Here is a 72,089-nt window from a genome sequence, read left to right as displayed (position 1 = left end):
AGCAAGATGGGGGCCGCCATGACAGCGCGCCCTCCACGTACCCCGGAAGTGACCCGCGCGCGTGACGTCACTTCCGGGTCGCACAGCACGCAGGGGAGGAGGAGACGCCGGAGAGCTGCGGGAGGCCTCCGACGGGGATCATTGGCCCGCTTTACTCCCCAAAGGGGAGCGCGGGAGTGCCAGGAAACGGTCCCGAATGCAGGAGCAGACAGGAGCAGAAACGGAGGAGGGAAGGCCGCGCCACCGACCACCACTGCCCGGCTTTTCTGGATCTCCAGGTACGCTGCAGCAGCCGGCCACACAGCATACCAGACCACTCCATGCCCCATGGGGGACAGGAAAGACACTGGTGAGAGGGAGGAGGGAGGGACCTTTTAACCTCTCGTGCTTCCTGTCCCCCATTAGGGCGTGGAGACGACCTCCTCCTATGCTGTCGTGGAAGGTTGCTAGAGAAATAAGGAATTACAAGATCGCTTCTACTAGAAGTAATGCTGAAATCTTTTTGGAAAAAAAAAAAAAAGTTGAAAAAGGTTGAAAGCTACGAGTCGCCAATAACAAGGTCTTATCGTCTGCTGTCCTTACGGCAACACTTCCTCTAGTGTTTGTGTTGTCATAGGGACACAGGGTGTAGAAACAACAGAGGATGACTTGTATACAGGTGGCAGTAACATAAGTCAATTTATGTCTATTATATAATGAAATTTTCTCTGGCAAGTGGATATTAAGTAAAGTTTACCATTTCTCAGAAATCCTCATATTCTTATCTTGAACTTCCCTATAAAAGGACACATTTTTAGGTTTTCAAGTTCAGACATAAGCGAAATGCAACGCATCCTTATTTTACGTAAAACGAGATTTCTGTTCATACTATACACACAGATTCATGGGAAGTTTCAAGAAACAGAAAGAAGAAATTAAGTTTCAGTTCTAAAGTGAAGCAAAAGCCATAAGTGGGCGAAGGATGTGTAACAAGACAAAGCAAAACCGTAACCATAGAGTGCCGGTGAAGTCCCAAGGACGGGCGAAACAGGGATGTATGACCTGTAACACATTGATGCCATGAGGCGAAACTAGGAAGAGACTGTTGAAAGGAACTTTCCCTCTTATGTTTTATCACATCCAGAAGTACAATGGGGAATTGTTATCTGGTTTAGATAAATCCCTTTTTAAGTGCAGTATTATGGCATTCTGATATACTAAGGTCCTCTACTTTTAGACCCTCATCTGCTATCCCGAGAGCAGCTAGAAAAAGCAGCTCCTATTTTTCTGGAACCAGGGTAAATGTAGGATTCTGGACATTATATTTCTTTTCAATAGGCACCGTGTAATGCTTCACTCGTCCTTTGGTGGCGACGCAATGAAACTAAACATTTGTTGCCTGATCGCTGTGATCAATTTATCAGCCAGAGAATAATACGAAATTAAATTAATTTTAGGGGGCCCTCTTAACAGATGACACAATTGACCATAGGCTGTCTAATTAGACCAGCCACTTCTTCACATCCGCAATGCAGTGGATCTTTGCCAAGAATCCTCCTCAAAAGAAATACAGCAAAAACACCCAAAAAAGGTGCAATGTCAAAATGAGATTACTTTATACTAGAGAAGGGTTGTAGGTCCCAGGTTCTGCCAAAGGATCTCAAAGCATGAAGATAAAAACAGTTTAATTCATACTTCATGCAACAAGTTTCCGAGTAGGTTTAATAATGCCTGAAGGAGAAGTTAAGTCTACTCCGAAACAAGGAACGCATTAGGATTGGCATTAGGTTAGGGTCCTGGAAAACGAGAAACGCCTTAACGTGGCTTCCAGGTACACATAAATTGGCCATTTTATGCGCTAAGCTTTCTAAATTATTCATATTTCTAGTGCAGTAATGCAATTCATTTTTTCATTTTTCATATTTCATGTTTGCATGCTATAGCGCTACAGTGTGCTTCCTTTTTTGTTTGAAGGAGAAGTTAAACCTACTCCGAAACGAGGAACGCCTGAAGGAGGACATAAACCTACTCCGAATCGAGGAACGCCAGGAGGAGATAAACCTACTCCGAAATGAGGAACGCCTGAAGAAGGAGATAAATCTACTCCGAAACAAGGAATGCCTGAAGGAGGAGACAAACCTACTCCGAAACAAGGAACGCCAGAAGGAGGAGATAAACCTACTCCGAAACAAGGAACGCCAGAAGGAGGAGATAAACCTACTCCGAAACAAGGAATGCCTGAAGGAGGAGATAAATCTACTCCGAAACAAGGAACGCCAGAAGGAGGAGATAAACCCACTCCGAAACGAGGAATGCCTGAAGGAGGAGATAAATCTACTCCGAAACAAGGAACGCCAGAAGGAGGAGATAAACCCACTCCGAAACGAGGAATGCCTGAAGGAGGAGATAAACCCACTCCGAAACGAGGAATGCCTGAAGGAGGAGATAAACCCACTCCGAAACGAGGAATGCCTGAAGGAGGAGATAAACCTACTCCGAAACAAGGAACGCCTGATGGAGGAGATAAACCTACTTTGAACTGCGTTGCATGAAGCATGAATAAAACTTTTTTATCCTCAAGATTTGTTATTCTTTGGCAGCGACTGGGATATACCGCCCCTTCTTCCTCTGCAAAATGTTCGTCCTGCACCCACTGGGTGTACATCAGCAGCATCCACATTAATTTCCACGCTTAACAGAGTTGTGCCATACACAGGCCCTCCGGTGAGAGACTAATTATCAATCCAGCCTCCTTTCATGCTAGAAACATCACACAACGAGCGCCTTTTTGCTTTCTCCAGAAAAATTGACATTACTGTGCACATGTTGATGTTGTGCCTTATATCTTGTCTTTTAACCAGTGTGAGATATGTAATTACTGATGTGTAGATCAGGATAGCAGACTGTCTCACACTGGTAACTCAACCTTTCATTTACAATAAGCTCTGGAGGCAGATTCTCAGGGAGATCTATGTCCCACCCATAGATCTTAAGAGTTCATTTACATATTAAGAAAAACGTTGATTTTTCTGGAATAAGGCATCGGATCGCTGATATAAAGGGATCACTTTATTTAGCTTTCTATGACCTGCATGCCCAGGCATATGGCATAGGAGGGATGATCCTACTGACAGATGTCCTTTAAATACTGTTCTGTCCTAATATCAGACTTATCAGTAGAATTAATGGTGCTATAAGTGAATAAAATAAATACTTCTGTCTACATGATGTTATTCTAGTGTGATACATAATATTTGTGCATATTTATAAAGACAGACATAGTATATCCATAGTGACACTTTGCATATTTCTCGGTTTTATGACAGCAGTAATTCTCTTTTCTGACCCCGTCACTCCCTGTAATCACTGATAAACCCCGGCTCCAGGAGACTGATAATGTGGGGATGATCAGCGATTGCCTGTACAGTAATTATCCCTTATTTTCAGGACAAGATGCAACAGAATCCCTGAGACTAAAGACTGATGTCCCCAATTGTTAGGGGAGTCGGATTAAGGTCGGTTTGGGTCAAAGGCACTTCCCATTACCATTTCTCATTCCCTAGATGTAATAATAGTGTCTCTGTATTGAAATGCATGGAAAAGGGAGCGAGCAAATTCAAACAAGTCAGCAGCACAGAGTATTTCAGGCAAACATTTAGGAACACTGTCAAATTAATGTTATGGGATGACCTTTTCCGCCTTTGATGAGAACTGATACTCTTCTAAAGTGCATGCTTTATAGTAAAATAGGTCGGCTACATAATGTAAACCTATACAAACGAAAAAGCAAATCGCAAATGTTTTACATCTGGTCCGCAATCATCTTCTGTGCTGTCTACAGTCCTGCTCTACCCATAGATATTACGGTATGTGGGCTGCTGCTGATCCACAGGGAAGCATCAGACAATTTATCTTCTATTTTCCTCCCGATTTTATTATGAGAATGGTTGCTAATACACAATTGCTCATTAAAAAAAAAAAAAAAAAGGTTTGGCAGCACACCGCGAGACAGCTTCCTATATTGGCTGCGCCACTATTTCCGCTACATGTATAGGCAGAGCCTACAGGTTTACATTGGACGTCAATGACGTCGTCACCGCAACATATAAAATCACTGCCCTCAAAAATGGCCTTGCAAAATAAAATCCTGCCATTTCTCCTCTGAGGATTTTTAACCTGTGACTCAGCCTAGGTACACAACATACCTACCGGGCGAATGCCAAGTACAGAAGCAGGAGTGCCAGGCTCCAATAGTTACACGGTGATACATACACTGAATAATGAGCTGCAAGGAGCCCAAAGTAATGTATCAGTGGAAGCCATTCTGGAAATCACGGAGACACACAGAGATATAACATTTTTGGAATGCCAGAATGGGAACGCTCTACTGAAAATGGTTAGTCCGGCACTTGTAAGTTTGTAGATCTGAGATATGGCCAAACTAAGGTTCTAGGATTAATCAAGCGAGTGGCTCACCTGTCTTAAATCCACAGCAAAAAGAATAGTCCAAAACAGGCCGATCCAGCACATCTGAGAAAATGTGAACTTTATTTTGTTCCAATACAAATGTCATGCAAGGATGATGTGAATCCACGAGTACAAAGTCCCATAGGAACACAAACAGGCTGACGAGTTTCAAGGCACAAGACTACGTGCCCAATCAACACTAGAATCATAGACTCTAAATGCGGCTGCGTCCAAAACGCTGCTATTCCTGATCGTGGGCCCGTAGCCTAACACTTCTTATTCCTAACCTTATGAGAAAGGAGCGTTATACTTATAAAAAAAAAAACAAAAAAAAAACCATGCCAACCAGTTTGTTTTTAAGGGACTTTTTACTACCTGATTTTGTTTGACGTGTTTCGAAGCATAGCGCTTCTTGCTCCTAGTCTTACGAGTAAGAAGCATCGTGCACTGAAACGCGTCAGTTTCTTCTTCTAAGCGATGTCTTACGTCTGGATTTTTGATTCATCGTCCTTACATTGCGAGAAAATAAAGTTTATATTTTTTCAGATTTGCCTTTTTTCACACTGTTCTAAAAATGCACTCGCCACATTTTGGTTCTCAGTTTCTAGACCCCCCAACTGATGTCATTGTTTAATAAGTCGCAATACAGAGAAATATCCACAATCCCAATTTTCAAAAGTCAAATTTAATAGACTCAGGGTGGGGTAAATATATATATATATATACACTCACTGGCCACTTTATTAGGTACACCTGTCCAACTGTGTGTTAAGACTTAATTTCTAATCAGCCAATCACATGGCGGCAACTCAGTGCATTTAGGCATGTAGACATGGTCAAGACAATCTCCTGCAGTTCAAACCGAGCATCAGTATGGGGAAGAAAGGTGATTTGAGTGCCTTTGAACGTGGCATGATTGTTGGTGCCAGAAGGGCTGGTCTGAGAATTTCAGAAACTGCTGATCTACTGGGATTTTCACGCACAACCATCTCTAGGGTTTACAGAGAATGGTCCGAAAAAGAAAAAAAATCCAGTGAGCGGCAGTTCTGTGGCCGGAAATGCCTTGTTGATGCCAGAGGTCAGAGGAGAATGGGCAGACTGGTTCGAGCTGATAGAAAGGCAACAGTGACTCAAATTGCCACCCGTTACAACCAAGGTAGGCAGAAGAGCATCTCTGAACGCACAGTGCGTCGAACTTTGAGGCAGATGGGCTACAGCAGCAGAAGACCACACTGGGTACCACTCCTCTCAGCTAAGAACAGGAAACTGAGGCTACAATTTGCACAAGCTCATCGAAATTGGACAGTAGAAGATTGGAAAAACGTTGCCTGGTCTGATGAGTCTCGATTTCTGCTGCGACATTGGGATGGTAGGGTCAGAATTTGGCGTAAACAACATGAAAGCATGGATCCATCCTGCCTTGTATCAACGGTTCAGGCTGGTGGTGGTGGTGTCATGGTGTGGGGAATTTTTTCTTGGCACTCTTTGGGCCCCTTGGTACCAATTGAGCATCGTTGCAACGCCACAGCCTACCTGAGTATTGTTGCTAACCATGTCCATCCCTTTATGACCACAATGTACCCAACATCTGATGGCTACTTTCAGCAGGATAATGCGCCATGTCATAAAGCTCGAATCATCTCAGATTGGTTTCTTGAACATGACAATGAGTTCACTGTACTCAAATGGCCTCCTCAGTCACCAGATCTCAATCCAATAGAGCATCTTTGGGATGTGGTGGAACGGGAGATTCGCATCAGGGATGTGCAGCCGACAAATCTGCGCCAACTGTGTGATGCCATCATGTCAATATGGTCCAAAATCTCTGAGGAATGCTTCCAGCACCTTGTTGAATCTCTGCCACGAAGAATTGAGGCAGTTCTGAAGGCAAAAGGGGGTCCAACCCGTTACTAGCATGGTGTACCTAATAAAGTGGCCAGTGAGTGTATATATATAATATAATTTAAAAAAAAACCTATAGACCACTTTCGGATCAATGTTGCCCCCCCACATTCGGTCCTGCGTACCCCTGCCAGTCATTTGACAAATATCCAGTGGAAAGTGAAAACACACCTGTCTTCCTATTCCCACCGGATGTTTATGCCAGGCAAGGGGACACAGGACGGAGTGCGGAGGAACGGAGGTGGTTAGGAGTCACTTCTCTTTCTGCAGTGTCAGCCATTGATAGGGATGCGTTGCTCCCACCTTACTCTCATAATACAATTATTATTTGTAAGATTTCCCTACATTCCGATGCCGGCATCCGATATAATGACACAGTTGAGGCTAATCGGGGATTTTACTGAGTATATTAGCACCAGACACCAGTGAGGTGTATGAATCTGCCCGGGGCGGTCCTGTGCTTTTATATGCACAAGGTTTTAGTGATTGCTAATAACTTTATCATTTACATGGATAGTGATATAGTTTACAATATGGGAGACATTTATTTATTTTACTCATTTTTATAGCGCCATTAGTTCCACAACGCTTTACACACAACCATCATCGCTGTCCCCCAATCGAAATTCCCTATCAGTATGTCTTTGGAATGTGGGAGGAAACCGGAGAACACGGAGGAAACCCACGCAAACACGGGGAGAACATACAAACTCCTTGCAGATCCCTCATAAATGTTCCCAAGTATAATAAAAAAAAAGCATACGCACACCATCACAGTAAATGTGATTTTGTCTTACCTGAATGCAGGTATTTTGGGCTGAAAATCATTTTTGCAATTATGTTTCATTCCAAATGTTGCATAGTCTATGTTTTTTTCTGTTCTTTTTTGCATATTGCTGGCTGCAGAATGAGATACCTGAGAAACAGTCAGTGAGTTTGTAATTTAGATCTGCCTTTTCCTGAACTCCTTTGTGCTGATTTATGATCATAGACCACACCAAAGTTGAACTGGACTTCGATGTGGTCATAAAATCAGGTAAGAGGAGCTCTGAAAAAAAGCTCCCCGTCAGAGCGAGCTAGCTAGCTCACTGATGGATCCTCAGTTCACTAATACTATCTTTTAGTGTAGTTAAGAATTGGTAAAATCTGAGTGGTAAGAATATTCTAATAAGTCCCTGAATGTAAAAATTTGTAGCCCAAAATATACACATTTACGCTCCGTTCCCACGGTGAGCTTTTTTTTTTTTTTTTTTTTTTAGTTTTTGATGTTGGGAGATATTTTTGCACCCAATAATTAAAATAGGATATTTGTTGTTGTTTACTATGCAGCGTAAAAAAAACTCAAAAGAAATTTAAACAAAAATTACTTAACTTTTATGTTCTTCACTCTAAAATGACCTCATAACTTTATTGTAGTTTGATAATCATCGCGACCAGGGACCCTGGAGAAAGTGGAGTGACAGTGCGTCCTGCACCCGAAATCTACGCGGCACAGCAGCACGAGGTTTACCGCATGTTATGTCCGTTTCGTATCTCCTTCCAGATCTTCCACGCCCCTCACCCCACCTCCTGGACCACCCCATAGACATTGCTGAGCGTGGCGTCCTACCAGTCAGTCCCGGTGCGTCTGATCTGTGCCGCCATCTTTAGTGACGAGGACATCCGTAATATCGCGGGCAGCGGCTCTCACAACAGGGCGAACACACAACAGTCTTCTAGGTAACGGAACCGGTTTTATTGTATAGGGCACCTTCAAGCAATGAAAGAGAAGTCTGGAAGGAGCCTGGCAGCAAGGACAAACCTCGTAACACCAGCTGTCTCCTTACACTCGGTAATGGAATAATTAAAAGCTGCTTGACAGAAGTTCGAGTTGCTGTGTTCGCAGATTGCACCACGCCGGCGAATAAGAGTGTCAGAAATCATTAACGAGCCCTTCCCTATAAATAAAAAAAAATTAAAAAAAAAAAAAAAAAAAACACACTGTAAAGATTTTATTCCATTTCTGGAAACAACCACCAACCCGGCTGCCATACATTTACTAGAAGGTTATGGTCACATCCAGTAGGTTTTTTTCTGCACCAAAAACCAGTGATGGCAGGAAATCATTGGATGTATGTGCGTTTTGTAAGTGCATCCCCCCCACCCCCATCATTCATTAGAACGGGTGAAAAACGCAAAAGAAAAAAAGGCTGAGAGAATGGACATGCTGCAAACATAAAAAAAAAAAAACAACACCTAGCTGATCAAAAAAAAAAAACAAAAAAACAAGTGTGCGCATGAGTTTTTGTGTTTTTTAAAATCTTTCACTTTGCTGGTATTGTAAAAAAAAAAAAATGCTGCAGGATTTGGCGCTCATACATCGTTTGTTTTTTTTTGGTGCATTTTTTTTTTTTTTTACAGTATCAGCAAAGTGAATGAGATTTCAAAAAAATCCCATGTGCGCACTTGTTTCTCCATCGCTTTAGTATAATCTAAGGCCATGTGCGCACGTTGAGTAAATATTTGCTTGCAGAAATTTCTGCATCTCTTGGTAGGAAAGAAAAATCTGCCGCGTTTTTGGTGCATTTTTGCATGTGTTTTTTTTCCCTGTGCATTTAATGGGGCAAAAAACGCACACAAAAAAATTGACAAGCTGCGGATTTAAAACGCACAGCAAATCCTGCAAGGAAAAATACTGATCGTGTGCACAGCACCTAAGGATTCTCATTGACTTTGCTGGCATATGGATTCCATAGCATTTTGGGGCCAATTCTGCATGGGAAAAAAAAAAAACATCAAAAACGCATTGTGTGCACACAGCCTAAGGCCGGGATCACACTACCGTGTGTGATGCGAGAAACTCGCACAAGTCTCTCGCATCAACACCCGGCACTCGGACCGGAGATACAGCTGCATGTATTTCTATGCAACCGCAGCTCTGGTCCAAGTGCCGGCGGTAGTCACTCATACAGCGGTACAGATATTAATTCTGCACCATGTGAAATTATAGAAGATTTTCAAAGCGTGAAATGTGCGGCAGATCTACCGTAAATTTCCACAACGATATCCGCAGCACAACTTTGGCAAACAGGACTGAGCCGCTACTAACAACCCACCGCAGAGAATCTGCAGCAAAATCCACAGTGGCAAAAACTCCACGGTTTTCATTGTGGTAATAATGCTGCATTGGAAAATCTGAAATCTGCAGCATAATTTCTCACGCTGCAGATTTAAAATCTGCACCGTAGGAAGATTTTCTCTATAGTGCATACATGAAAACTAATCATTCAGCCACTTTTCCTGTACTATAAGGCTATGATCACACTAGAAGTTTTTTTGCTGCAGTTTTTTCTGCAGCAAAACCTGCTCTCTTGGCAGGAAAGAAGATGCGTCAACAACGCAGGTTTGTGTACATTTTTCTGACATGTTACATTTGTCTCTTGTGCATGATGATAAAGCTTAAGGCAAAGAAAAAAAAAAATCTGATTCCACTCCATCTGGTTCTGGCACAAAAAAAAAAAAATACAGCAAAACCTGATACCTGTATTTTTTCAGCGTTTTTTCACCACTCATTACTTTCAATGGGTGCAAAAAGCCGAAAAACACTGAAATAAAGGGACATGCTGTATTCTGCAAAAAAAAAACAAGTAAAGGCACAAAAAATACTGGAGGACAAAAAAAAAAAAAAACAAAGCTGTGTGCATGAGATTTCTGAAACCTCATAGACTTTGCTGGTTCTGTAAAATGCACCAGAAAATCTGCATTGAATAAACCGCACCAAAAACGGCCAGTGTGAACAGAGCCTAATAATACATCACAGAATTTCTGCAATGGACAATTTGCTGTGTATCAGTTCAGGCTATCACCCAACTATTCTAGAATTTCAAATAGCAAATACGTTTAGTTATAGGACTTGTTCACAAGGGGTTTTTGATGCTTGTGTTGTATGCAATAAAAAGTGTAACATTTTACAATTAAATTACTTTTACGTGGCGCGCTTTTTTCTCTTGTGTGGCTTTCACCGATGCTGCACTTCTTAAGACACACAAGTCAATTATTTCAGCGTTTTTCCTGCGCTTTTTCTCCATTGAGATTAAAATGGTTTAAGCACATGTAAAAAAAAAAAAAAAAAAAAAAAAGCATAAAAATGCACCAAAAAAATGCCAGCGATTCCCAATGCAGTTTTCTGGAAGAAAAAAAAAATAAAAACGCATCAAAAAAAGCTCCATGCAAGCATGCCTATATACTGATACATCTCCATACTGCTGCGTAACAAGGCAGATCTGTCACTCAGGGGTCCAGGAGAGAGTAGACCCTTTAGTATAATGGCAGTCATATCTGTTTTCCTGCCACCCAGCTTTCCTACAAACCGATACATCTCAGGAATCATACTGTTCCGCATAATACATATTTTCTGTATTTTAAGTGACGTTTCACGGAAGTACGATGGAAGCCGTTTCATATCTGGCGGTAGAAGAAGCTTCAGCATTTCTTCAGGATGACATTTGAAGAGCACTTAAGAGATGCACAAGGACCGAACATATACCGTAATTTTAGACCACAGCTGTCATAGTTCATCTCTCGTGCCCTCGGATGACCCTCTCCACTCAATATAGCCTGCTATCGCCTTAAAATCACGCGTACAGTACACGGTGGTTAGGGAAGTAATTCGGGCTGCTGCGGTTTCCCTGATTTCCTAAAACTGACACCTTGGAATGAATTGTGATTCTGTGAAAGTAAAGATACTGCTGCTGGGGATTCATCAGCCGAGTCCACTACTGCAAGGACTTTGATGATCCTACAGAGCAAGTGCAACTAAAAGGCCATATCCCCGCACTCCTACCTGACCCCACACGTATCCTCCCCAGGCAGGAGAGGACAGCCGCGGCTCCCAGATACCTCCGGCAGAGGCTTATACTCCGTAAGAACAAAGGATCAGGCATACTGAAATCCAATAAGCCTGATCCTTCTTTGCCCTGACATCTGCCATTGGTGGGATGACGGCAATCCAGAAAATATTGGATGGCTGGCCACGGCAGCCAAGTACGGCCGCTTTGGCTCATAGTCACCCAACATGTAAGGGCATCAATGGAACCCAGAAAATAGAGCAGTATCTCTAGGCACTGAAAAAGAAATAGCACTTAAGAGCTATAGGTACATAGTGACATGTCATATTTCATCTCAAGAGCGGAAAGTCATTTTATAGTTATGTAGACACAGATAGTACTGCCTCCCTGTATCACCTTGTGAATGATAATGATATTGATAGCACTGCCTCTCTGTCTTTCTCGGTAAATGATGAAAACACAGATAGTACTGCCTCTCTGTCACTCCCTGTAAGTCATCTACACACAAACAGGACTGCCTCCTGGTCTTTCACAGTAAATGATATAGGCACAGATAGTACTGCCTCCCTGTCTCTTGGAACAATTAATGTAGACATAGGTAATACTGCTGCCCAGTCTCTGAGTAAATAACACATGCATAGATGGTATTGCCTTCCAGTAAATGATGTGGGCACAGATAGTACTGCCTCCCTGTCTCTTCCTGTAAATCATCTAGACACAAGGAGCACTGCCTCCTGGTCTCTCTCTGTAAATTATGGAGACACAGAGAGTACTTTTTCCCTCTCCTTTGGAACAGATAATATAGCCACAGCATAGATGGTACTGCCTTCCAGTAAATTATGTAGGTCTAAGGGGTAACGTTTCTCCTTGTGGAGAGTGACACACCGGCTCTGGCATACCAAGGTAAGGAGGCTTATTTGCCGTGCAATGCTCCTCTGGGAAATCAAACATGCAAACTACCTCTCCAGGGAGGAAGAGGACTCGAACTCTATAGCGCCACCTGTTGGAAGCAGCGATCCTACCAGTCATTATTGACCTTTTAACGAGCCTTGCAATATGACTCAAGATAAATCCAAATCAGAATCTCAGTGTGCAGATGCAGTGTGTTTCAGGGTATCGTCCCTCATCAGTGCAGAGTATGAGTACTGATTTGGCTGGGCGAGAGGCTCTGGTCTGAGGTCTAAGGGGTAACGTTTTTCCTTGTGGAGAGCGACATACTGGCTCTGGCATACCAAGGTAAGGGGGCTTATTCGCCGTGCAATGCTCCTCTGGGAAATCCAACATGCAAATTGCCTCTCCAGAGAGAAAGAGGACTTGAACTCTATAGCACCACCCGTCGTTTCACTCCGTATGGGGCTCACGTTTCTGACATCAGGGCACTTAAGATATATTTTGTCAGAAATCATGTACATTACTTTATACACGCAATTCTTCGTGTCCAGCTCCATTGGAATCAATGATACAACAGCGGAGAAACTTCTCGCAGGCACATGAATGTAAATGCTGGTAGTGAGCTGATTACACAATGAGTCAGCCATGCCTAGTCATGCTTCCTCTAGCACCGGCACATGTTCACGGCGTGCTTGCTGCATGAAAGCAATGTGTCTCTCAGAGAACGGCACTGTTCAGACCTATGGGATGAGATCAGTCTGGTTTACCGTAATGGCCATGAAACTTTCTCGGACCTTGCCTGGGGTTGGGCAGCACAGAGATTCTTGCACGGTGATACCCAAAGGAGACGATGTCGCAACTTCAGTTACATAACTTCTTCTTCACCTTGTTCGTCAATTTTATATGTTGTCTTAGGCAAAAAGGAACTATGGCACTACTGTAAATCAATGGAAATTATTTTGTCAGGTTGTAATATTGTGTCCCATAAAGTGAAAGATATGTGAAATTTAGCCCCCCCCCCCCCCCCGAGACTCTGCAGCCACAACGGGCAGGTGGCAAAAAAAAAAAAAAATCCAACTAGATCAGAGGACTATACAGCAACACAACCAATACTTCTGCATTATGCTGCGCTGCGGCCTGTGTCGCGGTCAAAGTCGCAGTTTGACTCCAACCTCAGGGCTCATTCAGACCTTCTGTGGGCAAGGCAATGAGTTGGTGAACAAAGATAGGACCACACTTGGATAACATCCGAGTGCAGCCTGATTTTTTTTTTTTCACGGACTGTCAGAAAGGAAAAGGTGGAGACGTTTTTTTTTCCTCTTAATTTCTCCATGCATGAGAAATCATGACACTTGGACCACACTGTGATCGGAAGAACTTGACCGTTTTTATCTTATGCGGAAAAATTGGGAGTCTTAACGAGCCCTTAGGCCAAGTTCACACAAGAGTATAAAACATTTTTAAAAAAAATTAAAAAATCATTAAATTTTCATACTGAAAAAAACATTTTCTTCTGTATTGTCATCCGTGCGGCATTTGTTCTTTATACATCAGAGGTGACTAAAATTTACACGACCATGAACAGTTTTCTCTGTCACTATTGCAACGTATCAGCAAAAATCGCACGATGTACGGATGATCCACATGGGATCAGATTATTTTGGAGCACTCTTACACTTGAACGCATGCGTCCTAAATCAAATACAGAAGAGACGGGTCCATGCTGCAATTTTTTCAGGCGGAGATTTGCTCCACGTAAAAAAAAATAATAATAATGAACAGCTCAATTGAGTAACATTGGTGGCAATTTTTCCCCACAAACCATACGGAACATACGGAGCGTTATGGTGTCATCTGCAGCCGTTGACTCTCGGTCATGAAATTCTGCCCCTAATAGCATCCCTATAGCTAGGACCACTGCACTGTGCCACATAGCCCGGGCCGTAGAAGAATGTGACATTTCTAAGGAGCCCCCATTATCTACTGCCGGAAAAAGTCAGGTTCAGTCCCATAGAGAGGGGCGTAACGAGAAGAGGCGCAGGGGCTGCAATCGCACCCGGACCTGGAGTCTAAGGGGCCCGAAAGGTCCATATGAAAAGATCCTTACTATTAAAGACTTACAATAATTGGGGGGCCCATTGGAGCTTTTGCTTTGGGGCCCACAAGCTTCAGGTTACGCCCCAGTCTATAGACGATGAATGGCGCGGAGACGGAGCACGAGCCCCTCCTCTCCATTCATTGCTGGGGGTCTCAGCGTCGGACCCCCGGCAAATCAGTAAGTTATCCCCCATTGTAAGAAATCTTACTATTATATACTTGTATGGGGCAAGGAACCTTTAGGGCCCCTGAGACACCAGGGCCCATTTTCAGCTGACACACATGCGCACCTACAGAGAAGACCCCGAAAGTGAGTGCAGCTGATGGCTGGGGGGCCCCGACTAATGTCCAAGAAGAACAGTTCTGCAGCAATGACATCACAAGCGGAATATTTAGCAATGTTCACGTTGTCGTCTAGCTCTGATAAGAGGTTCTGCAGCAGCCGTGATGTTTCCTGTCAGTCAGCGGTGTCTCCTGAGGGCTACATGTGGATGACAGGATGCAGGGAAAGCCCACACTCACCTCCCGTGTGATGTCAGGCACGGCTCCACAGGCAGCAGTCACCGGGCCCCCGGGGGCAGCGGTCACCAGGGCAGTGGCAGCTCCCCGCTCACAGACCCGCGCTCACCACCCGGTGCGGGAGGCCCAGCAACATCCAAACCCGGAAGTAGCGCGGAGACAGCCACAGGAGCGGCGGGGCAGGCGGCCAATCAGCGGGCAGCGTGCTGCGCCCTCAGCCAATCACAGGCTGAGGATAGTGTTACAGTGTTGCCAAATGTTACAAGACAGGGAGTTCTGAGAAGCTGCGGATGGAGGCGGCCGGTCACAGGGGCTGCGGGCGATCACACGGCAGAGAGAGAGAGAGATCTGATCTAGATTCTGTACATAGATGTATCACTGCCTCCTAGTTTCTGGCAGATAAGATTACAAATATTTTTCTTCAGCTCTTAGTTCATGATACATTAAACAGATAGAAATAAATGATATAGATACTGTACAGAGATGTGTCACTACCACTCAGATCCTGCTGGGAATGTTATAACTTCAAGAGTTCATGATCTGGAGTGAGAGAGATACAAAAGTCTGACACAGATTCTGTACCTAGATGTATCGCTGGCAGATCACCTTAAAGGGAATCTTGTCACCCCTTTTTCAAATATGAGCTGCCGGCACCGCCATCAGGGGCTTATCTACAGCATTCTGTAATGCTGTAGATAAGCCCCCGATGTAACCTGAAAGATAAGAAAAAAGTTAGATTATACTCACCGGGGAGCGGTCCGATGGGTGTCGCGGTGTCGGGTGGCGCCTCCCATCTTCATTCGATGCCGTCCTCTTCTTCCCTTCCTGTCGTGGCTCCGGTGCAGGTGTACTTTATATGCCCTGTTGAGGGCAGAGCAGAGTACTGCAGTGCGCAGGCGCCGAGAAAGGTCAGAGAGGTCCAATGCCTGAGCAGTGCACCTGAATCAGAGCCAGGACAGGAAGAAAAGAAGAGGACGGCATCGTATGAAGACGGGAGGTACCGGACTGGACGGCGACACTCATCGGACCAAAACGGATGCCGGGGTTAGTATAATCTAACTCTTTTTTCTTATCTTTCAGGTTACATTGGGGGCTTATCTACAGCATTACAGAATTATCACAAATATTCCTATAAATGATGGATACACAAAATATACCACCTCTTTTAGGCCGCTTTCACACTTCAGGCTTTCGGTATCCGGCATGGTGTGGCAAAAAACCGGACTACCGGATCCGGCCGCAAACGCAGACACCGGATCCTTCTTTCTGCCAGATATATTTCTGGCAGAGAAGGTTTCCGGGCATGCGCAGTGCGAAAAACCGGTCCGTCGTTGGGAAAAAATGTTGCATGCAACTTTTTTTCCAGACGCTGGACCGGCTATTTTCTCCGGATCTGGAAAAAAACGGACGTGCCGCATTGCCATCCGGCGCAATGCAGCAGCAATGAAACCGCACAGGGAAAAAGCCGGATCTGGTCGTAACAGGCGCCGGTTTTTCGGCGCACCATGCCGGATACCGAAAGCCTGAAGTGTGAAAGTGGCCTAACTCTAGAAACTCTGCAACACACGCATTTTCAAGCTAATTATAGCTGAAAAAAACCGAGTATTTTTAGGAAAATATAAAGAATTTTATTGAAATATATTAAAATTACATTAATAAACAGAGTTTCCCACTAAGCAGGCATGTAACACGGGGTAAACCCAGAAATAAATTATCCAATAGGTGTCACAATTTTATATGGCTGTAAAAAATTACTACCATCTTGCAAGTGTTCCAATAGAATATATCGCATTATAATGCTAACCTATCGATTGCAAATATTTCATTTCATAACTTAGGCTCACTGCAAACCAACGTACTGAGTGCTTGTAGTGCAAAAGTGCTGGATAATAAAAATTAGGCTCATTATTAACTACAAAAATACAACCTGTGTGTCCATATGAGAATCCAGTGCCAGCAATACATGCAATACTACCTGGATACTGTGTATGTAAAAAACACTGCATATAAAGTATTTGTCTTACACTATTTGTGCATGATGAGAACCTAAACTAAATCCTATAAAAGGAACATGGCACCGTACTTACATCTAGCCGTGTACTCAAGGATTCCCCTGGCCTGCCGCCTCAACGCGCGTTTCATCGCTTCTTCCTCAGGAGGCAGAGAGCCTAAGTTATGAAATGAAATATTTGCAATCGATAGGTTAGCATTATAATGCGATATATTCTATTGGAACACTTGCAAGATGGTAGTAATTTTTTACAGCCGTATAAAACTGTGACATCTATTGGATTATTTATTTCTGGGTTTACCCCATGTTACATGCCTGCTTAGTGGGAAACTCTGTTTATTGATGTAGTTTTAATATATTTCAATAAAATTGTTTATATTTTCCTAAAAATACTCAGTGTTTTTTTTTTAGCTATAATTAGCTTGAAAATGAGTGTGTAGCATTACAGAATGCTGTAGATAAGCCCCTGATGTCGGTGCCGGCAGCTGATAGGGCTAAAAGGGGGTGACAGATTCCCTTTAAGAATATGTTTACTTGAGATCCTGGTTCAACTCCCACCAAGGACAACATCTGCAAGGAGTTTGTATGTTCTCCCCGTTTGCGTGGGTTTCCTCCCACACTCCAAAGACCTACTGATAGGGAGTTTAAGTTGTGATCCTCAATGGGGACAGTGGAGAGAATGTGTGTAAAGCGCTGTGGAATTAATGGCACTATATAAATGAATAAAATAAATAAGTAAATGAGCAGATACACCAATAGGTAGATAGATTAGATCTATGGTACATAGATACTTGGCACTTGTATATGAGTCAGAAAGAAATAAAGATATATATATATATATATATATATATATATATAACAGATACACAAATAATAGCTAGATAGATAGATACAAAGATATGATATCAATACTGTACATCGACGTATCACCAACAATAGAAAATCCTTTTAGGAACGTTACAACTTCAATTCATAGTTCATAATCTGGATAGATAGATAATAGATTGATAGATAAAGAAAGAGAAAGAAAGCAGCACCAGCAAGCAGTAAATAGAATGCAGGCGCCAATTCTTGCAGGCAAATACCAAACCTCAATATAGTGAAGACAGCCCTCCTGTTTAGATAATTATAACGTTGATTTAACAGTTCATATTGGCTTACAGAAACGTTTCGGCTCCAAGTGTGAGCCTTTCTCCAGCCTTGATAGATAGATATGAATTCAATGCTTCACTCTACTTGCGGTTTGCTGCACTCTTGACATTACAAATCATATAATTCTTGTAAGTCCATGATCTATGAATCACACGACTTGTTATATTTAAATTGCAGATAAAAAAACAAACTTGCAGATGCTTTAAAAAATAAAAAGGACATCATTAAAAAATGGTAATTAAAAAAAGTTGTAAAAAAATTATGATAATAATCTAAGGGTGTATTTACATGCAGCCTGTTTGCTGTATTTTTTTTTTTCCTGAATGAACAGAAACCTGTCCTTGGTGCGTCTTTAGGCCGGTTTTACACGTCCTGTTATTTCCGGTACCGGAGATATCCGTGTCTGTGTGTCCAAGTGTGTACTACATGTGGCAACCGTGTGCTGCCCGTGTGCCGCATCAGTACCACCCGGACGGCCGCCGGGGAAGTAGCACTACCGTAAGCCGCTGTTCCCCGGCAGCAGGTGCTGAAGTCGGCTGTCATTATTCTCCCCTGCTCTGCCGGCGATCAGCGCAAGCAGAGGAGAATGAATGACAGCAAAACCCGGTTTAGGCAGAGGGGAAAGAGGAGAAATGACGTCTTTTTTTAATCCCTTCCCAAATCCTCTAAAAAGTGATCGCTGTTTCTCTGTACACAGTCAGATTATTATGCAGCAGAGTCTTCAGCTATATTATAGTCTTGCCATTTGGTCGACTGTAGCCTTGTAGGGTGTAACCTGCTGCATTATTCTCTAAAGTTCCCATTGACTTTAACAAAATCCTCTTCAAACATTGGCTCCATATCAAGCTTCTGAAGCCACACATTGCGGCTCATGCCAACAAATCTCATTGTGTCTGTCAACAAGCAAGTTACTGATAATAACCTGATGGAAATGTAATTATCAGTCATATGGGATATATTTTTGCTGTTAATCTCAATTATTAAACGCTGATTATAGGTGACAAAACTTCATAGTAGAGTATCCTGTTATCGTCTATGGTCCTGCTCCAATTCTGGTACTTTTTTGTCTTATAACTGATTTATTAAAGGGGCTCAAGTGTGCAGTCACATAGAGAGAACCCCAAACCTGGAACACCCCTTTAATCAGTATTAGGCTTCATTTAGATAGATGTACTTCATGATCCATAAATGGTCTCGCCGACCCTGAATACCCTCGTGAAAAGTCATTAGCCTTAGACATGCCTACGGGATTGTTGTGTTCGGTTGAGTAAACCCACGGTCATTCCAGGCATTATGGTTCATCATGTACAGGCCATGACATACGACCATCAGAAACTGCTCTTCTACTTAAACTGGACTATTTCACGGAAGCCAATTAAATGGATGGATGACTTGAGTGCACATTTACAGCGGTGGGCCCTGAAATAGGGAACGGGAAAATGGACACCTCTTGCACTCTCCTGAGGCTGTGTCCTGGACTATCCTGACTTTCAAACCATCGCTGAGCAGGATACCTTAGCCCTCACTTGCCTTGCACCTATCCCTCAGTAGGGAATTGGCAAGTGCGGACACTGGTCCCACCGCTGCACTAATACAACACCAGGGCAAGAAATGACAGACGAGGTAAAACAAACAACACTTAGCTTTCTCTGCTGCAATGCACCGCACAGCAGAGTAAGGCACCCGAACACAGCTTCCAGCTGAATCACCACTGCACCAGAAAGCTCCTGTCTTCAGCACGGTTGGTTTCCAGAAGGACCTGTATAACCAACAGTCAGCTGATGCACCAGGTGACCTTTTAAAGTAATGTGGGAGTGGTCACCACCTGCATCAGCAAACTCACCAGCCATGTAGTTACACCTGCAGCCACCGGGGGAAAAACTGATATTAACCCCCGATAGCCTGAAAGAAAAGGATCATGACACTCCTGTTCTTTGTTTTGGAGACACTCCTGGTTTTGGCGTACAAACACTGATGAAATACTGATCAAAAATACTGATGTGTGATTGAGGCCTTATAGTGGGGACTCTAAGTGGATCTAATGTTTGCATATACATCTTATTGAATACACCAGAATAGACATATTTTACCCCAGTTTGTATTCACTGGCCATAGAGCAACCAATCTTAATGACTATGTCTTAATTCACGCATCATTTTTCTTTAATGTTTCTTTGCTTCATAAATAAGAAAATATGTAATTTTGTAATAGTAATAACCATTAGCTGGACCTATGTGCACATTTAGTAGATTACCAAACAGCAGGCAACGGATGGAAGAAAGTATGGCTGTGGGATCAGACTACACAGGCTTTGTTTATTGTCTGTTACTATGGAGATACATTGGTCTGCAGAAGAGTTGTATAAACAAAACAATGGAAACTTTTTCTATATAAGACATATGGCAAAGTTATTTCACTATTTTACATGCATTGGCACAATTAGAAAAAATGGTGGTGAAGATGCACAGAGCGTCAGCTGATTCATGATGTCTGAACCACTGGCAGCACGAGTTAGATGCTGACTGTGTTACTACAGCCGTGAATCTCTTACTCTGAAATGCTGCGGCTTTAAAGGGAATCTGTCACCTATTTTTTCGACTCTCAGTTGCCGCCGGCACCGCCATCAGTGGCTTATCTACAGCATTCTGTAATGCTGTAGATAAGCCCCCGATGTAACCTGAAAGAGAGGAAAAACGAGTTATATTATATTCACCCGGGGCGGTCCGGGTCCGGTTTTGGTCCGTTGGGTGTCGCAGTCCGGTCCGGCGCCTCCCATCTTCTAACGATGACGTCCTCTTCTTTGGTTCCCGTCAAGGCTTCTGGGCAGGCGCACTGCTCTGCCCTGTTGAGGGCAGAGCAGAGTCCTGCAGTGCGCAGGCGCTAGACCTACCTGACCTTTCCCGGCGCCTGCGCACTGCAGTACTCTGCTCTGCCCTCAACAGGGCAGAGCAGTGCGCCTGCGCAGGAGCCGCGAAGGGAAGCAAAGAAGAGGACGTCATCTCTAGAAATAGGAGGCACCGGACCGGACCGCGACACCCAACGGACCAAAACCGGACCCGGACCGCCCCGGGTGAGTATAATATAACTCGTTTTTCCTCTCTTTCAGGTTACATCGGGGGCTTATCTACAGCCTTACAGAATGCTGTAGATAAGCCCCTGATGGGGCTGATAGTTGAAAAAATAGGTGACAGATTCCCTTTAAAAATCTGTTCTACAGAGGTCTCGGGGTATATACCGGTCTCTTCCTATGTGTATATATAGGAATTTTCCTATCAGTCTACGGGAGCGGGGCCGGTAAAAGCCCCCGAGGACCAGCTGTGGACTGTTTATCTGACATAAATAGTCCCTGACCGGCTGTCGAGACAATGTTGCTGTGTATCAGAGTAAAACATATACAGCTTCAATACAGCAGCAAGTTGTTCCAGCAGCATGAACCTAATGACAGGTTCCTTTTAAGATGTGTCAGGTTACCGTATTTTTCAGACCATAAGATGCACTTTATTTCCCTGAAAAAATTTGGGAGGAAAATGGGGGTACGTCTTATAGTCTTATAGCTGTGGGGGGAAGCAGCGGCGGTGGAGCGGGGTCACAGGAGGCAGGAGCAGGAACACCACTGCAGAAGCTAGCGGCGGCAGGTGTGACGTGATGCCTCGGGCCCCTGGGCTGGGAGAAGGGGGTGTCCCAGTGGTGCGATCACAGGGAGGCTGGAATGGAGTCCCCGCTGCGGCATACTATAATGCTAGAGCGAAGGGTACAGGCGGTGCAGACACGTTAGGAGAAGAAAACCTGGGGCTCCCGAATATGCCTTCATCAGGTGACTGGGGTATCCTCCATTAACATAGGCAAATTCCACTGCAGGGCCACACAGGTTGTGCAAAACTGCTGCTGTCCCCACACAAGAGTGTTGCACAACCTGTGGCCCTCCAGCAGCAGATCTCCGCCATAACAGTGATGATTAGAGGAGTTTTGGTACTCAAAGAGAATCTGTCTCCCCTGGACGCTTTCAAGCTATTACTATGGGCATACAGATAATAGAATGGTTAAATCTTTCATGTCTCATAGCTGTGGTCTAGATATTGAGAAATGCACTTTTAATCTTTAATGTTCCAGGCTCCAGGGCACTCGTTGCCTGGAAGAAATCTCTGCCTCCTGTCTTTATTGTCATACCACCCCCCTGCCATGCACGTTACACTACCCTGTAACGTGTAATTGCAGCGCCGTAATCCCGCACCTGCGCCCTGCACGCACGCTGTTCTGGGTACCTTATCCGCCCTACTAATGGCAGTGTCTTCATCCTGCTTCTATGCAGGCGCCGGCGAGTCATTCCCAGTAGCAGAGACTCGCCTGCGCAGAAGCATGGTGAAGACACTGCCATTAGAAAGGCGGATAACGTACCCAGTACAGCGCAAGTGCAGGGTGCAGGCGCGAGATTACACTCCACAGGGGACAATTAAATTGTCAATTACAGAAATGAGCAGCGCATTGACTTATATGCACACAGAGCATTTTTTTTCTTTGCGGTAAAGCTCAATATTCTTAGTAGGCACAGACATGATTGGCAACGTGTCAACATTTATTTCATATTTCATATCCGAGATAGGATGAAACATCCCAACAATGGTTTGTTCTTCATAGTTTCCTCCAATCTACCCATGTGCTAAATTTACTGTTTAATACAATCTCCATGAGTCCGCGCCCTCGTGACCACCAGAGTGGCGGCATCTCTTGCGCCCTGCCGGGAGAAGATATGGATATGAGATAACTTAATAAACACATTACTCCACATGTAGAATACTTTCCCCTAAAGGTTACGTTCCCTGAGAATGCAACGTTTCATTCCCCGGGGTTCCATGATCCAAACTGTGTATCACTTAGAAGTATATCTTATTGGTTTAGGAGAACATTTATAGATTCCCCGAGCTATTGTTTCCTCATAATACAGACAAAAAACACTGTTACGGGATTGATTCATAAGCACAACCTATAATAACTTGCCTTGGGGAGGGTGTCAAAGGCGCAGAGATCAATAAGATATTATCTGGTAGTTTGTATAGAACAAGCAGTCATATGTCTGTTTCATCTACAGATCTGCGCTCGGCACATATCCCCTCAGGCTGACTCCGGTGGTCGCGGAGGCTGAGCGCTCCTACTCCAGTTTTATCTATGCTGTTATTTACTGCTGAGTAAAGCATGGCTCCTGGCCTGGAACGTTGGTTATCGGTGGGACTTTTTGGTTTTGGTCTTATGTTCATTTTCTTGTAATTAAGTACAATGTATCTTTTCAGAATTTTTATTAAAATCTTACAGTATCTATTTAAAATAGCCACAATGCACAAAACACTGTTAGGATTTATGATGCTTACATGCCGTGTTGCTACAAATTTTGCGTGGAGACTTTGAAAGCATAAGGGTTTGACGGGTGTCTGTCAGGCCAAACTGACGGTATAAACTAGGCCCGTCGCCTGATAGTGGATATAGCGTCTATAAATATTGTGCCTTTAGTGATCTAATCCCTTTTTCTGTTCTATAGAAACTGAAACTTAATCAGATATACTAATTAGAATGCTTGGTGCATCTTGGAAACAATATGCAATGACGAAAGATTTTTCTGTCTGAAACGCGTCTGCTCTATCACATATCCCTAGGAGTTGTGACATATATGCTATTATAAGAATTTTATACTTGCCTAATAAAGCTGATATTTTTAAAAGATCTTTGAAGCTGGATTTTTCTGCTATCGATATGGAGACATACCATTATTTTCTGGCAGTACTAATGTCAAGGGCCAATACAAGTCTACGGTCTGTGAAAAACACGTACAGCACAAGGATGGTGTGAGAACTTTGGAGGAACTCCTGGGGTGGACCCGTTGGACCGTGGCAACGAACCTCCCTCGGGCGAGCTGACCTGGTGGACCACCCCCTATACGGGGAGCGTTAGGGGCAGGCCCAAGAGAGACTATCACAACGGCAGCTGGTACCCAGGGGACGGACTCAGGAGTCACAGCAGGAGACCGGAGAGGCTGGCGGAGGACCAACAGGACAGGATCACGGAAGACGGGCAGGACTGGAATGCAGGCAGGCACGGCAGCAACACGGAAAAGACAGCAAGGCAGAGGCACGGGCTGGAAGACATGGCCGAGACACATGAACAGGACGAGACGGAACCACGGGCAGGCAGGCACTAGGAGAGAGGAAAACGGAGAGGGAAGGAGAGATTCAGGAACAGGCAATAGGAACTGCAGGCAGGGACAAGCGCAGAGGGACGTGGGGCCAGGATCACTTGTGAGGCACAAATGACAATAAGACACCGCCAGGAGGAAGAGGCGGCCTGATAAGGAGAGTGTGCAGGGAACTTCCGGGTCAGGGTCCTCCAGGGGCACAGAGCAGAGTGACAGGAGCGGCCGCCTTCAGTGAGAACGGAGTGCGCGTGCGCTGCTAAACACAGCACAGCCGCGCGCCCGTCGGGGAGCAGGAGTAGATGCAGGAGGCTGAGCGGGAGCGCGCAGTGATGCCGAGGACGGGTAAGTGTGCCGGGGGTCGGGAGGTGGCGGCCGCGGCGGTGTGAGGAGCAGCGTCACAGATGGCATCAGTGTTCCATCCGTGTGATGTCTGTTTTAACATTGCAAAGTATAGGAGAAGCTGTGTAACTTCTTTCTTCATCCCTTCTGGAAAAACACGGATGACAAACTGATGGTAAAACTAATAACGGACACACTGATGGAAAAACTGATAGAAAACACTGATGGAAACCACTGATGGAAACACTGATGGAAAACACGGATGGGAAACACTGATGGAAAAACTGTTGGAAAAACTGATGGAAACCACTGATGGAAAACACTGATGGAAAAACTGACGGAAACACTGATGGAAACCACTGATGGAAAACACTGATGGAAAACACTGATGGAAAAACTGACGGAAACCACTGATGGAAAACACGGATGGGAAACACTGATGGAAACACTGATGGAAACCACTGATGGAAACCACTGATGGAAACACTGATGGAAACCACTGATGGAAAGCACTGATGGAAAACACGGATGGGAAACACTGATGGAAACACTGATGGAAACCACTGATAGAAAACACTGATGGAAACCACTGATGGAAACACTGATGGAAACCACTGATGGAAAACACTGATGGAAAACACTGATGGAAAAACTGACGGAAACCACTGATGGAAAACACTGATGGAAAACACGGATGGGAAACACTGATGGAAAAACTGTTGGAAAAACTGACGGAAAACACTGATGGGAAACACTGATGGAAAAACTGACGGAAACCACTGACGGAAACCACTGATGGAAACCACTGATGGAAAACACTGATGGGAAACACTGATGGAAAACACTGATGGAAAACACTGATGGAAACCACTGATGGAAACCACTGATGGGAAACACTGATGGAAAAACTGACGGAAAACACTGATGGAAAACACTGATGGAAAAACTGACGGAAAACACTGATGGAAACCACTGATGGAAACCACTGATGGAAAACACTGATGGAAAAACTGATGGAAACCACTGATGGAAAACACTGATGGAAAAACTGACGGAAAACACTGATGGGAACCACTGATGGAAAACACTGATGGAAACACGGATGGGAGACACGGATGGGAAACACTGATGGAAAAACTGACGGAAAACACTGATGGAAACCACTGATGGAAACACTGATGGAAGACACTGATGACACCGGTATCAAAACAGTGTCTTATCGATGGTACCATGACAAAACTACTGACTGGCACTTTCAAGCTAATGTGAACAGGTGCCAACTAGGAGCAGCTTCCTCCATATGCAACAAACAAAAAAAGTTGTTGTGCTAACGCATGTCAATGTGAAATATATGAAATATGAATAGCAAAACAGCTTCTGGATACTAGGAAAAAAATGAGATGCTTAGCACATAATTTGGCCAATTAATGCATGCCCATCAACCAGCGACAAGGTGGTCTCAAAACTGATGGGTCCTAACATGTCCAATTTGAATACCTCTCTAAGGCCATGTGCACACATTGAGTGCTTGGTGAGTTTTTTTTATCCCAGTATTTGTAAACCAAAACCAGAAGTGGAAAGGTCAGAGGAAAAACATAACAGAAACACGTCACCACCTCTGCATTTTTCATCCACTACTGGTTTTGGCTTACAAATACTGGGGTAAAAACCTCACCAAATACTGAATGTGTGCATGTGGCCTTAGACTGAAGTGTGAATTCCTGGGTAGATGTGAAAACCTCTCTTCCAAGTCTGAATTTATGGGTATGGCTGGTGACCGGATGATGCAGCTTAGTTGAAATGTCCTACTTATTATAATGATGGCTGGACCGTACATGACAAGAACGTTCTACCTATTGTGCCCCCCTTTCCTTATAGATTGTACGCTTGCGAGCAGGACCCTCACTCCTTCCACTAACTGTTGAATTGGGTTACTTTGTAATATTTTTACTTTCTGTACATGTCCCGTTTAATTGTTAAGTGCTGGTGAAATTGTCAGCGCTATAGAAATAAAGTCATTATTATTATTACTTACTAGATGGAGGCCCGATGCTATCGCATAAGTGGGAAGGTAATGTCACGATGGGGGCAGGCTTTGCAGCATTAAGAATCTCTCCCCTCCCATGTGCTCACCCACCTATCCACTCTCTCTTTCCCCATGTGCTGACTTCTCCCGTCTGTGCTCTCTTCTTTGACCTGTCTACCCCATGTGCTGTCCCCCTTGTCTGCTGTTTCTCTCCTTCCTGTGCTGTGTTATCCCCTCATCTGCTGTCCCATTTGAGCTGTGTCCCCCCTGTGCTCTGTCTCTCTCACCCCTGTGTCTGACCGTATACAGAACATACCACCGCTCCTGGACAGGGGAGGAAGCAAAAGACAATACTGACATTACAGCAAGAGATCGCACAGGATACATTTTGTGAGGCAAAATATTGTTTAAAAACAGTCAGTGAAATATTTTACCTCATAAAATGAATCTTCTGTGATCCCCTGCTGTAATGTCAGTATTGTCTTTTGCTTCCTCCCCTGCCCAGGAGATGTGGTATGCTCCGTACACTGTCAGGCACAGACAATTATTAAAATGAACTTTCGTTCGTGAGAAAACCCCTTTAATGTGACTGGCTTCCTCCGCGTGTAGACACGTTGCGCATCTGCCGCTGGGATCAGCCAAATCATTCACTGCGCCTGCGCGGAATTCGTGCAGACGCAGTGCGACGGTGTTCCGTTGGTGGTACCGTGCAAGAGGCTGCGTGAGTATGTGTGTGTGACTGTGAGAGTGTGTGAGTGTGACTGTGAGAGTGTGTGTGAGTCTGAGTGTGTGAGTTTGTAGTGCATACGGCGTATAGAGTGTATGTGTGTGTGTGTGTGTGTGTGTGGTGCGACGGTGTTCCGCTGGTGGTACCACGCAATAGGTTGGTTCCAGCAGCAGATTGCATATTGAGACACCCATCACTTGGGTGTCCCAATATGGCGGTAGGTGAACTTCCTCCGCTTGGAATTCTGGGATACGGTGACATCTGGACAGAACAGGAAATGAAAACATTACAAGGCAATTATATAAATAGATACTGTATATAGGGGGGCTTTTGTGAGGTGACCCTTTAAAGCATAAATGTTTGTTCAGTTAAAGGAATTGTCCATATTTACTGTGTGGTTGGGAGACGTATATTTGGTAGAAAGTTACCATTTGTATTTCACATGCAGCACACGCCAGCATTACTCCTGGGGCTAGTGACTGGCTTCAGTGGTCACAGGAATAATGTACGGCATGCGATCACTGTACAAAGTAAATAGGAAGTGAGTGGCGGTGCAGGAGCAGTTCGGGAGTGAAGTGGTGGGTATTGTTTTATGTTTTTCTTCTTTTCTTTCTAGCTATTATTCAGCCTGTTTCCGGTTTGTGGCTAAACATTTATAAATTCTGAAAAAAAACAAAAACATTTTACATAAAACCGAGTACATGCAAAGGAGGTTATTTGCAGGACCAGAGAAAAAAAGACGTAGGGGAAGATGTCTGGGTTGGTTTCCTCGTTGGCACTTTTTGTGGGATACTGTTATAAAAGCATCGGGGGTGAGTGAGTCATGGCCGAAAGGGAAGTTTTGGCACCAATGAAATTGTTCCAGAAAATTATTACAATTACCCAGATTTTGTTATACACAAGTTTATTTCCTTTGTTTATATTGAAACAATACAAAAAGAAACTAAACAGAGAAATAAAGGCACATTGGATATAATTTCACGCAAAACTAAAAAAAATCGGCCAGACAAAATTGTTGGCACCTTTGCAAAATTGTGGGTAAACAACTTTGTTTCAAGCATGTGAAGCTTGTTCAAACTCATCTGTGGCAAGCAACAGGCGCAGGCCATGTGAAAATCACACATGAAACCAGAAAAAAAGGGGAGAAGTTGACTCAATCTTTGCATTCTGTGTCTGCGTGTACCACACTAAGCATGGAGAACAGAAAGAGGATAAAGGAACTGTCTGAGGACTTGAGAGCCAAAATTGTTGAAAAATATCAACAATCTCAAGGTTACAAGTCCATCTCCTGAGATTTGACAATTTTTTTTGTCCACGGTGTGCAACATAATTAAGAAGTTTACAACCCATGGCACTGTAGCTAATCTCCCTAGATGTGGATGGCAGAGAAAAATTTATGAAAGGTTGCGGCAGGATAGTCTGGATGGTGGATAAGCAGCCACCAATCAAGTTCCAAAGGAATTCAAGCTGTGCTGAAGGCTCAGGGTGCATCAGTGTCAGCACGAACTATCCGTCGACATTTGAATTAAATGAAATGCTATGGCAGGAGTCCCAGGAGGATCCCACTGCTGACACAAAGACATAAAAATTCTAGACTGCAGTTTGTCAAACTGTAAGTGAATAAGCTAATAGCCTTGTAGTAAAGCAACCTATAGACATATGAGACCAAGATAGAGCTGTTTGCAAATGCTACTCTTTACCGAAGATGGAATGAGGCCTACAAAGAAAAGAACACAGTACCTACCATCAAATATGGTGGGGGTTCAAAGATGTTTTGGGGTTGATTTGCTGCCTTTGGCACTGGGTGCTTTGACTGTGTCCAAGGCATCAAGAAATTTGAAGATTACCAATGGATTTTGGGTTACAATGTCAGAAAGTTGGGTTTGTGTCTTAGATCATGGGTCTTCCAGCAGAACAATGACCCCAAACATACTTCAAGAAGCACCTAGAAATGGATGGAAACAAAGTGCGGGAGAGTTCTGAAGTGGCAGCAATGAGTCCGGATCTAAATCCCATTTACCTATGGAGAGATCTTAAAATTGCTGTTGGGAGAAGGCGCCCTTCAAATATGAGAGGTCTGGAGCAGTTTACAAAAGAAGAGTAGTCCAAAATTCCAGTTGAGAGGTGTAAGGGTCACAAGGATACTGTGTCAAACTGGGGTCATGTGATCAGTGTCCGGTTACTGATACACCTTCGGTAGTTAGAGTGGCTTCACTGTGCTATTAGCAGTTCTGGCTTTCTTTGCTCTGTTGCTAGAAGGGTTAAACTGCTTAGTTGGACTTCTGTAGTGCTCTGTCTTTATTGTATCAGCTGTTCTGAGTTGGTTACTCCCCGCAGGTTTAAGAACCCTTCTACGTGTGTCATTCCTTGCGAGTGATAGCTTACCGCTACCTGGTTTGGAGTTGAAGCAGAGTAGAGTTTGGAGCCGGCGGTTAAAAGTTGTTTTCAGGAGATATCCGTGTAGATTTGGTTTGTGTGTGTTTTCCCCTTATCCTCTTCCCATATGGTTTTTCCCACTTACTCTTCCTTTTTTTCCCACTCGGTCGTTTGTGAGTGCATTTGTTTGATAGTAGTTTTCTTTTACCCCTGTCTGTCTATTATTCCATACGCTTCTGCTCCATATTTCCCTGGGTGGTGGAGGAAACAGATAAGGGTTCATGTAGGAGCACAGAGAGGTATAAGACTCCAGCATCCCCACCTTCAGGGGTAATCATATAAGACCCCAGCATCCCCACCTTCAGGGGTAATCTGGGGAACAGGGATAGTCTAGTGTTCTCCTGCCTTGAGGGACAGGATAGGAGCTCATTGTCTCTTGAAATCCAATTGCTATAACGTGACAGTAAGAAGCTTGTTGATGGTTATAGGAATCGATTGATTGCAGTTATTTATTCCAAAGGGTGTGCAACCAAATATTAAGTTGAGGATGGCAACATTTTTGTCTGGCCCATTTTGGGGGTTTTGTGTCAAATGATGTCCAATTTGCCTTTTTTCACTGTTTTTTTGTGCTGTTCCAATACACACAAAGGAAATAAACATGTATAACAAAACGTGTAATTGTAATAATTTTTGGGGAGAAATACTTTATTTTCTGCAACAATGTCAAGGTTGCCAAACACTTTCTGCCATGACTGTAAAAACCCCTTTAGTTTGGGAACCTCGGTTCACAGCTCACAGATTATACAGTTTGATCATTTCCCTTGTAATGACCACTGCAGAAAAAAATCTAGTATTACATGTGGGCATTAACATGTCATAGTGACAGCCTCTGCTTGTTCTCAGATTTCTTTCCTGGGGGTTCTGAGCAGAGGGCCCCCCTTTATGACGGCCATATACTCTATTAATGGATATATATAAGGGGGGAAATGAGTTTGGAAACATCTGATGACTTCTAAGTTCTCTCACCCCTGCAGGATTACTTAATATTCTCCTTTATCTTTCTATCTTTGGGATATTTTTAGCTCCGCGTGTAAAGGTTTCACAATAATGCCACAAACGTCGTAATTCCGGCTTATTAGTAGTTTTATCATTTATTGCAAAACAGGAATGTTTTCACGGAGCATGGAGTCATCGTACGCTCAGGGTGAAGAATGTGAGACACAAACTGCTGGTCAGTGTTACTCAAGTCACTTGCCTTCAGACATCCAGGGATAGCGTGCAGGAATCTCTAAATGTCACGGATTCCCATCTGGAAAATCTGAGACCTCCGCATCTCTCTGCGAATAACAAAGATAAATATGGAAAGTTTAATTTAGTAAAATGATTATTGGATCGGACTGTAAACAAGGTTATGTAACCTGACAACTTTATATAGTGCGTTGTGTATTTAAAGGGCCAGCGGGGCTTTAATGAAGACGGTTCGTCGTATCCATACATGCCCCATGTGTTTCATTGCAGCCATCAGGATACATTTGGATACAAGTCAACGGTCCCAATGCAGCCTCCTGACATAATACTCGTAGTAGCAGCCGCCAGTGATACTGACAGTTACAATGTAGCAGGCAATTGACTTGAAAAACATTGCAATGTACTTTTTTTTTGGGGGGGGGGGCAAGATCAATGAAAGAAGCCGGTGGTTTGGTATTTTTACTTGGTAATAAAGTATTCACCAGGTTCAGTTATAGGACAAGAAGTTACAGGCCTAGTTCCTTTCTGATTGCTCTCCCGGAACATCTAGGAGGAACCCAGATAAAGGAGAGACCTCCGGACTTGTCATATTTCCCTGGGTGATTCTGTAAGGTTTCTGGTGCGTGACGTTGGGATTCTCAATCAATAGAATACTATGAGGGGTCCGGTTGCTCGTTTAGGGGTGGGAAATGTGTTGTGGGGATTATGTGTAGACAAGACTTGAGCTCTATTTGGGGGTAGCTATGGTATGGTAAAGTTACCAATGGGGCCTAAATACAATGAGACTTTAAGCTTATGGGCCACAATGCAAATCTCCAACTTAAGCACTAACTATCACCAACTATTAAGAGAATTATTCTTTTAGTAGACCTTTTGGTCGCCCATATGCTCCAGTGTCCAGATGTTACTTCAATCCCTGCACCCACTATAGTTATGCTCCTGCCTAAAAAACTTAGGGTTGGACTGGCTGACCAAAGGACAGAAGTATGATCTGGTGGTTTACGCCCTGACTTGTAAATGGGCTCTAGGTAAAGCATTGGATCGCAACTTTTTTGCCACTTTCTAAGAGCTCCCACTATCCAACCGTGCTGATGGCCCTTTACTGATCCTATAATACCTGATTGGTGGGAGTGGCGGTTGTCAGACCCAACTTATGTTATGTTGCTGAATTCTCCTAAAGTATAGGTCATCAATATTAGAGTAGTGGACAACCCCTTTACTAGTGATGTGTGGTCTCATCAGGAGGGCTTTAAACTAGAAGAAGAGGGGACGGGAGGAAAAACAGCAGACAAGAACATGCAGCAGAAGGACAAACTAATCAAGGATACTAGATGTGGTAAAGAGGACCCAAGACAGGGTACTCAGAAGGAAGCTAAGAAAAAGGAAGCAAAACTTCTTTCCTGCATGCTGACCAACGCAAGAAGCCTGACCAATAAGAGTGAAGATCTGGAGTTGGTAATGTATGAGGAAGAATACGACATAGTAGGAATAACTGAGACATGGTTAGACGACAGCTATGACTGGGCGGCTAACTTGCAAGGATATGATTTGTTTAGGAGGGATCGTAAAAAAAGGAAAGGGGGTGGAGTCTGTCTATATATAAAGTCCACACTAAAAGAAGATATACAAGAGGGAAATGAAGAGGTGGAGTCTCTATGGGTGGAGATACAAGGAGAGAAAAGTAATAAAATCCTCATAGGGGTTTAGTATAAGCCACCAAATATAACAGAAACCACTGAAAATGTATTATTGAAACAAATAGACAAAGCAGCAAATCCCAACGAGGTGATTATTATGGGGGACTTCAACTACCCCGACATAGACTGGGAAACTGAAACCTGCGTATCTCAGAAAGGAAACCAATTTCTGTCAGTGACCAAGTATGATTATCTGTCACAACTTGTGCAGGGCCCAACTAGAGGGACAGCCCTTCTGGACTTAATTTTAAGCAACAGGCCAGATAGAATAACAGAAGTACGAGTCGATGGGCACCTAGGGAACAGTGACCACAATATAATACAATTCCACTTGTCCTTCAGTAAGGAGCCCTGGAAGGGGGTTACAAAAACGTTGAATTTCAGGAAAGCAAAGTTTGATCAGCTTAGAGAGGACCTTCGCCGAATTGATTGGGACAATGTCCTCAAAAATAGGAGCACAGAAAATAAATGGGAAATATTTAAATCAGTTTTACACACCCACTGCGAGCTAGCCATACCATACAGAAATAAAAGGGCTAGGAACAGGAGAAGACCAATGTGGCTAAATAAGGATGTAAAAAGGGCCATAAATAACAAGAACAAGGCATTTAGGAAGCTAAAACAAGAAGGCAATGAAGAAGCATTAAAAAGTTATAGAGAAAAAAATAAAATGTGAAAAAAACAAATACATTTAGCAAAAGTGGAAACTGAGAGACTCATTGCTAAGGAAAGTAAAACAAACCCAAAACTATTCTTTAATTATGTAAACAGTAAAATGATTAAAATTGATGGTGTCGGCCCTTTAAAGAACAATGAGGGTGAAATCATAGAGAGCGATGTGGGAAAAGCAAATGTTTTAAATACTTTTTTCTCAACAGTGTTCACACAGGAAAAGGATTTGCCAGGGGAAATGCAGAGTGATAATGTAAATCCCCATTAAGTATTACCTGTCTAGCCCAGGAAGAAGTGCAGAACCACCTCAGTAAGATTAAAACGGACAAATCACCAGGCCCTGATGGCATTCACCCTCGGGTATTAAGGGAGTTAAGTAATGTGATAGACAGGCCTCTATTCCTTATATTTAAAGACTCTATAGAAACAGGGTCTGTTCCTTTTGATTGGTGCAAGCAAATGTCGTGCCAATATTCAAAAAGGGGTGTAAAAGTGAACCTGGAAACTATAGGCTGGTAAGCTTAACATCTGTTGTGGGTAAAATTTTTGAAGGGTTTCTAAGGGATACCATTATGGAATATCTTAATGTTCATAAATGTTTAACTCCATATCAATATGGATTTATGCAGGATCGATCCTGTCAGACTAACCTGATCAGCTTCTATGAGGATGTATGCTCTCAAATGGACCAAGGAGAATCATTGGATGTCATTTATCTCGACTTCTCTAAAGCATTTGACACTGTCCCACATAAAAGATTGGTAAGTAAGATGAGAAAGCTGGGGCTAGGGGAAAATGTGTGTAGATGGGTAGGTAGCTGGCTTAGTGATAGAAAACAAAGAGTGGTTATTAATGGGGCATCCTCAGATTGGGCCAGGGTTACTAGTGGGGGACCACAGGGTTCTGTATTGGGCCCCCTACTATTTAATATATTTATTAATGATCTAGTGGATGGCTTACACAGTAAAATATCAGTATTGGCAGATGATACAAAACTATGTAAGGTCGTTAACACAAAGGAGGACAGTTTGCAACTACAGACAGATTTGAGTAAATTGGAGAATTGGGCTGAAAAATGGCAAATGAGGTTTAACACAGATAAGTGTAAGGTTCTGCACATGGAAGGAGAAACAGATGCTACAATTACTTACTAAATGGGAAACTGCTGGGGAAATCAGACATGGAAAAAGACTTAGGCATCTTAGTCAATAAGAAGCTAAATTGGAGTGCCCAGTGTCAGGCAGCTGCCACCAAAGCAAATAGGGTCATGGGATGCATTAGAAGAGGTCTGGGGACACGAGATGAAAGCATAATTCTCCCTCTGTACAAATCACTCGTCAGACCACACTTGGAGGATTGTGTGCAATTTTGGACGCCGGTGCTCAAGAAAGACATTACTGAACTTGAAAGGGTTCAAAGGCGGGCTACTAAAATGATAAATGGAGTTGGTTCACTACAATACCCAGAAAGGTTATCAAAATTAGGTCTATTTACTCCAGAAAAGAGAAGACTTAGGGGAGACCTAATATATATGTACAAGTATATCAGAGGGCAATACAGAGATCTCTCCAATGAACTGTTTGTACCAAGGACTGTGACAAGAACAAGGGGGCATTCTCTTCATTTGGAGGAAAGACAATTTCTGCACCAGCATAGAAGAGGGTTCTTCACGGTAAGAGCAGTGAGGCTCTGGAATTCTCTTCCTGAGGAAGTGGTGATGGCCAACTCACTGAATGAATTTAATAAAGGAATGGATGCTTTTCTTGTGAGTAACAGTATAGAAGGTTACGAATAACAGATTATAGGTAGATGGTTGACCCAGCTTAGGGGAAGGAATTTATTTCCCTATGGAGAAAATTGGCTTCTACTCTGTGGGTTTTTTGCCTTCCCCAGGATCAACAATGCAGAACAGCTGCACTAAAAATAGGCTGAACTAGATGGACATAAGGTCTTCCTTCAGCCTTCAAAACAATGTTACTATGTTACTATGTTACTTTGTTACTATTGAAGTAGGACCTTCTGCCTTGAACAAATAATTACAGCAAAGATCTGCTGAGAACCAGCCACCAAGACAGGAATTCGTTTACTTAGAAGTGGAGAAATACACTTCAGAGGCAAGAGCTTCCTCTGTTCAAAGGAATTGTCTCAGACACTCTGAATCCAGTGGTTAGTGATGAATATTGGGATTTGCATCAATCTGATTTTTATCGAAGATATATTTTCGGCATTGTAGCAAAGGAGCGAACATAATGCATTCAATCACATCACCCTAAGGCTGGCCGAACACCTCCCTCTTAATATTGGATAGATGGATGATGCTATCCATGCACTGTTTCATCTCTATAGTATGGTAATATTCTGATGACAAACATGACCACAATATCTTGCGCTTAGGACCTCCAGGAGCGAAGATATCCTGAAAGCTGGGGATCTCATAATCTTTTAAACAACCTAGCACATCCCACAACCCGCCTTCATATGAATTCACCAAAGGGAGGTATGTGGGCATAGCCTTGATCTAATAAAAAGCAGAGTTTGGGTTTTGTCATTTGTCAAGTCTTGGAAGGTACAGCTTAGTATGGTTCTGTCTGTGTTCATAAAAGGAGCATCTTCCATGCTAGCTCTGAGCCATTTCTGTGACATCAGCTTTAGTACTTTTCTTTTGTTATCCCTTTTATACTGTGTGATTGTAAATACTGTATTGTTTTGTTCCCATTTTGTAGCATCATTGTATATTTTTTATAAACACTGCCTACCTTTCTGGATTAAATATATAATATTTAATAGCTCTGTTATTCTTGCTCTCTAAAACCTACCCCTGAAGCCATACGCTACCTGCAATCGGTGTCCAATCGGCCTCTACAGTATAAACAATTGGTGGTGGCAGCTTGTAGTTCCTTTTGTTGTTGTGGAGTTGGCATTGACCATACTGGTGTATATACAGTATATATTTGTATATTGCAGAGATGCTTTATGGCATGGGACAGTGCAGCTTATCTTCACTTCGGCCAGGTGAGTGATATGGTTGTTTATTATTTTTGTTCTTTTTTTACATGTCCATGGGCATTTTTGGATTAGGTGTAAGGTGAGTCTTTTTGTTGTTTATTATTTTCTGGTTTTCTTTTTTACGGGTGACAAGGGCTTCAATACAATAGTCGTAAAGTGAATATAACTGTGCTTTTTTTATTTAAATAAATGTGTAAAACTTTGTGTTTTGCTTAATTTCAAATGAAGGATTTTATTCTTGCTGTGTGTTTATTTCCAAACTTACTGCAGGGTTAGTAAGGGATGCATCTTATAGATCCCTCACCATTGCTAACCCCTGGGCTTGATGTCACCTGACAATACAAATGTGACATCAACACCAACTCTATTACCCCACTTGCCTACGCCACAGAACAAATGGGAAGTGTGAGGCTAATCGCCAGATAAGCGTCACATTTCTGGGGCGGCTGAGGGCTGATGGTGGTAGCCTGTGAAGGGTAATATATTTGACCCCTTCCCAGGCTATTAATATCAACCCAGAGCTGTCTGCTTAGCCTTTGCTGGTTTGTATTTATAGGCAGACTCTACGTCTTTTTTTTTCGGGTCTGTGGTCCCACTTAAATTCACCAGGAAAGGCTAAGCAAACAGTTGTAAGCTGTTATTAATAGCCTGGGAACCTTTTGGGATATTGTCCCTTTTCTCAGAGTATTAACATCAGCATCCAGCCGTGGGCTTTCCCTCCGCTGGCTATGAAAATTGCTTGGAAGCCCACACCGTTTTTTTAAATTTAATTCTTTAGTTTACACAGGAGAGACAAAGCGGGTGCTGAATACAACTCCCACCTTTGTCTTCTGGTTGCGCTAATCTCGGCGTGAGCAGAAGACACTGATGAGAGCTATCTTCAGCAGCCGGCGCTTGAGATAAGTGTGAACTGTACGGCTTTTCCCAGGCGCCGGTACATGTCACGCTAATGACAACTCCCATCATTGTCTCCTGGTCGCGCTGATCTCCATGTGACAAACCTGACATATGTGCGCCACCATTGAGTAAAATGGGTGTGTGTGTCCGTATTTGTGGCCCTTAAAAAATTAACTGCATGCGGACACAAAAAACGGGCGTGTGAAGGAGCCCTAAGTCTGGATTCCTATGTTCACATGTATTTTTTTGTAGACAGAAAAATGCAACTAATTTTCTGAGCAGAAACCAATTCAGTAAACCCTGTTTGTTGTCCATCTTTGAAAAGGATTATGCTGCGTTTTTTTTTTGTTTTTTTTTCTACACAGTATTTTGCAGCTTTTTGATTTGACGGTGATAATTGTGGAGCGGAATCCACTTCAAAGAAGTCACTTCTTTTTTTTCCCTCAGCAACTTCTTTGAAACATCGTCAGAAAGAAAATCTTTTTAAAAAAAAACTGTCTGTAAGAACTGAGCTACGTTACCACGATGAGCTTTTGGTGAGTTTTTCACGCTGCGATTTTTGGCTCTTTTTGTTGTGTCGTGTTTAAAACAAAATGGATTTATTTTTTATACTTACTTGTATCTGGCTTTAATAAAAACTTTATTGATACGGTCATGTGCGGATTACATGAGTCCTTGCAGTGGAAATGGTCTAAAGGCAAACATTACTTTTTTTTACCTGCGAATGTTCCACATTTAATGCAAGTTTATGGAGAAAATCCGCACATAAAACTCAGCGAGAAATTGAAACCCACGCCACATGTCAGTTTATTGTGCCGCTTTCAAAAACACAGCAGTTTTCCAAATCAGTCAGGAAAATAAATCTGATGTGTGTGTGAGATTTCTGAATTCTCATAGAATTTGCCGATGCAGTAAAATGCAGCTTAAAAAATTTGCACACACACAAAAAAAAAAAACGCAACGTGTGAACACAGCCTTGATTGGATTTTTGCACTGAAATGAAGACTAAGCAGAGTGTTTGAAATGTTTTTTTTTTTTTTTTCTGCTGATTTGGAGCGTATATGCTTCAGAATCCTCCTTGAAAAGCTTGATGTGAAACCCTGAATTTTTTTTTGTTGTTTCATTTTTTTTCTGTAGGTTTCTTTGTAAATTCAAGACCCCGATATAATAAAATTACCCCAGGTGGTATATTGGCAGTGCTACTAGTAACTGACTAGGGATGAGCGAGTAGTGAAGTATTCGGACTTGCTGTACTTGTTAGGAGTACCTCCTAATACTCGGGTACTCGTAACGAGTAGCGAGTCCAAAGTAAGTCTATGGGAAATGCGAGTAATGGGCTGTGTGTGTGTGCTGGGGTGGGCGGGGACTGTGCAAAGACTGTGCGGGACTGTGCGGGACTGTGCGGGACTGTGCTGGGCTGTGCAGGGCTGTGCAGGTACTGTGTGGGACTGTGCTGGGCTGTGCGAGACTGTGCGGGACTGTGCTGGGCTGTGCAGGGCTGTGCGGGACTGTGCTGGGCTGTGCAGGTACTGTGCGGGGACTGGCCTGGGCTGTGCGGGTACTGTGCAGGGACTGTGCTGGGCTGTGCAGGGCTGTGCAGGGCTGTGCGAGACTGTGCTGGGCTGTGCAGGGCTGTGCGAGACTGTGCTGGGCTGTGCAGGGCTGTGCGGGACTGTGCTGGGCTGTGCAGGGCTGTGCGGGACTGTGCTGGGCTGTGCAGGGCTGTGCGGGGACTGTCCTGGGCTGTGCGGGTACTGTGCAGGGCTGTGCGAGACTGTGCTGGGCTGTGAAGGTACTGTGTGGGGACTGTACTGGGCTGTGCAGGGCTGTGCGGGAGTGTTCTGGGCTGTGCAGGGCTGTGCGGGAGTGTTCTGGGCTGTGTGGGGACTGTGCAGGGCTGTGCGAGACTGTGCTGGGCTGTGCAGGGCTGTGCGGGAGTGTTCTGGGCTGTGCAGGGCTGTGCGGGAGTGTTCTGGGCTGTGCAGGGCTGTGCGGGGGACTGTGCGGGCTGTGACAAATATTGCGAGGCGAGTAGAATCATAGAATCGTAGAGTTGGAAGGGACCTCCTGGGCCATCTGGTCCAACCCCCTGCTCAAAGCAGGATTCGCTAAATCATCCCAGTCAGATGTCTGTCCAGCCTCTGTTTGAAGACTTCCATTGAAGGAGAACTCACCACTTCTCGTGGCAGCCTGTTCCACTCATTGATCACTCTAACTGTCAAAAAGTTTTTTCTAATATCTAATCTGTGTCTCTTCCCATTCAGTTTCATCCCATTGCTTCTAGTCTTTCCTTGTGCAAATGAGAATAAAGTTGATCCTTCTACAATGTGACAGCCCTTTAGATATTTGTAGACAGCTATTAAGTCTCCTCTCAGTCTTCTCTTTTGCAAACTAAACATTCCCAAATCCTGCAACCTTTCCTCATAAGACAGGGTTTGCAGACCGGTCACCATTCTGGTCGCTCGTTTCTGAACTTGCTCCAGTTTGTTGATGAAATACTCGCCAGGATTCGAGTACCGCGAGCACCGCATTACTCGGCGAGTACCGAATCCTAACGAGTATACTCGCTCATCCCTATGTATGACAAAAGTGAGATGATGAAAGAAGCAAAACTGGCAGAAGTTTGCAATAAATCACTCTCTAAAGGAACTCTTCAATGCAAAAACTGTTTCTCACTGCTGCTCGGCAGGATACATGGAGCGAACACACAGCACAGTCACACATGCGAGCATTGGTGGTTCAGTGGTAGAATTCTCGCCTGCCACGCGGGAGGCCCGGGTTCGATTCCCGGCCAATGCAGCTGTGATTTTTTTATTTCCTATTTTTTTTTCTTTGTTATTTATATATTTTTTTTCACATTAAATAAACACCCTCCATACAGAGCACAGAATGTTACATTCCTCCTGACCCTGTATAAACAGATGCTTGTCTGCATATTGTGCTTATTATACTATATTGTGTGAGATTATCTCTCTCTAGGTCAGGCTACATCTTTATATTCTGACATCTTAATTTCAGCAGAATGCAGAAACATAAAATATTTAAATCATCACTATAGACAAGTTGTTGCTCCTTCCGCTGCATTATGTCTCTAGGTGGAAGCTACCAAGCAGACAAGAAGCAGGGGGAGGAACAGAGGATATGCTGGGACGTGCCAACTCCCTCTATGAGCAGGGAAGACGACTGACGCAGGCAGCTGGGGGATGTAGCTCAGTGGTAGAGCGCGCGCTTCGCATGTGTGAGGTCCCGGGTTCAATCCCCGGCATCTCCAGCGTTTTTTGGTGGTTTTTGTTTTTATTTTTATTTATTTATTTGTATTTAAGTTTTATTTCTATTATTACATTCAGTTCAGCTTGCGTTTGCACTTATATTGATAAATCCAGGACGGGCTTCAGGTTTTATACAAGTTTCTCATGTCTTTTTTTTTTTTTTTTTTAAATTCCATGTATTTTGGGAAGCGAAGAGACCAAAATAAAAGAGCGATTCTGTCATTTTTTTTATTTTTGTTTCGGGAATTCACTGTAAGGGAAGAATTTTATACTTCCTTAGTTGGTACGATACTACATACATTATTTATGTATTTTTTAGAATTCACTTACGGAAAAAGGGGAGGGGTGACAAACTTTTTGTTTATACATTTATAATTGTTCTCGTTTTTTTTTTTTTTTACAATTTTTATTAGTCTACAAATTTTATGCCACGCCCGACCACACCCATTTCACAACTAGTCACACCCATGTCCACGCCCAACCACACCCATTTAGCACTGCTGATCACACTGACTGGTACTGAGGGCACAGTGGCTGGCATTATGGGCACACTGACAGGTGCTGAGGAAAAGAAAGAAAACAGAGAGAGAGAGAAAAAAGAAAACAGAGATAGAGAGAAAGAAAGGAGAGCAAGCGAGAGAGAAAGATCAGAGAGAGAAGAAAGGACAGAGAGAGAAAGAATAGAGGGGAAAGAAAGAACAGAGAAAAAGAAAAAGAGAAAGAAAGATAGAACACAGAGAGAAAGAAAGAGGGGACAGAAAAAAAGAACAGAGAGAGAGAAAGAAGGAACAGAGAGAGAAAGAAAGAGGGGAAAGAAAGAACAGAGAGAGAACAGATAAAAAGAAAGAACAGAGAGAGAAAGAAAGAACAGACAGAGAAAGAGAAAGGAAGAACAGAGAGAGAGAAAGAAAGAGGGGAAAGAAAGAACAGAGAGAGAGAGAGAAAGAAAGAGGACAGAAAGAACAGAGAGGAAGAAAGAAAGAGGGGAAAGAAAAAAAGAACGTACAGAGAGAGAAAGAAAGAGGGGACAGAAAAAAAGAACAGAGGGAGAGAATGAAAAAAAGAAAGAACAGAGAGAGGGAAAGAAAGAACAGAGAGAGGGAAAGAAAGAAATAGGGGAAAGAAAGAAAGAAAGAACAGAGAAAAAGAAAGAAAAAGAACAGAAAAAAAAGGGAGAGGGTACAGAAAAAAAAGAACAGAGGGAGAGAATAAAAAAAAGAAAGAACAGAGAGAGGGAAAGAAAGAACAGAGAGAGGGAAAGAAAGAAAGAAAGAAAGAAAGAACAGAGAGAAAGAAAGAGGGGAAAGAAAAAGAGGGGGAAGAATGTGTGAGGTCCCGAGTTCAATCCCCGGCATCTCCAGCGTTTTTTGGGGATTTTTTTTTCTTTTTATTTATTTATTTGTATTTAAGCTTTATTTATATTATTACATTCAGTTCAGCTTGCGTTTGCACTTATATTGATAAATCCAGGACGGGCTTCAGGTTTTATACAAGTTTCTCATGAGTTTTTTTTTTTTTTTTTTAATTCCATGTTTTTTGGGAAGCAAAGAGACCAAAATAAAAGAGCGATTCTGTCATTTTTATTTATTTTTGTTTCGGGAACTCATTGTAAGGGAAGAATTTTATACTTCTTTAGTTGGTACGATACTACATACATTATTTATGTATTTTTTAGAATTTACTTACGTTTTGGGAAAAGGGGGAGGGGTGACTTAAACTTTTTGTTTATACATTTATAATTGTTTTTGTATTTTTTTACAATTTTTACTAGTCTACAAATTTTATGCCACACCCGACCACACCCATTTCGCAACTAGTCACACTCATGTCCACGCCCAACCACACCCATTTAGCACTGCTGATCACACTGACTGGTACTGAGGGCACAGTGGCTGGCATTATGGGCACAGTGGCTGGTATTGTGGGAACACTGACAGGTGCTGAGGAAAATAAAGAAAGAAAACAGAGAGAGAGAAAAAAGAAACAGAGAGAGAGAGGAGAGCGAGCGAGAGAGAAAGAAAAGAGAGAGGAAGATCAAAGAATGAAGAAAGGACAGAGAGAGAAAGAATAGAGGGGAAAGAAAGAACAGAGAGAGAAAGAAAGGGGAAAGAACAGAGAGAAAGAAAGAGGGGAAAGAAAGAAAGAACAGAGAAAAAGAAAAAAAGAAAGAAAGAACACAGAGAAAGAAAGAGGGGACAGAAAAAAAGAACAGAGAGAGAAAGAAAGAGCAGAGAGAGAAATAAAGAGGGGAAAGAAAGAACAGAGAGAGAACAGATAGAAAGAACAGAGAGAAAGAAAGAGGGGAAAGAAAGAAAGAACAGAGAAAAAGAAAAAGAGAAAGAAAGAACACAGAGAAAGAAAGAGGGGACAGAAAAAAAGAACAGAGAGAGAAAGAAAGAGCAGAGCGAGAAATAAAGAGGGGAAAGAAAGAACAGAGAGAGAACAGATAGAAAGAACAGAGAGAAAGAAAGAACAGAGAGAGAAAGAGAAAGGAAGAACAGAGAGATGGAAAGAAAGAGGGGAAAGAAAGAAACAACAGAGAGAGAGAGAAAGAAAGGGGACAGAAAGAACAGAGAGGAAGAAAGAAAGAGGGAAAAGAAAAAAGAACAGAAAGAGAAAGAAAGAACAGAGAGAGAAAGAAAGAGGGGACAGAAAAAATAACAGAGAGAGAGAATGAAAAAAAGAAAGATTAGAGAGAAAGAAAGAACAGAGAAAAAAGAAAGAGAGGACAGAAGAAAAAGAACAGAGGGAGAGAATTAAAAAAGAAAGATTAGCGAGACACAGAAAGAACAGAGAGAGGGAAAGAAAGAACAGAGAGAAAGAAAGAGGGGAAAGAAAGAACAGAGAAAGAAAGAAAAAAAGAGAAAGAAAGAGGGGACAGAAAAAAGAACAGAGAGAAAAAGGGGAAAGAAAGAAAGAAAGAAAGAGGGGAAAGAAAGTAAGAAAGAAAGAAGGAAGGAAAGAAAGAAAGAAAGAAAGAGAGGGAAGAAAGAACACCGAGAGAGAACAGAACCGAGAGAGAACAGAACGAAAGAACAGAGAGAGAGAAAGAAAGAAAGAAAGAACAGAGAGAGAAAGAAAGAGGGCACAGAAAAAAAGAACAGAGGTAGAGCAAAAGAAAGAAAGAGGGGAAAGAACAGAGAGAGAAAGAAAGGGGAAAGAATAGAGAGAAAGAAAGAGAAAAAGAAAGAAAGAAAGAAAGAACAGAGAGCGAAAGAAAGAAAGAGGGGAAAGAAAGAAAGAACAGAGAGAGATAAAGAAAGAACAGAGAGAGAGAAAGAAAGAAAGAAAGAAAGAAAGAAAGAAAGAAAAAGAACACAGAGAAAGAAAGATAGAAAGAGGGGAAGAAAAAGAATGAAAGAAAGAAAGAAAGAAAGAGGGGAAAGAAAGAACAGAGAGAGAGAGAAAGAAAAAAGAAAGATTAGAGAGAAAGAACAGAGAGAGAAATAAAAAGAGAGGGAAAGAAAGAACAGAGAGAGAGAAAGAAACAGAGAGAGAAAGAAACAGAGAGAGAAGGAAAGAACAGAGAAAGAAACAAAGAGAGAAAGAAATAAATAAAAATTCTATAAAGATACTATAGCAGCCCTGCTCCCTTTGTAGTGCGCACCTGAGCCTCCCGATGCAGGACATATCATGATCCGCTCACATGGCCGGCACCCCCGATTCCAAGGTGATCCCGCTGTCCGCACAGTCGGAGGAGGACACGGTGATGGATCTGAAGCATTCCTGGTTCCGTCACAATCTCCTCATGAATTTACCTCATTTCCGGTCAGCTTCCAGCATGTCACTTCCGACAGAACGTCACGTGTGAGTTTTAAAGTGCTGCTCAAGGTTCCGCCGTGTACTCCTGTGTCTGCGGGAAAAGCCCGCTTTGTATGCCTCGTACACACTTGGCTCCGCTCCGTACACCTCGTACACGCGCTGCTCCGTTCCGTACACCTCGTACACACGTGTCTCTGCTCTGTACATCTCGTACACACACAGCTCTGCTACATCCACACTATAAACCCCTCCTGACCCCACACAGAAACTTCACCTCATCCAGCACCATGACAACCAACACAGCAGAGTCCTGCAGAGTGCAGACACAGAGGCTCCTGATCATGTGACCCCTGACTCCTCCTCTCCTGTGACCTCATCACAGGTCCTGTGCGGCGTGTGCGCACAGCCACAGAACTAGGAAGTCATTGCAGGCTGCGGTGAGACTATCTGGGAGGGCGAGGATGGGGTCGGTGCATGGGAGAGCTTGGCGGCTGAGTGCAGTGCAGGAAAAATAAGAGTCCCGGGCGGGACGCGGGTGGGGGGGGTAAAAAACGGGACAGTCCCGCGAGAATCGGAACAGTTGGGAACTATGGTATTACTGTGCTTGATTGGCAGCAAACTTGCCTGACCTTAACCCCTTAGAGAATCTATGGTGTATTGTCAAGAGGAAGATGAGAGACACCAGACCCAACAATGCAGACGAGCTGAAGGCTGCTATCAAAGCAACCTGGGCTTCCATAACACCTCAGCAGTGCCACAGGCTGATCGCCTCCATGCCACGCCGCATTGATGCAGTAATTGATGCAAAAGGAGCCCCGACCATGTATTGAGTGCATTTACTGACCATACATTTCAGTAGGCCAACATTTCAGATTTTAAAATCATTTTTCAAGCTGGTGTTATAAAGTATTCTAATTTACTGAGATAATGACTTTAGGGTTTTCATTGGCTGTAAGCCGTAATCATCAACATTACCAGAAATAACCACGTGAAATAGATCACTCTGTTTGTAATGACTCTATATAATATATGAGATTCACTTTTTGTATTGAAGAACTGAAATAAATGAACTTTTTGATGATATTCTAATTTTGTGAGACGCATCTGTGTGTATATATATCCCAAATCTCTACGTCCCCTTTGGCAGAGATGTCAATGCTCATGTATGAATGCGAGTTGAGTCATGTGTCCCAGAATTTCTCCGTAATGTCCCATTTTTGTCTTGTATAAATATCCACAATCATATATTCAATTCCTAATTAATCAGGACCCTAGCTAGTAAATGTCATTTTCAGGAGAGCTCTTTCTACCTGTCTTTTTGATGTCACTTGTGACATTTCTCCCAAAAATTATACTAATATAAAGTACTAATTAACTGCGGCCTCTGAAACGTCTTCTAACCCGTGTGGTCCTTTATTTTCACCTGAAAAAAGTAAAAATGATCAGAACAAGTAGTTTGCAGGATTCCATTGCCTCAAATACACACTGGGAACGATGGATTCATCTGTCGCTGTTTAAAGGCAACTGATGTCTGGATAAACAGCCACCTTTTATTAAGTCGTATTTAGGTATAAACTTTTGCACGCTTTAATTTCTTATTATATCTTTTCAGTGGTTCATGCTTTGGTTTTCCCATATAAGAGTTCCACATCTATACAATACACAGAGTTAACGAGGTTGTACAGCTTTGGGGGTCTTTTTTTACTTAAATGCACATATTTGGGGCTAAAAATCATTTGTGCAATTGGCTTTCATTTAAAAAAAAAAAATGTTGCACCACTTGGCTTTTATTAGCTCTTTCCACTTTGGTCTGTGGTCATAAATCAGAAATAAGAGGAGCTCAGAAAAAAAACAGATAAAAGAATTGAAATCTCTCCCATACGACCGTCAGAACGAACTCACTGACATATTCTCAGCTAACTCATTCTGCAGCCAGCTATATACAGTGCAACTTTGCGGCTACAGAAGGCAAAAAGTTGCAAGATTTGTAATGAAAACCAATTATAAAGTATATTTTTAAAGCCCCAGGATGACATTTGGTCATGGAATTGTGGATATGCTGTATAGGCACCTTGGAACAGCAGAGCTAAATACTCATAGAGGTAACGCAGAATAGCAGAGCCAAGTATACGGACTGGCACCTTGTCATAGCAGAGCTGAGTTTGCAGAATGGCACCTTGGAACAACAGAATTGAATATGTGAAATGGTAGACCTGAGTATGCGACCTGACACCTTGAAATAACAGGCCAAGTGTGCAGTACAGCAGAAATGAGTTTGTTAGGAGACTCAGTTTGAGAGACATGCAGAAGACTCCAGTGATGGGCACCTTGGAACAGCAGAGCTAAATATTCACAAGGGTAACTTGAAACAGCAGAGACAAGTATAGCAGATCCGAGTATGCAGAATGGCACCTTGGAACAGCACAATTGAATATGTGAACTAGCAGAGCTGAGAATGTGAACTGACACCTTGAAATAGCAGGGCGGAGTGTGCAGCAGAGATGAGTTTGTTAGGAGGAGACTCAGTTTGAGAGACATGCAGAAGTGTCCAGTGATGGGCACCTTGAAACAGGAGACTCAAGTAAAGGGACTGACACCTTGCCATAGCAGAGCCGAGTGTGCAGAATGGCTCTTTGGAACAGCAGAATTTAATATGTGAACTGGCAGAGCAGTAGAGTAGAGATGAGTTTGTTAGGAGACTCAGTTTGAGAGAAATGCAGAAGAGTCCAGTGGTCCAGCAGATCTGGGTTTGTTGATGGTGAAGGACTGGAATACTCAGGCAGCACAATGGCCACCTGAATCAGCCAACAAGTCATCAGAATGTAACATCAGGGGTACAAGCCACAATATCATAGCAACCCAAAGAGCAGAGGAACCAAGACTGGTAACACTCTTTAGGACCTGACCTATCTATCAATTACACAGACAAAAAAGGATTGTTAATACCATAGAACCCCTTTAAATTTGGTAAATCAATTTGCTCATCTGTTTTAGTTTCTTCTTTTCGTTATGATTGCCACACCTTAGCGTTGATTACATTTTTGGTTTTTATTTAACTCGCGGCATGCTGGTGTGCAGATCCATTCTTCGCTGCACGCAGCATTTCCATCGCTGTGTGCACAGGGCCGAGGATTTTAGAATAATCCTACCTAAGCATAACCAGAGATGAAAATGCAAACCTTGTCTTAGCCTTTGCAGAATGGAGGTGAGTTAGAGCTATGTTTTGCCAAATGATTTGTGCCTGATTTAGGTTAGCAAAGGGAAAAGGTTTATTGTATTTCATTGTAGATCCGGGAGAGGAGATGATGTGGGGAAGTTTTATTGTCTGTATGAAAATTAATGCTTACTCTCACAAAGTGCAGATAATGGTAAACTCTGATGAACTTTTTGAATCTGACATTTAATCCCAATTTTTACAGCTGCAAAGAAAAAAAATATAGTAAAGACATTTTATTCCATAATGAATTGCCCTTTAATTTTTTTTTTTCATAGGGTATCAGATTAATGGTAAATTCATGAAAAAAAAAAAAGAAAGAACTGAAACCATAAAGCATCGAGCGTTTTATTTTTACATAGATCTAGCTGGATAGAATAATGCCGGTTATGTGAGCTGTAAGTATGGAAAGGCAAGATATATGGCAGTGGCTGCAGAGATGCAGGGGGATAAACTTTTTGCTTTACTTCTTTGCTTGCCCCATTGTTTTTGTTTGTTTTTATTTATATGTACTCTTCAAATCTTGACAATTCCTACCCATATGTACTATAAGAGCATGCAGATGCTAAAGATGGGGGCTCCTTGCTTATTATTTCCCTCCACGAGACCAAGTAGCAGCTCGTAATTTGGAGTCCTACCTCTTGAAGCTCATCAAGAGAATGCCAAGAGTGTGCAAGGCAGTAATCAAAGCAAAAGGTGGCTACTTTGAAGAACCTAGAATATAAGACATATTTTCAGTTGTTTCACACTTTTTTGTTAATTATATAATTCCACATGTGGTAATTCATAGTTTTGATGACTTGAGTGAATCTACAATTTTCATAGGCATGAAAATAAAGAAAACTCTTTGAATGAGAAGGTGTGTCCAAACTTTTGGTCTGTACTGTACATCACTAGGGCATATACATCACTGAGGAGCATAGATATCACTGGGAGGGCTGGGGGGCATCACTGGGGAGACATTTACATCATTGGGCAGCAAAGACATTAGTGAAGTATAGACATCACTGCTGGGGCTGGGGGCATATATGTGTCTGGGGGCATATACATCACTGGATAGGTTGTGGTGTAGACATCACTAGAGATGGTGGGGTGGCTGACGCTCTTTTTCTATGGGACGAGAGTGCTAGCTCCACCCACAACGTAGGTCCTCACACGGGCACTGAACGAACCACACAGGAGTCTAGTCAGAAAGGCGGATCTCTGGCACCCTTTCTACACCCACTCCCCTTGAATGATGGGTTTCTCCCAGTGTCCGCGTACAGGGGGAGGCCTGTGAATCGCTGGCAGTGGGTGGGCAGAAACTACTGGGCACCCGCCTCTTAAACTAGTGACCGGTGCAGCTTAGTCCTGGTAGCTTGTAAAGTATGCTTTTCTCTAAAATGCCGCAATGTTTAAGAGTTAAACATACCTGGCTGAATCATGCTACCAGTGCCCAATACATAACAAGAAAACAGATTTGCAAAAATACTCTGCAGTAAAATATATGACAGTAGTCAGCAAGTGCTGGATAACAAATACAGGGCATTTAGTCGATATGTTTTTTGGCAAAAAAATGTATACCAAGCTGCTTCGCTGCGTCAAGGTAACCCGTATCGAAGCAGTACTTATCTAATGAATTTAAAACCTGAACCTGAACAGCAAGAGCTGTCTTGCACCACAAGCCCATATTAAGAAGCGCCTGTCTGAATCCTGTTCATTTTAGACACTGTTCAGATGTTCAGGTTTTAAATACATTAGATAGGGACTGCTTCGATATGGGTTACCTTGACGCGGTGAAGCAGCTTGGTATACATTTTTTTGCAAAAAAACATATCGACTAAATACCCTGTATTTGTTATCCAGCACTTGCTGATTACTGTCATATATTTTACTGCAGAGTATTTTTGCAAATCTGTTTTCTTGTTGTGTCTCAGTTAGTGGGTGGTGTGAACGTTGTCTTACCGACTTGTTCACACTTGTGCATGTCACATGTGTTTTTAATCAGTGCCCAATACATGCTGTCTGTGGTTTGAGCAGCATGCTGTCAGGTTTCCTTTAAAGCAGGGTTCCCCAACTCCAGTCCTCAAGGCCCACCAACAGATCATGTTTTCAGGGTTTCCTTAGTATTGCTCAGGTGATAATTGGTTCACCTGTGCAATACAAGGGAAATCCTGAAAACATGATCTGTTGGTGGGCCTTGAGGACTGGAGTTGGGGAACCCTGCTTTAAAGCATCAATAAGGGTTTTGGGTTTTTTTCAATGCTGGAATGCCGATTTAAATGTAAGTCCCCTGGCCCCGGTCACATACTCACCCTTCAGATTCTTCCTCATTCTTCAACGCCACACTGGTCCCGCGTCGCCATCTTGTGACAGTAGTTTCTGACTAGCCGGAAGTCACAATATCTCAATACAAGTCTATGAGTGCCACAGATGAGATTTTCATAGACTTGTATGGAAAAGTGACCTCCGCGCAGCTCCTCGAAATACTGGAGCCGTAAGCAGGTAATGTTTCGCCGGAGACTGATGGGAGTGGCGTCGAAAACCGATAAAAACGCCGGAAGGTGCAATAAAAATCTATCTATTCATCCATCCATCTATATCTGTTTCAAGTAAGCTCAGTCTATAGGTGTCAGTATATGGCATGTTTTGCAGCATGTAACACTTTCTATTCTGCCATTGACGTATGGATCATTGGGACATTTAGGGAGTTTCTTTTAAGCTACAAGTTAAATGTAATGTGACAAAATCCTCATCGGAAGGTTTAGAGGCCACAATGAATGGGGGATGAGACATCATGTTTTAATCATGAGGAAGATGGTGAGCTGACCATCTGTCAGACAGCAGCCAATATTCTCAGGGGGGTGTAAACTTATTGTTTTCATTTAATAAACAGTTTTATTATTTTGCATCATTGTTGATTGGAGCCACTTCAGCTCCGCACTAAGGAAATGGGATATACACGGACAACAGCGATACGGTTACTTTTACTTTGATAAATGTTGATAATATCCAAAATTTTCAACAGAATATATAGAGCATGCAAAGGCTCAAGCAACAATAGGAACTTCCCATAGTGATATCCAGAAATCCTCAGTGTCACGTAAGAACAAATGCAAAAAAAACACATTACATTTTCCTGCAAAATCTGCATAAAAGTTAAAAAAAGGCGAAAGGTTTTGCAGATTTTACTATTGATCTGAGTATAATACATGGCAAAATCCAAAATAATACTTTATGTGTATTAACTGCGATTTAGTATCACCAAATCTGCACTGAAATTTTTTGCTGCATGTGGATATGGATTATTAAAATCTATCCATGGTGTAGATTGCAGAGGTGCAGAGAAGTGGACCATGCCACTAAGGCTAGTTTCACATTTGCGCTACAGGGTGCAGCGACAGCCTGCGCACGGCCGCCGCTAAGCCCCGCCCCTCCGATAGCTCCGCCTCCAGGCGTATGACGCTGCATGCGTCCCCTATCTGTATCACTGAGGACGCAGGCCGTGCGCAGTATGCGTTTTGGCGGCGCCTGCGTCCTTTTGACAGTAATAAGAACAAGACCAGTGTGCATGAGAATGCACGGGATGACATCACCACCTGGTGAGCCTCCCAGCAAGCAAATTCACCAACTCCAATAAATTATGCCAAAACAGAGAAACAGGAGTACGCGGTGACAACAAGAGAAATACTTTTGTTATATAAATATAAATGTTTATTATACATACAAAATATATAGATAGTAATACATGGTAAGATGATAGTAGTGCACCAAGGAACATACAGGCAAAACACAAGGGCCACCCCTTTGGCAACACAATCCCATGTAAGTAAGTACTCTGGTCAAAGGACCAGAGGAAAAAATATCAAAAAGGCTGGTCATAGAGTTCCCATCATAAATCGCAGTAGTAAGGTAATATATCTTAGGCAGCCAAAGTAAACAAATTAACGATGCAGCTTACCGGGATCAGAGAAGCCAGAGAGGGAGCCCCAGGGCCAGATGTCCACCCCCGACGCGCGTTTCGCAGGTGCTAAGGCCTGCTTTCTCAAGGGTCCTTTTGACAGTGCGCCGATTAGCGCCAAACTCAACCTGTTGCAATTTGGTTGCGCTCGGTGCACCGTCAAAAGGACGCAGGCGCCGCCAAACGCATACTGCGCACGGCCTGCGTCCTCAGTGATAAAGATAGGGTCGCATGACGCATGCAGCGTCATGCGCCCGGAGGCGGAGCTATCAGAGGGGGCGCAGCAAGGGCGGGGCTTAGTGGCGGCCATGCGCAGGCCGTCGCTGCGCCCTGAAGCGCAAATGTGAAACTAGCCTAATCCACTACTTCTGGAACTCCTCAAACTAATTTTATATAAGAGGGGTTTATATGTTTTGAACCACTGGGGATAACCTAAAAATTTTATGGTTCAGTAATTGGTGTGGTCTGACTCCAGGGTTGGCAACTTGACTTATTTTTTCTGGACAAGTTATCAAAAAATTACAGACAGACAATATTTTTTTACAAACACAATAAATAATTAATGATGTTGTCCACTACATTGACATTGATGGCCTATCCTTAGGATAGGTCATCAATGACTGATCGGCTGGGGTCTGACATCCGGCACCCTTGCCGATCAGCTGTTATTAGTGTTGGTGGCACCGGCCGGAAGAACTTACTTGTGAGCTGACCATCTACTTGTTGTGGCTGCTGCAGGGTACTACACATCCGACTCCTATTCAAATTAATACAAGGCGAATGTGTAGTACCCTGCAGCAGCCACTACAAGTAGACGACCAGCTCCACAAGTAAGTACTTCCGGCCAAAGCCGCTGACAGTGATAACAGCTGATCGGCAAGGGTGCCGGATGTCAGGTCCCGGCCAAGGTCATCAACGTTAAAGACATGGACAACCTCTATAAGATTATAAGTGATCCATGTCTACAGCCCAAAATTCTGAAGACATAAGCTGCATTCACAGTGAACGGTAAAATGATGATAAATACGTAAAATAATCTCTATAAGTTTCTTCAGCATCAAGAAAATCACATACTCTGTCAAGGTGGGGTCACGTAGATCCCACCACTTTGTCACAAATGACACCGGAGAGATTACAAAGATCCCAACACTGCCACCAGTTTGTCAGGGGAATGCAAATCTGCTGCCTCCAATCAGAAGGGTAATTGCATAATAGACTGACAAGTCATGGACGAGGCAGTGGCTGCTTCCATTATTATGCCAGGTACTGGCAAATGGTATACAGTTAGGTCCATATATATTTGGACATAGACATCATTTTTCTAATTTTGGCTCTAGACATTACCACAATGAATTTTAAACAAAACAATTCAGATGCAGTTGAGGTTCAGACTTTCAGCTTTCATTTGAGGGTATCCACATTAAAATTGGATGAATGGTTTAGGAGTTTCAGCTCCTTAACATGTGCCACCCTGTTTTTAAAGGGACCAAAAGTAATTGGACAATTGACTCCAAGGCTGTTTCATGGACAGGTGTGGGCAATCCCTTCGTTAGGTCATTCTCAATTAAGCAGATAAAATGCCTGGAGTTGATTTGAGGTGTGGTGCTTGCATTTGGAAGGTTTTGCTGTGAAGGAAACATTCGGTCAAAGGAGCTCTCCATGCAGGTGAAACAAGTCATCCTTAGGCTGAGTGCAGATGGAGTTTTGAGCCCTGCGGATTTTTCCGTGCAGAATGGAAAAAAACCGCAGGTCAAATGACCTGCATTTTTCCTGTGGATTTCTTCCATTTTTCACGCGGTTTTCATGCGGTTTTTGTGCGGTTTTCCATTGCGGTCTTCCCCCTGCGGATTTGGTAACGGGAGATAGAAAACCACACAAAAGAAGTAACATGCTGCGGATTTTGTACCGCAGGAAAACCTCGTGGAAAAATCTGCAGCGTCTGCACAGCGTTTTTTTTTTTTTCATTCATTTTAAAGGTACTGTACATCACAATGCGGATATGCAACGTTTCTGCGCGGTAAAATCCGCTGCGGAAACGCTGCAAATCTGCATCGTGTGCACATGGCCTTAAGCTGCAAAAACAGAAAAAACCCATCCGAGAAATTGCTACAACATTAGGAGAGGCAAAATCTACAGTTTGGTACATCCTGAGAAAGAAAGCAAGCACTGGTGAACTCATCAATGCAAAAAGACCTGGGCGCCCACGGAAGACAACAGTGGTGGATGATCGCAGAATAATCTCCATGGTGAAGAGAAACCCCTTCACAACAGCCAACCAAGTGAACAACACTCTCCAGGAGGTAGGCGTATCAATATCCAAATCTACCATAAAGAGAAGACTGCATGAAAGTAAATACAGAGGGTTCACTGCACGGTGCAAGCCACTCATAAGCATCAAGAATCAAAAGGCTAGACTGGACTTTACTAAAAAACATCTAAAAAAGCCAGCACAGTTCTGGAAGAACATTCTTTGGACAGATGAAACCAAGATCAACCTATACCAGAATGATGGAAAGAGAAAAGTATGGCGACGGCGTGGTACAGCTCATGATCCAAAGCATCCCACATCATCTGTAAAACACGGCGGAGGCAGTGTGATGGCTTGGGCATGCATGGCTGCCAGTGGCACTGGGTCACTAGTGTTTATTGATGATGTGACACAGGACAGAAGCAGCCGAATGAATTCTGAGGTATTCAGAGCCATACTGTGTGCTCAGATCCAGCCAAATGCAGCCAAACTGGTTGGTCGTCGTTTCATACTACAGATGGACAATGACCCAAAACATAAAGCCAAAGCAACCCAGGAGTTTATTAAAGCAAAGAAGTGGAATATTCTTGAATGGCCAAGTCAGTCACCTGATCTCAACCCAATTGAGCATGCATTTCACTTGTTAAAGCCTAAACTTCAGACAGAAAGGCCCACAAACAAACAGCAACTGAAAACCACCGCAGTGAAGGCCTGGCAGAGCATCAAAAAGGAGGAAACACAGCGTCTGGTGATGTCCATGAGTTCAAGACTTCAGGCAGTCATTGCCAACAAAGGGTTTTCAGCCAAGTACTAGAAATGAACATTTTATTTTCAATTATTTAATCTGTCCAATTACCTTTGGTCCCTTTAAAAACAGGGTGGCACATGTTAAGGAGCTGAAACTCCAAAACCCTTCCTCCAATTTTAATGTGGATACCCTCAAATGAAAGCTGAAAGTCTGAACTTCAACTGCATCTGAATTGTTTGTTTAAAATTCATTGTGGTAATGTCTAGAACCAAAATTAGAAAAATGTTGTCTCTGTCCAAATTTATATGGACCTAACTGTATACACCTCTGATTGCAAGGCATGGCATATACATATGGTATATACCCCGGTAGTCACTGTCAGCTCCACAATAACCGAAAAGAACCACAAGCTGCCACCACCAATCATTTATATAGGCTGATTAGACACCCGTTATAGGTAGCATATGTGACACGGGGATACCGTGACAGAGAGGGGTCAGAAGATTGCAGTGTCTTGTTTCACAAACTCCTGCACTGGTTAGCAGTACTTCACAGTGCAGGGTTTTTCTTTGTTAGCAGTGCAAGGGTTTCCTACCTGGATTGACTCAGCAGTTGAGTGGTGGACACTTCCCTCTGCTATAGTAATTGCCAGTGTTAGTTCTTACTGCCTGATCTGGAGTTGGAGGTGTAGTTTGTAGCTGGATTTGTCATTTGGAGAATTGTTCAGGAGACTGTTGCTTGGAGTTTTGTTTGTGTGCACATTCTCATTCTCTCTCATATTTGATTTTTCCTTCCTTTAACTTCCGTGTTCCACTCTGTTGTTTGTTGAGTGTATTTTGTATGATTGCTATTTTCATTTATCCCTGTCCATCTTCCCTTGTTTGTCTAGTTAGTGTTATCCTATACACTTCGGCTTCCCATCTCCCTGGGTGGGGGAGGGTACAAACATGGGTTGATATAGGAATATACAGGAGTAATCCGGGAGGCAGGGATAGACTAGACCACCTCTTTTACTAGGGGCCTGGTTAGCACCCTCAGTCCCAACAGTACGGCTTCAGGCGTGCGTTTATAGAGCAAGAGGAACAGATTTATTACATTTTATATATTTAATTCACAAAGATTGGCAGTGTTTATAAGAAATATACAAGCTGATACAAAATGGGAAAACAAAACATAATATATATATTTACATAAAATAAAAAGGAATAGCAATAGAAAATTACTAAACTTGAAATCACAGAAATGTTTCAGAGATTAGCGTAGGGAGGAACTCCAATTGTAAAACAAACAGAACCTATAGCAAGCTGTACCTTCCAAGAACTGACAAATGACCCAAACCCAAATTTTGCTTTTTATTAGCTCAATGTTACACCCACATACCTCCCCTTGATGAGGTCATGTGGTGACTGATTGTGGTAGGTACTCAGCCCTTAAGACTTTTATGAGATCCCTAACTTACAAGATATCTTTGTCCCAAAGGTTCCAGACAATAGATATTGTTGTCATATTTTTTATCACAATTTTACCTTTACATAGAGATCAAACCTGACCTGGATATCATCAACTATTGGACCGTTATTAAGTTGGAAGGGTTCTAAAGGCATTACAGTGATGTGAGTGACTGCATTCTGTTTGTCCCTTCAGTACAATGTCGAAAATCTATCTACCATATACTGTATATAGGATCGATGCAAAACCCCAATTTTCATATCTGGATACCAGAGTCAGAGTGTCTTGAACACTCTCAGAAAAATCCTTTGAACCCAAGATTCTCCTTCCTTGGAACAAAGATAGCCCCTGCACTTCTTCTCCTCTGCATAAACAGAACTCAGCCTCGTTGTCTGTTTCCCAGAGAATCTGTTTAACTAATTAATTTAATTTCTGTTTAAATACCTAGACAATGCAGGGGGCCTCTGCTTCAAATGATCTGGAGGTGTCAGATCTCTTTTTTAACTTCTGTTATAATTAATCTCAGATATTCAATGTGAGTGGGAACACGTCCACTCTCTGAAGATGTCTTATGGATTTTTAATTTTCCTCGATGACAAAAGTCTTACATTTTTTATGAATAGGGCAGAAAACTATTTTTATGGGCTATCACTGAATTTCTGAATGGTTGGCAACCCTTTCTGGATCTCGTGACATTAGACAAAAACCTGATTTTACTGGGTGAAGACGCCGTTGGATCAGTGGAAATATAGAATTACAAAGAGGCACATTCTGATGAGTGATCATACATGTAATATCAGGAGAGTAACTTTAATGGGTGCAGGGGTTGCCGTCACACCTGGGGTTGTGGTCATACTTGGGGTTGTGGTCATACCTGGTACCTGGAGCCTAGGGGGCTCAACAAAAATCCCCGTGGCCCATGTAAGAAGATTAATATTTTATAAGACCTATGATAGTTAGGGACCCTTTTAAATATTTTACATTGGGTCCCACAAGCTTCAAGTTAGGCCAGTGTGTAATACGTGAGTGGTGGAATCTTCCAGAGGGATTGTCACTTCTTGTCGGCAAGTCTAGATTCTAGGTCGAAAAGCATAATTGCCATCTCTCCAGGAATCCATGAAGAGAAAGTGGTCGCACTCAACGGAAGGTAAAGAATCTGTTTATTGACATATCTGGTTACATGTCACAGTCGGGGGAGTGGTAACACGAGCGCATAAAGGCTGACAACGGCCGTTTCGCGCTATTGCAGTGCTTCTACAGGACCCGTAGAAGCGCTGCAATAGCGCGAAACGGCCGTTGTCAGCCTTTATGCACTCGTGTTACCACTCCCCCGACTGTGACATGTAACCAGATATGTCAATAAACAGATTCTTCACCTTCCGTTGAGTGCGACCACTTTCTCTTCATGGATTCCAAGATTTGAGTACTACAAGGTCAAGCACCCGGGAGTCCAAGCTGTTGGTTTTCTGCCTGCCGCACACCATTAGTCCAGTCACGGTAACAGCGGTGCCGTCCGCTCTTTTTTCTTATTTATCAGTCATCTCTCCAGGAATGCTCATGAAGCTCCAAGAAAAAAAGAAAGACTCCACCTTTGTAAAATATGGCAATGTAAGTCATACTGAAGTGCAATGAAGAGGAGCAGCCTAAAAAGGGGCTTAACATTTTTAGTCCTGTGTGTCGTGAATAATTAATTACCACTCAGATGAGCATTCCTAAAAGTTGGCAAGTATGTCATAGAGGGGTATACTGAACTGGGTCTCCTAAACCACTATGGGCATTCCTGTTTTGTACGAGTTTTTCTTTTTCTTAAACATTTCTTTGGTTTTGAAGATTTTTTGAAGTGTTATAGTTATTTTTTTCCTTAAGTGTTTTTGCAGCTTTTTGATTTGACAGTTTACAAATGATTCAGTGGGTCATCTGCTTCAAAGAAGTGGCAAGCCTTTCTTTTTTTTTTTTTTCTTGTCTTCTTCTTCCACCAGGCATTTTTTTTTTTAAACCTGAAGTGGAAAAAAGAGGCTCAAAAGCCTCTACGTGTGAACAGCAAAAAGGACTAATATTGAAATGAATAAGAGTCTTTCAAAGTATTTTTTTTTTTACCCGCTCAAAAAAAAAAAAAGAAAAAAAATCTTCTAAAAATTCTGTCTACACATAACCTAAGAATAAATATGTCTATCGCCAACATCGTCATTACCTGGCTGCTAAAGTGAACGGATGTTTCTGTTTTGTGATATTAGTTAGTCGGGTCCTAAATACGTTCATCGTCATTTCATGAGGAATGTGCAGAAAATACGAGAACAAGAAAGCTCTGTTCTGCTACAGTTTAATCATCTGTGATGAGTAATAGTGCAAAAATGATCCATAGACACTGTTTATTACAGAGAATAGAAGGCAGTTTCTTCCCACTCAGCCTATTATTATGAGAAGCAAATTCTTAGAAATCCATCATATGTCGGTAAGGCATTCTAATTAGATTAGCTGTTAAAGCGTCTTCATTACCATAATGACACTCAAATAGATCAGGATAGCGAATGCCAGGCTCCGGCTGGCACGGGGCGTCATGAACTGTATTTGGATAACAGGAACTTCAATTATTTATAAAACATACGGTGTCAGGGAATTGCTAAAATTGGATTATTTTGCTTTATTATAAGATTCTGTTTCTATTTTAATTTTCGCCTTTGGAAAAGAGGCGCTATGCAATTTAGGGAGGTCCATTATCTGACACTGAATAAGGGATTTACACCGCTGCACAGAGGTGGAATCCTCCAATCCCCTCTCTAAAGCCACGTTCACACGATCAGTATTTGGTCAGTATTTTACACCAGTATTTGCAAGCCAAAACCAGGAGTGGAACAATCAGAGGAAAAGTGTAATAGAAACCCGTCACCACTTCTGTATTTATCACCCACTCCTGGTTTTGCCTTACAAATACTGATGTGAAATACTGACCAAATACTGAAAGTGTGACCATAGCCTTATACATACTGTTGGCCAGTGGGTGCGGCCTTGCTCACCATACACTTGTATGGAGCTGTGGTCGCGCTCGACCAGTGACGCGGCCGGCCAGTGAGCATGGTCCACGAGAGGACGCGGCCTCGCTCCATACAACTGGAGCTATGCATTAGGACATGGGCTAAGTGTGAGTATATAAGAATATTGACTGTATGGCCAATACATGTGAAATCTTGCCTCCTTCCTAATTTTGGCCTTTATCTCTCACTTTACAATTATTTTGTTTACCGATACAATTTAAGAAATAAACATCAAACATAGAAACTGTCAGCAAGCTGGGGAGCTTCTGCTGATATACCTTGCAACGTCAATTGTGAATTTAAAAGGACTCTCAATCTTCATAAGTTCGTGAATCAGAAAGTACAAAATGTGAAGGGTAAGTTCGGATGCGTTGGGGTTGCGGGGAAATAATTTAGAAAATCAGAAAATTTACTTTTTGCAGATTCTTAAATAGCTGTTTACAAAAAAAAACCAAAAACAGCCTCTGTTCCTGTTCATAAACGAGCGCCACTTCATATACTGTGTTCTGGCAGTTCTTGGATACTAATGAATTGTGGCCATTCCTCCTATATGTGCTATGGGGGTGCTACATCCTTGCAGGCCGCATGTAACCGATGACGTTGGTTGGCCAATACCAGATGCTTGACACCACAGTTTTACTCAACGATTACATTATGGGAATTATACACAGTAGGTAGCCGGTACACATCTTGACGAGTGTTTCCTTCACAATTTCACCCACAACCCCTTTCTCTTCTCTCATTACTTGCTCTCTCCATTTCCACTGTTCCTCACTACTTCACCACAGCCCAGCTCAATACTGCAGTCCAGCTAACAAGAGTTCTTTGCTCAACCCGCAGTTCCGCATCTTCTTCCCCCCTGAGGAACTATGTTGGTGGCCGTCACTTATCTTCTCTGATTCTGATGCTCTGGAACTCCCGTCCCCACGGCAATCTCTTCGTCTTGTGCACTCTTTGAGTTATAAGCTCCTGGGCCGTACTACTAGGTGTCCTCCTCTCCCAGGACTCGTCTCCGGTCGATTACTCCTTGCTTTTGGTCACTTCTTTCTCTCGTATTCTCTGTTACGATCTCGCTATCTTCTGGCTCGGTCTCCCTCTTGTTAGGGCCACACACATTATGCATCACTGCTCTCATTAGACCTTAGGTCTATTTTCTACAGGTCTATGTTCTAACAGAAAACGCTTTCCTTTCACTTCAGCCCCTCCCACTCTGGGCTTGTCCCAAATATTAACTCTAGCTTTCCCTACTGTCCAGCAATTCGCAATACCAAATCGTTAACGCACATCACAATTCCAAATACACAAAACAACAATTCACATGTTCTTCAAGGTGAAGCACGGGCAGTAGGCCCATCTGAACAAACCTATTGAATTATATTGGTCAGTGTGAGTCCTTATTATAATGGGCACATTCTAGGCATTTACATGGGCAATCGAGGTTAATGCAGACGGTGAATGCTGAATATTTTATAATCTGTTACTTATGTATAGGAAACATGGAGAGCGGACGTAGATTTCTAGCACATTAAGGACCTCAGTGTGCCGTGCAGAATGTGTGTTTGAAGTTATGACCATTGATGTTTTCTCTAAGGAGCCTCCCCACCTAGCACCTCACATGGAATTTCCACCCACCATCACCGCCGCCACCAGCAAAAACGTAACCCTACTGGAAAAAGCATTAAATATAATGTATGCTGCTTAGCTCAATTCACTTATAACTCTGATTAAACCCTGGGTAAAATCCAGTGAACACTCATCTATTAGTCTGCATCATACTGGGTCACTGTGTCAGAAACTCCTTTTACAGGACCTGGAATTTGGAAAATAAGTTTATGTTATCCTTCGACTGAAAAATATCCCTGCAACAAAAATATTATATTTTATACAGTGGGCGTGAAAAGGGGTTAGAAAAACCTAGTGCTCAGGACCTAATCACTGCTGTAGAAGTAATTGCATCTGCTTTGGGGCCCAGCGTTTGAGGGGTTTGCGGAATACTTGGAAATCTGGTACTTTAACTGTATCTACATCCACATTATATGCATCTGCTGTATTTGCATCCACAGGATGAATGTTGTGGTGGAGCAGGGAGCCATCGGCTCCCTGCTCCACCATTCACTTTAGTACTCTGCTTCGGATGGACGCCAGAGCAATGCAGGGCAGGTCATACACCACCTGTGCCAAGCTACTGACTAGAGGCCAGAAGAGTCCCGATGAAAAAGCTGCTCGAGCATTCATGGGACTTGGTCTTTTATTATTTTAAGGGGGACATATTTCCGAGTGGGGAGGCACTATGGAGCCCATTACTAATATGAAGAGGTACTAAATGAGCCACAATAATGTGAGAGAGCAGAAAAATTGGGCACCACTGCTGAGTGAGAGGACTAAGAAGCAGGCATCATTACTGTGAGGTAGGCACTAAGTGAGGTCAATACTGTGTGGGGGTACTGAGTGGGCATCACTGTTATTGAAGGGTAATAAAGGAGCATCATTACTGTGAAGAAGTCACTGCTGTGAGAGGGGCACAAAGAGAGCATCACTAATTTACAGGGGGACTATGAAGGCATCAAAAATGTGAGGAAGCCACTGAGAGTGCATTGCTACTTTGAGGGTCAGTATAAGGGGGTACAATTATGGGGCACCATTACCATAGGGAGCCAAAGGTGGGCACTGTTGATAAGTAAATTAAGGGGTATGTGCTGCCCAAAGGAGAGCATTATTCCTTTGTTTGTGTAAGGTGAAGAGTTATCTAGGCAGTTAACTTTGCAGAGACAGAGTTGCGGCCAGAAATGTTGATGAGGGTCTGGGTCGGATGGGGAAAAGTAGGAAAGTGGATGACTCTAATAAGAGAAGACGTCACCTGGGAGTCATCGAACACAACTGCAGTGTACTCAGAGCAGGCGTCACCACCTGGCACACCCGGGAAAGTGCAGGGGCCTGGACAAACGGGGGAGCCCACTGCCATCAGGAACACTGGCACACTCTGGGGCCCGGGAGTTGGGGGTTCCTGGTGCCAGCATTGGGCCCCCCCCTGCATCGTACTTTCAACTGTTTTGGCATTGATGGTAGAGAAAGCCTTCAGTTGACCCTCCCATCATTCACACCTTCTGCATCTGAGCTCTGTGACGTCTCAGCACAGAGAGCGCAATGACGTCACTACAGCGCACCTTCTGTGCTGCGCAGCGGGTCAGAAGACGCTGAGAAGACCGAACAGCGGGGGAACGGGGAGAGTTAAGTATTTGATTATTTATTATTTATGTACGGAGCATTATAAGGGGCCTGTTATACTGTATGGAGTAATATATGGGATCATTATTCTGCATTGAAGACTATGTGGTGCCCTTCATACTTTATGGAGGACTATGTGGTGCCAATTATACTGTATGGAGGACTATGTGGCGCCAATAATACTGTATGGAGGACTATGTGGCGCCCATAATACTTTATGGAGGACTATGTGGTGCCCATAATACTTTAAGGAGGACTATGTGATGCCTATAATACTGTATGGAGGACTATGTGGTGCCAATAATACTGTATGGAGGACTATGTGGTGCCAATTATACTGTATGGAGGACTATGTGGCGCCAATAATACTGTATGGAGGACTATGTGGCGCCCATAATACTTTATGGAGGACTATGTTGTGCCCATAATACTTTAAGGAGGACTATGTGATGCCTATAATACTGTATGGAGGACTATGTGATGCCTATAATACTGTATGGAGGACTATGTGGTGCCAATAATAATGTATGGAGGACTATGTGGTGCCAATAATACTGTATGGAGGACTATGTGGTGCCAATAATACTGTATGGAGGACTATGTGGTGCCCATAATATTGTATGGAGGACTATGTGGTGCCAATAATACTGTATGGAGGACTATGTGGTGCCAATAATACTGTATGGAGGACTATGTGGTGCCCATAATACTGTATGGAGGACTATGTGGTGCCAATAATACTGTATGGAGGACTATGTGATGCCTATAATACTGTATGGAGGACTATGTGGTGCCAATAATACTGTATGGAGGACTATGTGGAGCCCATAATATTGTATGGAGGACTATGTGGTGCCAATAATACTGTATGGAGGACTATGTGGTGCCAATAATACTGTATGGAGGACTATGTGGTGCCCATAATACTCTATGGAATACTATGTGGTGCCAATAATACTGTATGGAGGACTATGTGGTGCCCATAATACTGTATGGAGGACTATGTGGTGCCAATAATACTGTATGGAGGACTATGTGGTGCCCATAATACTGTATGGAGGACTATGTGGTGCCCATAATACGGTATGGAGGTCTATTTAGTGACCATAATACTGTATGGAGGACTATGTGGTGCCCATAATATTGTATGGAGGACTATGTGGCGCCCATAATACTGTATGGAGGACTATGTGGCGCCCATAATACTGTATGGAGGACTATGTGGTGCCCATAATACTGTATGGAGGACTATGTGGTGCCAATAATACTGTATGGAGGACTATGTGGTGCCCATAATACTGTATGGAGGACTATGTGGTGCCCATAATACGGTATGGAGGTCTATTTAGTGACCATAATACTGTATGGAGGACTATGTGGTGCCCATAATATTGTATGGAGGACTATGTGGCGCCCATAATACTGTATGGAGGACTATGTGGCGCCCATAATACTGTATGGAGGACTATGTGGTGCCCATAATACTGTATGGAGGACTATGTGGCGCCCATAATACTGTATGGAGGACTATGTGGCGCCCATAATACTGTATGGAGGACTATGTGGCGCCCATAATACTGTATGGAGGACTATGTGGTGCCTATAATACGGTATGGAGGCCTATTTAGTGCCCATAACACTGTATGGAGGACTATGTGGCGCCCATAATACTGTATGGAGGACTATGTGGCGCCCATAATACTGTATGGAGGACTATGTGGCGCCCATAATACTGTATGGAGGACTATGTGGCGCCCATAATACTGTATGGAGGACTATGTGGCGCCCATAATACTGTATGGAGGACTATGTGGTGCCTATAATACGGTATGGAGGCCTATTTAATGCCCATAATACTGTATGGAGGACTATGTGGCGCCCATAATACTGTATGGAGGACTACACTGTCCGATCTAAAATAAGTCTGCAGTCACTCTGTGTCACTCTGTGTGACTGCAGACTTTTGAGTACCCCAGGACACGCACTCTGCACTGTGAGGATTCGCCGGTTTCTGAGCTATTGTAGAAGTTACAATCGATATCACTCATGTAAAGTAAGAGGTGAAATCTTTGGCATTGTACTATACCTATCCTATAGTTCTTAGCTGTGCATCATGAATTGTGGTTATAAAGGGGCCCACTGAGACTCTTTTGCCCGAGGCCCTCCGAGAACCTGGATCCCGCCCTGACTGTACTCACATGACTGTACTCTGCAGATCCCTGGCGCAGTCCTTGTAGGTCCTCACTATACGAACAATGTATGGTGACATTAGTGGTCACTGTGGCCTTTGTGGTCGTTACATGTGGTCATGGACTGGAGGGATTATTTGATCCAAGAAATTCTCACATACCTGTTCTTGATTGCAATATTAGGGGTTCTCCAGGACTACGATATTCATGGCCTAGCTAGCTCTTTCAGATTGGCGGGGGTTGGAGAAGAACGATATTTCCTTGGGGTGGTCGTGGTAGCATTCACGGCCCGGTGATCACATCATGGTCAGCAGCAAATCTATTTAATTTTGGTTAAATGGACTAATGCCTGTCTGAATAAAATATCTTTAGACTATATACCGTACTTATAAGAAACTGCCCAGTGCTATCCGGTTGGCATCGCATATATCTATTACCGTACCTGTCTCTAGACCGGACTCACCACCTCCTTTATCTAGACTTGATTTGTCTTCTTTTTTTGAATCCTCAAACATGCATCATTAACGGGAATCTGTCACCTCATTTTTGCTCTATGAGCTGCCGGCACCGCCATCAGGGGCTTATCTACAGCATTCTGTAACGCTGTAGATAAGCCCCCGATGTAACCTCAAAGAGAAGAAAAATGAGTTAGACTACTCACCCGGGGATCCGGTCCGATGGGTGTCACAGTCCGGTGCCTCCCATCTTCTAGCGATGACGTCCTCCTTCTTACTTCTGCTGCGGTTCCTGCGCAGGCGTACTTTCTCTGTCCTGTTGAGAGCAGAGCAGAGTACTGCAGTGCGCAGGCGTGGGACCTCTCTGACCTTTCCCGGCGCCTGCGCACTGCAGTACTTTACTCTGCCCTCAACAGGACAGAGAAAGTACGCCTGCGCAGGAACCGCAGCAGAAGTAAGAAGGAGGACGTCATCGCTAGAAGATGGGAGACACCGGACTGTGACACCCACTGGACCTGACTGCACTCCCCCGGTGAGTATCATATAACTCGTTTTTCTTATTTTTCAGGTTACATCTGGGGTTTATCTACAGCGTTACAGAATGCTATAGATCAGCCCCTGATGGTGGTGGCCGCAGCTTATAGGCCAAAAATGAGGTGACAGATTCCATTTAATTGTATGATCCATGTAACAAAAAAAAATTAAAAAATGTATCCAATTACAGTAAGTAGTATCACATTTTACATTGTGCGAGTGGTTTTATGGATACTCTGTTGCATTGTTTCTTGCCGAGTGGCAATTTAAAAAAAAAAAAAAAAAGACTTCCACTAAGTGTGCTCCAATCCATAAAGAGATTTTCCATCACACTGATACTGATGACATTCCCTCAGGATAGGTAAGGCGAAGTTCACACTAGGTGTTTTTTTTTTCTGCAGCAAAACCTGATCTCTTGGCAGGAAAGAAACTACAGAAAAAAAGCAGTTTTGTTTTGTTTTGTTTTTTTTAGCTCTGGTTTTGGCACACGCTAGATTTGTCTCTTGTGCCCGCTGATAAACTTTAGCGTTGAATAAAATAAAGTCCTGTTCTATAGAATCTGATTTGGGCAGAAAAAAACTCAGCAAAACCTGATACCTGCGTTTTTGGTGCGTTTTTTTTCACCGCCCTTTCTAGTCAATGGGCGAAAAACACTGATAAAAGTGACAGAAAATCCTGATGACAAAAAAAAAAAACCCAACATGTGGGCATGATATTTCTGAAATATCCCAGACTTTGCTGGTAATGGAGAAAAACAGCTGAAAACTAGCATAAAAACGCCCAGTGTGAACTCAGCCTTAAACCTGGAGCTGCATCACAACTTCACAGAATATTTTATTATTGATTACTGTTTATATATATTACTATATTATTTATATATCAGTATGTGTAGTATATATATAATACAGTAATAATAACATCACTGGTCACATCAGGTCCCAGCACAGCTCAGGGCTCCGCTCGTGTCTGCTCCACGGGTGGAAACTCCTCACCCCCTGGAGCCGCAGAGACCTCTCCTCTTCTTCCCCCATCTGCGCCTCCGTGCTAGCTGCATCCTGCGCGCTCCCGCCCCCGGGGCTATTTATAGCGCTGCTGACGTCACGGAGACAGGCCCTGCTGACGTCATGAGTGATGCTCTTGGCCGCCGCCGCTCCCGGGCTGATACAATGGAGGCTTCTTGTGACTGCGGCGAGCGGGGCCCGGCTGGAAACTCTCCACCCGGCCAGCACCGGATCTGGGGGAGGGGGCACCGTGCAATCACGGAACATGGCGGTCACTGCCGGCTCTGCAGCTGCACACACAGGCCGGGGTCGCGGCGGCTTCTGCTTGATCTGCTGCAGCGCATCTTGAAGACAGAAGGGGAGGAATCGGAAGCTGAGAGGGTGAAGTATGTGCAGCACAGGGTGTGGGTGGGAGAGATGAGGCTGTGGCACCTGGGGTGATCTAGAACTTGATTGTTTTTGCTGCTGATGCAGAACCTCTTGATGTTGAAGAGCTAAAACAGAGCATCCTCTTAGTGTAGCTGTAGAAGAACTGCTGCAGAACCTCTTGGTGGTCATTGGAGCTTTTGCTGGACTCCCTTGTACTTTAGAGCTGCTACGGAATCTCATTTTGTAACAAATCTAGTTTTCGACCAAGCAGAGCTGCAGCAGAACCTTTAAAACTAGTTGAGCTGCTGCAGAACCTCTTGATGAAGCAGAGCTGCAGCAGACCCTTTAGGGTGAGTGCACACAGTCCGGATTCAGCTGCGGATTTTTCCACGCAGATTTGCAGATAAATCCGCAGGTAAAATGACCTGCGGATTTGCCTGCGGTTTGACACCTGGACAATGGAACAGGTTTCAAACTGCTGCGGAATCCGCAGAAAGGACTGACATGCTGCAGATTTAAAACCGCAGCAAATCCACACGGAAAAATCCGCAGCATGTGCACAGCGGTTTCTAAAATCCATTAGTTAACATTGTACTCTACCTTGCTTGCGGATCCGCAGCAAAATCCACACCGTGTGCACGCACCCTTAGGTCTAGTTGAGCTGCTGCAGAACTTCTTGATGAAGCAGAGCTGCAGCAGACCCTTTAGGACTAGTTGAGCTACTGCAGAACCTCTTGAAGCAGAGCTGCACAATAACCTTTAGGACTAGCTGAGCTGCTGCATAACCCCTTGATGAAGCAGAGCTGCAGTAGAAGCTTTAGCACTAGTTGAGCTGCTGCAGAACCTCTTGATGAAGCAGAGCTGCAGTAGACCCTTTAGGACTAGTCGAGCTGCTGCAGAACCTCTTGATGAAGCAGAGCTGCAGCAGACCCTTTAGGACTAGTTGAGCTACTGCAGAACCTCTTGAAGCAGAGCTGCACAATAACCTTTAGGACTAGCTGAGCTGCTGCATAACCCCTTGATGAAGCAGAGCTGCAGTAGAAGCTTTAGCACTAGTTGAGCTGCTGCAGAACCTCTTGATGAAGCAGAGCTGCAGTAGACCCTTTAGGACTAGTCGAGCTGCTGCAGAACCTCTTGATGAAGCAGAGCTGCAGCAGACCCTTTAGGACTAGTTGAGCTACTGCAGAACCTCTTGAAGCAGAGCTGCACAATAACCTTTAGGACTAGCTGAGCTGCTGCAGAACTCCTTGATGAAGCAGAGCTGCAGTAGAAGCTTTAGGACTAGTTGAGCTGCTGCAGAACCTCTTGATGAAGCAGAGCTGCAGTAGACCCTTTAGGACTAGTTGAGCTGCTGCAGAACCTCTTGATGAAGCAGAGCTGCAGCAGACCCTTTAGAACTAGCTGAGCTGCTGCAGAACCTCTTGATGAAGCAGAGCTGCAGTAGAAGCTTTAGGACTAGTTGAGCTGCTGCAGAACCTCTTGATGAAGCAGAGCTGCAGCAGACCCTTTAGAACTAGCTGAGCTGCTGCAGAACCTCTTGATGAAGCAGAGCTGCAGCAGACCCTTTAGAACTAGCTGAGCTGCTGCATAACCCCTTGATGAAGCAGAGCTGCAGTAGAAGCTTTAGGACTAGTTGAGCTGCTGCAGAACCTCTTCATGAAGCAGAGCTGCAGTAGACCCTTTAGGGCTAGTTGAGCTTCTGCAGAACCTCTTGATGAAGCAGAGCTGCAGCAAACCCATTAGAACTAGCTGAGCTGCTGCAGAACCTCTTGATGAAGCAGAGCTGCAGTAGACCCTTTAGGACTAGTTGAGCTGCTGCAGAACCTCTTGATGAAGCAGAGCTGCACAATAACCTTTAGGACTAGCTGAGCTGCTGCAGAACCTCTTGATGAAGCAGAGCTGCAGTAGACCCTTTAGGATTAGTTGAGCTGCTGCAGAACCTCTTGATTAAGCAGACTTGAAACCGAACTTTTCATTGCAGCAGAGCTTTTTGATAAATCAGAGCTCTTGCAGAACATCTGTACAATGTGGGACTGTTGCAGGTAACTTTTGATTAGCAGAGCTACTGCAGAACTTCTTCATGAACCAGAGTTGCTGTTAAACCTTGCGTGCTTTCTAAATCTTTCCTAATTAGATGGAAGCCCCGCTTGTGGCCAGTGGCGATGGCTGTCACGTCTGTAGCCGTGCATTTAGGCATCTCCTCCATGATTCGGAGCCTTCTCAGTGTCTGATTGTGAGTGACGCGTGTCCTCAGGTGCCCGCAGGGATGGGAGGTCAGTAGTAGGAATCCTGACGGCTCTTACAACCTCTTGTTCCCTCCTTGTCATTGGCAGCAGAACCTGGCATAGGGCCCAATTCCAGAACGCGGCGGTCCTGCCCGGAGAGCGACCCGTGCACAGGATCTCCAGCTATGCACTTCCTTTCCACACTTTTGCTCCGAGTGAAGGTGGATCCCTATTTAGTTTTCGCTGTGTAATACAAAGCACATATGTCACCCGTGTATTCTTAGCGCTGATTCCGCCGCTGTGAGAACGTCACGATCCGCCGTGAAATCTGGATAAAAATAACTCGGACGTCTCCTCCCAACCGACGCACTATTGGGCCGCGCAGAGTTTGTGCACAGCTGGATTCTGCCGCATCCAGATGTCGCTAATGTCTCTTTAAGCACGGATAAGCGCGTAACATATGGAATGCGCCGTGTTTCCATATGGCCCAATTAGCCCTTCACCCCTGCCATGATCAATCATATATGTGTTAATAGGAAATTCATGGTGCTTGGCTGGAAAATGAGCATTTGGTGTTTTCCGTCAGCCCCCTCATGTGAGAGAATAAAACCGGCTCGGGTGTGATTGTAGATGCTGATGAATGACGGCTGTATCATAGTGTGCACTGCAGATGTAGCAGAGCTGAGACTGTCATTTAAAGGTCTCCGTTTTTTGTAACTTCCTATGATCATACATCGTGAGCAGGTGTAGCGGTAACAGTCGGACGTTGGCCCTGATGATTGTGGGGTCATCCTAGTCACATAAGTCCCCAATATTATAAATAATGCATGGGGGGGGACTGTTGCAAAATTTCCAACAATCCAATTGGGTCAAGGAGTCTCAAGTTATCCTGATAAGTCCGGGGTCAGACAAGACGAGCGTATGAAAAACTGCCAAAGTTTCATCCCGAAAACTCAGCCGATTTTCTTCCGTACCGTCATCCGTGTGTCCGTTTATATACATCAACAGCTTCAACTGCACATGATGAAATACACGTTAATAATGGCAATGTGTCCATTAAAATAGGATTACGCATTGATGTATGGGAATCCGATATTTAATTTTTTTTTGCACTCATAGATTTGAATATAGTAGAAAAACTTGGCACTGAGAATCGATGAGTTGAAAAGGTTAATGGCCGTCCAATGTTAGTACATAAAAGACATTTCGCTCATCAAGACCTTCATCAGTGTACCGCCTGCTTCAAGAATAAGAAGAAAGAGGCAGATGGACTCGGTGCCCTGTTGTAAGTGTCATCCGTTAGCTTTTCAGTCAGTATATGGGGCGGTGACGTGAGCGCATGGCATCCACCGCTGGTTCCTGGAAGCGCTTCTTGAAGCAGTCGATACACTGATGAAGGTCTTGATGAGCGAAACATCTGTTATGTGCTAACATTGGACAGCCATTAAACTTTTCAACTCATATCAATTTTCAGTATCAAGTTTTTCTATTAGGACAGGATCACACATGCGAGAAACACGGCCAAGTCTCGCATGTTAGTACCCGGCACTCGGGAGCGGAGCGTGCGGCCGCATAGCAATACATGGAGCCGCACGCTCCGCTCCTGAGTACCAGCGGCAGTGCCGGGTATTAACATGCGAGACTCGGCCGTATTTCTCTTGTGTAATCCCGGCCTTACTCACGGGTCGGGACCCTACTTGAGCACCTATAAATCGGTAGTGCCACAGTTTTCTACATCACCTCATAGATTTGAATGACTTGGAATAGAGCAGTGCACGCTGCAAATTTTTGGACATGGACGCTCAGTCCACGTGAAAATTGCTATTATCTGGCCGTTTCTGGAATTGCCACCTTTTTTATTGATTATGGTTGAGCCGTAATACCACCAACACCCAGAGAGCAGTGGTGGTTCTATCATGGGAAGAGAGCAGACCCGATTTACTAAACCTGGAAAATCCTTTTGAACCTTATTTGCTGCGGTCCTTTGGCAGCTGAGGTCCCGCACTGACGCCCGCGGCAGTATGTACCGCCGCTGCGGATGTCATCGACAAAAAAAAAAGTCGCAGGAAAGCTGCACATTTCACCCTTTGGAAAGCAGTGAGTGAAACCTAAATTATATCTGCAGCATAAATTGTGAATCTCCATCTACACTGCAGATATATTTTGCATCTTGGTGCATTTTGCTGGCGCTGTAAAATGCAGCCGTTTATCTCAGGCGAATAGGCATTGGAAAATCCGCCGTATTTTTCTCACGGTGGGAAATTAGTTTAAGGGCGTGTTCACACCTAGTCTTTATTTCCGGAGTTTAAAAACATCCATTTTTGAAGCACTTAAGAACCCTCTTATTTTTCCTGCCGTTTTTTTGTTTGCAGCTTATGTTCGTTTCCATAGCGTTTTTACAGTGTTTATTGCCGCCAGCCATTTTTTGCATAGAAATAAATATGTTCATTCTTTGAATGGTGTTTTTGTTTTTTTTTGCTGTGTTTTCCATTCTAAAGAATGAAGAAAAAAAAAAGATGCAGTGTAAACACATGCGTAAAGGGGTTAACCGGTAAGTCTGCAGTCACTCTGTGTGACAGCATTTATGTTTCTGACCCGGGACCGAAGGGTATGTATGAGTTAGTGTACGGTCACACTATAAGTATTTTTAATCGGTATTTGTAAGCCAAAACCAGGAGTGGAACAATCAGAGGAAAAGTATAATAGAAACACGTCACCACTTCTGTATTTATCACCCACTCCTGGTTTTGGCTTACAAATACTGATGTAAAATGCTGACCATATACTGATAATGTGACCGTAGCCTTATACATACCGCTGGCCAGTGGGTGCGGCCTCGCTCTCCATACACTTGTATTGAGCTGTGGTCGCGCTCGACCAGTGACGCGGCCGGTCAGTGAGCGTGGTCCACTAGAGGACGCGGCCTCACTCTGTACATGGAGAATGAGGCTGCGCCCACTGTCCAGAGGTATGTATTAGGCCACGTTCAGTATTTGGTCAGTATTTTACATCAGTATTTGTAAGCCAAAACCAGGAGTGGGTGATAAATAGAAAAGTGGTGACGGGTTTCTATTATACTTTTCCTCTGATTGTTCCATTCCTGATTTTGGCTTACAAATACTGATGTAAAATACTGAACATGTGAACTTGGCCTAACTCATATGTGCCCTACGGTCCCGGGTCTGAAACCAGTGTCCTGGGGGGAGTCCTAACTCTGCAGTCACACAGAATGGCTGTTTGGACCGGACAACCCTTTTAAGGCTATGTTCACATGGTGTTTTTTTTATCTCCGCCAAAACAAGCTCTTCCTATTTATTTCTGTAGGAAAATCACTTGGAGAAGTTTTTTTTTTGTTTTTTTTTTAATGCCTGCTGGGGGAAAAAAAAAGTTTGTCACTTCTCTGAGGTGGATACTGT

General features: G+C 43.4%; 1 protein-coding gene and 2 non-coding genes across 6 annotated transcripts in view; 2 read left to right on the top strand and 1 right to left on the bottom strand.

The window, feature by feature from the left end:
• Positions 1-14,847, bottom strand: part of GPD2 (glycerol-3-phosphate dehydrogenase 2) — a 262,935-nt gene extending 248,088 nt beyond the window's left edge. For 2 of the 4 annotated variants that reach the window (XM_073545647.1, XM_073545650.1), the window contains exon 1: positions 14,685-14,847. The gene's annotated coding sequence lies outside the window, so the exon portion shown is untranslated. Of the gene's footprint in view, positions 1-7,957; positions 8,121-14,684 lie in introns of those variants that run through there. The other 2 variants (XM_073545651.1, XM_073545648.1) reach the window with 2 other exon arrangements.
• A 24,894-nt stretch (positions 14,848-39,741) lies between these two features.
• TRNAG-GCC (transfer RNA glycine (anticodon GCC)) lies at positions 39,742-39,812 on the top strand. Its single transcript has one exon. It is a non-coding gene; the product is annotated as a tRNA-Gly (tRNA).
• Positions 39,813-40,212: 400 nt separating this feature from the next.
• On the top strand, positions 40,213-40,284 carry TRNAA-CGC (transfer RNA alanine (anticodon CGC)). The gene has a single exon. It is a non-coding gene; the product is annotated as a tRNA-Ala (tRNA).
• The last annotated feature ends 31,805 nt before the right edge of the window (positions 40,285-72,089 follow it).

The sequence above is a fragment of the Dendrobates tinctorius genome, unplaced genomic scaffold (genome assembly GCF_039654945.1).
Source record: "Dendrobates tinctorius isolate UK_male_01 unplaced genomic scaffold, ASM3965494v1 ptg000143l, whole genome shotgun sequence".
Classification (NCBI taxonomy): domain Eukaryota; kingdom Metazoa; phylum Chordata; class Amphibia; order Anura; family Dendrobatidae; genus Dendrobates; species Dendrobates tinctorius.
This window is presented reverse-complemented; position numbering and strand designations above follow the sequence as displayed.